We start from the raw sequence: 59,710 nt of genomic DNA, 5'->3' as shown, positions 1-59,710 counted from the left end.
TAAATTCAGTCGCATGCATGGCATGATGTATGTTTCGAATCCATGTTTGATAAGGAAACTGAAGCTGAGTCTGAGTGTTTTTTTTTAAATATTCTTCTGATACCAGTATGCGGAGCATTGAGCTTTTCTTTTCGCCACTAATTGCATGGACTTATTTGAACCAATAGCCAATTCCTGTCAAAATTTATCGACACTGATAAAAACTCTACCAGCGCAGATGGGAATTGGCAACGCACTCCAAGAACAGACATGAGAACAGAATTAAATAAGAGGCCTCCTCGACGCAGTAGTCTAAAATTCTTATATAAATTCACTAAGTTACGGACGTTCGATACAAAATAAGAAGCCGAATGACCCTTAAAAAAATCTGTTCTTGTGCCTGTTATTGGAGTACGTTGGAATTGGGCTTTTGAATGTACAGAAAGTAAATTTAATGAATCCCATATTACCATTTTGTTTCCATAATGATGATGAGGTGAACTTGTGTTTAAATTGAAATCCGAAACGGTAGCCTTCAGAGAAATTTGTATATGTGATGGGTGGGGAAAGATGTTGAACTTTACATAGAGCAATAACAAAATGTCAAAATGTTCCACACTACAAGTACGTCTACACGAAAAGAATAGTACGTAACAATGGGGCAAATGATGGAAATGGTACTACTTGTGTGAATTTCACCGACCGAGGCGTAGCCGAGTAAGGTATTATATTCAAAAACTTGAGGTAAAGTTTTGGATCCGTGCAGTAAAGTGAATTTACCTCACGTTTTTGAATAAAATTATTTAACCGCTGGGACTAAAAAGAATCGTTTCAATCGCAACAAACATGCATCCTCATATCACAATACTCTCAGCTCACAAATACAATTCGAATTCACGCGGTAAGTTCGGTCGAAATTCAAAATATAAAGTGCGGAGGTCTTTCTCAAGGTAAATATACATACTAAGGTAACGCAAATCCTCAGGGAATAGCAAGAAATGCGGACCCCAAGTTTCGGGTGAATGTAAGATTTGTTATGTTGCATCCGTGACGTTTGGTGCGATAATGTTGTTGGAAGTGTGTTGTGTAGTATTGGGTTTTGGCATGTGTTGCAACCTAACAAAGTAGATTTGACTTGTGTCCAACATTATAAAAAATATACTCATCCGAACGTAGGGGTCCGTGTGTTCTTGCGGATTTGCGTTACCTTCAGTGTTTATATACTTTGGTCTTTCTAACGTAGCGTCATTTTCATACAATGAAGCGTTGAAATGTATTTTTCGGTTCACTTTTTCATCGAATCGTTCACTTAAAATTCAAATTTTAGGCACACTTACGGCGTGAATTTTTAATTTCGACTGTTCAAATTCGTAGGACTAATTAGTAATTCTATGATTCCGACTGGTACACTATTTCCTATAGTTGTTGTTTCCCCTCGCTTTTTAATAAAATTTCACTCGAATCTAGGGCCAATTTTTCGACTGATGGAAGATGTTTCACACACGGCGTTGTTATTAAAAACAAAAACCAATATTTAGTTAAGTGACTTCGAAAAATTTCAGTTCAAATAGTAAAACAGATTCAGCGAAGAAAAACATTCATGATACAGCAAAAAAAAAAGAAAATATTCCGTGACAATGTTATTCGACAGGTATAAAACAGACCGATTTACTTTTTGTTCCAGTTAGTAACAGACGTGCTCAGTTTCCAGGTAGACCAGAAGTAAAAAAAATGAAACACACGATTTTCGTTGCTATGGCAGCCTTGATGTTGCAAGTAATTATATTGATACAAATTTATTAATCTTCATCGAGACAAAGTGCTACTGAGCTTAATTTGAAAATATTGTTGTAGACTCTATGTGCTGCTGATCCACATTCACTATTCGTAACTAAGAAATCATGTGACCCTTGCTTCTATCCAACATGCCCACCCGGTACTCACATTTTTTATCCACCAAAGCAACGTAACGGATGTCCAGCATGCCCCAAATGTGTTCAGAACAAATGCGTGAATAGCACTGATTTACAATGTCCCGCTCTTACATGTGCTGATGGAGAATATTTGCAAGATACCAAGCAATCGAATGGATGTCCAGACTGTCCTATTTGTGCGAAATGTCCTGTCTTTCATTGTCCGATGACGCCAGCCACTTGCGATGACGGATATTTCCTAGAAAATGAAATCCTATCGAATGGATGTGTAGGCTGTGCTAGTTGTGCAAAATGTCCTGTCTTTAATTGTCCGATGACGCCAGCCAGTTGCGATGACGGATATTTCCTAGATAATGAAATCCTATCGAATGGATGCGTAGGCTGTGCTAGTTGTGCGAAATGTCCTGTCTTTCATTGTCCAATGACGCCAGCCACTTGCGATGACGGATATTTCCTAGAAAATGAAATCCTATCGAATGGATGTGTAGGCTGTGTTATTTGTGCGAAATGTGAGCCATTGTTCTGTCCAGCTGCAAAATGCGAACCTGGCAAGACGTATTCTCAGATGGGAACCCAAACGAATGGCTGTCCTGGTTGTCCCGCATGTGTTCCATGTAAACCTCATATTTGTTCAGACATTTTCTGCCCAGATTCTACACCGACCACCGACGAAAATGGATGCCCAGGATGTCCACAATGTCATTTAACACCAATTACTGTGAATGCCACAAATGCTTAAACAATTAGTAAAAGATTAATAAAAAGTTGTTGTATCATTACCACGATTTTGTTAAAACCAGCTCCTTAAATCTGTAATATTGTGGCCTTTCCATACCAGAGTGTTTCTATCCGAGACTTGAAATCAATTAAATTGAATTAGCACCACAGTCTGCTCCAATTCGTCAATAAATAGTTCACCGACTCCTAACTGAGTAAGAGTGTCTTGCTAAGATGGAAATGGGACTTATTTGTCTGTTATTTAGAGTAGCGACATCAAGAAAAAGGATTGAGTTTTAGTTATTGTTGCAGTTGTAGCAAAATGTGTGTTAGAACTGCTGAAGTAATAGGTTTCGTATCAAACTTTATCGTATAGTCGTATGAGCCAACGGGCCTTATTCGAAACAACTTTTTTGAGCTAGTCCAGCACTGAGTAAAATACACTTCATACTTCAATTAAACTGCACAGATGCAAGAGTTACCTAAAAATTCTCTGACCAACCGCCAATTGAATATATATTATTCACCGCCGAAGATAATGATTTGCGCAATATTTGAACCGAATTCACGACCAGTATATTGGTCTCGCATCTGCGTTTAACACCGACATATTTTAAGCGATTTTCATAAATATTTGCTAGACATCTCTCCAACCAAAATTCGTTAGTTGAATTAGATACGTCCAGCAGGCAACACGTGTGTGCCTTTCTTATTTCTTCGATTGGAAATAAATTTTGAAGAAAAAAAATTTTTAAGCCTTTTTTGGTGTGGTTAGTTAGACGAAAAAAAAAAATATTTAAAAGAGACGTCTGTTGTGCACATAAATTTCTGTGATGGGAGGGCGGAATATTTGTTTAAAAGCAACAGTGTTGATGATCATTGTATTGGGCTTAATAGACAATTCCCAATCCGTAACGTACCTTTCCGATTATGTGAAAATTGCTAAATGCTGTCCACTAGGCAGTGAATTGATAGCGGTAACTGATGAGAATGGACTCAAAACCGAATACCAATGTAGTGGAACTAGACCAGACGATGAACGGAATCAAACATTTTTCGGTTACAATTTAGAAATAAGCGATAAGAGTCAGATACCGTCCTGTGATGATGTTTTATTGTTCGATTTTGATGTGGACGGCGAATTAATTTCAAGTGATAGTTGCATTGATATGTACCAAGGAGGGTTACATGGACTTACGTGCTCGGAACTGTTCAAAGTCGAAGTTCACAAAGTGTTTAAGTGTTGCGCTGAAGGTAGGATATCGGCAAAGTGTTGGTTCACTATTTCTAAGAAAGATTTTACGATTTCTTGTTTGCAGTATCCGTTGAATCGTTGAATGTTATTGCGAATAAACAATGAAATTATTCAATTACGATTCTCGGTATACTGAAAAAAAAAACCGAAATTATTTGCATAACTATGTACAAAGGTGTTATTTACACATTATCGCATTACTAAACAGTTTTTCATATTGAATTTATTGTTGATACACTTCATGTCAACAATAATAAAAAATCAGATAACACAAATATTGGTTAAATATTTTCTATATTTATCGAGAGGGTACACAAAATAATCATTCGGCTCGTTGATCAATGAATAATTTATTAACTTCGTTTGATAAAATAAATCATCACACCGCTTCTAATCGGTATATTTTATACTGGTCACGTAGATTCCAGAAACATTTGAATCGAACAGTTTTGGTTCTCACATTTTTCTATTAACAAAAAACGGTCAATCTTAACGTTTGGCGACCTAATATATCTTAAATAATGACTCTCTACTAAAACTCTTGAAAACATACCTGTCGGAATAATGTCCTTTTAGAAACGGAAGCAAAACAGAAAGAACCTTGGCTTCCAGGTAATGTGGTCTTCTGTAGCGAAACGTATGTAAAAACGAATGAAGTAAAAGAGTTTCACCCTAAACGAAGTAGTAGATTTAATTATTACATCGCAGTACGTCTTAATTGTTGAACAACGTTGATGGATAAGTCCAAAGCTAGTTGCTTTACAGATTTCGTCATTTGTGAGGCACAAATTAAACTGTGTTGGCTATGTTTTGCGGTAACAAATCAGTTTATTATTTTTCTAATGCTCAGCTCACCCATACTAACGAGAATTTGAATTTTTAACCTGCTAAGTGGCCGATCTGTGTGACCGAAGAAGTCGGCGTTACAGATTTGTGAACCGATTTCTTCTTCTTCTTTTTCAGCCTATTTCTATCCACTGCTGGACGTAGGCCTCCCCAATTCTCTTCCATTCCGAACGATCCGTTGCCACTTGTTGTCAATTTGCGCCTGCAATTCTCTTTATACCATTATTCCATATCTCTCCCTAGTAAAAATAAAAGTCTCAAAAGCTCGAAAAGAGACGTCTCACGTCTCACAATACAAAGGATTTGAGACTGTGAGACGTCTCTTTTCGAGCTTTTGAGACTTTTATTTTTACTCGTTTCGGTAGTCTACCTCTAGGTCTTATTTTAGGTGGTCTCCAGTTCATGATCTTTTTGGTCCGTCGTTCTTGCAATATGCCCCGCCCAGCTCCACTTTAAAGATGCTATTCTTTCCTGACTTTTGTTTGTTGTCGAATCCATTGATTTGTCATTCTATCTCTGAGCGTAATTCCAAGCATACTCCGTTCCATGGCTCCTTGTGCCACTCTTAGTTTATTTTCGGAAGCTTTTGTTAACGGTAACGTTTCCGCTCCATGTGAATCGATGTGAATAACTTAGGTGAGATGGTGTCAACCTGTCGCACACCTCTGCCAATTCTGAATTTTTCCGTGCTTTTATGGAGTTTTATACACGACGTAGCGTTTTTATAGACGTATCGAATTGAGTTGGAGTACCTTGAGTCTTCTATGCACTCGTCTAATGAATCCAATATCGACCATATTTCCACTGAATCAAAAGCTTTTTCAAAGTCTATGAATATCAAGACCACAGCAATTTTGTATTTATTGCTTTTCTCGATTAGCGTTCTCATCACATGTAAGTGGTTGTTTGTGCTGAATCCTGATCTAAATGCAGCTTGTTCAACAAATTGGTAGAAGTCGAGCTTCTTGGTGTTCCTCTTCGTAACGATTTTCATGAACAACTTGTACAGTGTTGATAAGATGTCTTTTTTTTTATGCAGCAATGTAATCACTGCATTTTCCCATACTTCTGGTACTTCTTCCCATTGGAGACATTGATTAAACAAAGTCGTTATTGCACCCAATAATGAGTCGCCACCTAGTTTAATGGCTTCCACTGGAACACCATCTTCACCGGAAGACTTTTTGTTTTTCATTTCGGCTACTGCAGCCTGTACTTCGTCAATAGTTATGTCAGGCAGATCTTCCGATCCTACGTTTCCTATTATTGATCTATCTTCAGTGGTATTCGTCGGATCTGGTCGAATTGATGAGAATAAATCTTCGTAAAAATCCTTTGCGATATTTAATATTGCATTTCCATCTGAATCGTTCCTGTTTTATCTCGTAATTTGAAGATTTCTTTCTTTGCGTTCGTCATTTTTGACCGTAGGACCTTCATGTTGCAGTTAGTTTCAATTGTGTTTTGAGCCAGTTGAACATTAAATTTCCTTAGATCTGATTTCATTGCTTTGTTGATAATTTTTGCCAAGTCTTGGTATTCTACCGAATCTCTCTTTCCGTCTTTTATCGACTGTACTCGCCTCGCTTTCAGATCTAGTGTTTCTCTACTGAGTTTCGACTCTTTCATTTGGACGGATTTGCATTTCAGTAAACTCTTTTTCCTGAAAGCTACCAACAAGAGATGTAGTTTGAGCCCCATATGAAGTTTATAGCCCAAAAGTTTGTGGGATATATGACTTTGAAAGTGGTATATTTTGGGGATCCTGGATAGCCAGAAATAAATTCTTTTTCGGAATTCATGATCTCACTTTTCGCCATTGCGTTGCTTGACTCGCCCAACTAACCCGATCATATTTTCTCAGATTTTCTAAAAAAAAAAAATTGGAATAATGTAGGAAAATTCGGGAAAATGAGAGAAAGTCTAGCAAAATAATGAAAAATTCAAGCAAATATTGGAAAATGTTTTCCCAAAAATAATATCTGTTTTATGTGTTGTATATGGGAGATTTCAAAATAAATAAATAAAATAAATTTTCATCGATTAAATTTGAAATTACAGATGAATCATCGCTTCTTTTACAATGATCCATAAAAGGGCTAATTCCTTCGAATTTCATTCAATTACATTAATTCAAAAATTTTCTGGCCCCCCCGGAACTTTTCCGACATAAACTTTCATATGAATATGAATTGTATATCCAGAAGCGTCTAAGCCAGGCAACGACTATCCTAATTTTTGTTAAATACTTCCTAGCATGAACATGTCTCATTTAGAATGTAAATAAATCTTAAAATTAACGAGTTGTTGGAATACGGTGGAAGGTTGTCTTAGCTTTCGTATGCCATATGCCATTTAAAAAACGCATACATTTAATTTTTCACCGTACCTCACATATTTAATTTGAATTATGTGGACACCGAATCAACGTATCTCTGTTTTTATCAAACCGTTATGTTCAGTTAACATGGCAGTACCTCATGAATGAATAATGACAACGCACTTCAAGCATGATGATTCTCCAAATATTAAATAGGGTGCCGAAACTTCACAGTCAACTGTAAAACACTTTTAAAAAACCACTTCATCCAAATAGTAAGTACACTTTACTTTTGAGATTAAGTCCAGTTTAAGTTCTGACGTGTGACCCACAGATTAGTTATAATAAACTGGTTGTCGCACTCTGCGAACACTTTATACAAACATTCTTACGCGTATGCAAATAATGTATATCCTTGGTATCGGGGATACCGGGAAATTTTTTTTGCCGAAAAACCGGATGCAGGGAAATTTACTCAACGTAGCTGCAAGAAATAACGAAAAGAAGAAAAAAATGGGAAAATTATTAGAAATCGGGAAATGACTATAAATGATCGGGCAATGGTCGGAAATCGGGAAATGACTAGAATTGACAAAATGACTAGAAATCGGGAAATTACCAGAAATCGTGAAACGACCAGAAATCGGGAAACGGTCAGAAATTGAAAAATGGCCAGAAATCGGTAAATGACCAAAATTTGGAAATGACTAGAATTGGCCAAATTACTAGAAATCGGGAAACGGCCAGAAATCGGGAAATTACCAAAATTCGGAAATTACTAGAAACCAAGAAATGACTAGAAATCGGGAAACGACCAAAATTTGGAAATGACTAGAATTAACAAAATGAATAGAAATAGGGAAATAATCAGAAATCGCGAAATGAAAAGAGAACGGGAGACAGCCAGAAATCGGGAAATGACCAAAATTCTAGAAAAATGATAAGTTGGTACGCCCGTGGCGAGATAGAAGGGGACATTGGAATGACAGTTGGCTTCCATGGGAGAGAATGTGAGAGAGTGACATACAAATTTTCTCACATTCTCTCCCATAAAATCCAACTGTCATTCCAATGTTCCCTTTTATCTCGCCACAGGCGTACCAACTTATCATTTCTCTGCAAAATTCCGAAATGACCAGAAACCATTTCCAAAGAAATTGATAGAAATCTGGAAATGACTAGAAACATGGGAATAATTAGAAATGGGGAAATGAATAGAAATATAGAAACGGACTATAGTCGAAAAAAAATGACTGGAAATGAGAAAACGACCAAAAACGGAAAATCGGTCCTTGTAATCGAAAATTGACTGAAATACTAGAAAATCGTAAAAATGTCGAAATGAGTGGGAAACGAACAGGAATCAGAAATTAAAATGATTAGTTGTTAAAAGCGAATTGAGATCGTTTGTATGGGAAAATAGAATATTTGAAAGGAACAGAATTCAAACGTCTAGTCTTTTTTCCACTAGCGCTTCTTTTCTTGATTATACATTTTCATTCATACGTAAGGCCCCATTAACATTATTTTTCGGTCGCTCCGCTCCTGCCTTTCTGATGATATGAAGAAAAACATTTTTTGTAAGCTGTATCAAAAAATGTTGATGAAATGATTGCCTAATGTCTTTAGGAACCTTAGAATAAGAATAAGAAACATTGATTCTGTAAGGTGGTAACCATCACGTGACGACATCCTAGTCATAAATTACGAGAATTCAACAATTTGGAATCAGTGGATTTACATAAGTATGTTGCTCCAGTAAGATTCAAAATAAATATTTTTTACCGGGAAATCTCAATATTATTAGCGGGAAATTCGGTCACATCTTAGTGGATACCGGGGAAAATCGGGAAATCGGATTTGGATACCGGTAAGAAAACATTATTTGCACACGCGCATTCTTAAGTGGTAGCTCTTATCACTAAATCCTTCGAATTTGAAATGAACTAAAAGATTTCGATTCATTTTGTAAAACCTTCAGACCAAAGGAAGTAACAGACATGATTGTTAATTAATAAACAGAAGAGTCGAAGTAATCGAGCGTCAATAAGAGAGAAGTGAAGACTCAATTAGGAATTCTATATGAAAAAGTATCCGACTGGTATTTGTGTCGTTCAAGTTTTGTTGGGACGTGTCATTTCAACATTAAATTCTTATTTTAAATGTAATACGCGACATGTAAATACTTATGCAAATAAGAAGCCATAAACGACTACCAAAATCACATATTAACCTAACCTTTCTCGCAACACAAAGGATTCTTCTACGACATAATTAATCGCGAATGTGTGGAAAGTCTGTATGTGCCCCAAGACTTCCATAAACTCTTTAGCAAATCCGTTGGAATTTTTCAAACGAATGTACCAACTTGTGGAACAAACGAAATATTCGTTGAATATGAAACCGACATCCACAACACCAAGTTAATACGAAGTGGACTAAAATTGTCTGCCATCGAGTCGGAAATTTTAAAACCCGGAAAGTTTTGCATCGATGGGATTGTTAACTCGGAATCGAATGAAACAACGGCTTCACCCGAAAACGGAATAATAGTTCGGTCATGTCGACCGAAGGATCTGTGTGCGGGAATGCCGTGTGTGCGGCGTTGCTGCAAGACCGATATGGCTTATAGACGGTTAAATGGTTCTATAACGTGTGTTCCATATGCAAGACATATTAAACCGACATTCTATGACATTGGATCACCGACTAATGAATCAGCAAGTGGCTTTTTGGAAGTTGAGCCTTCAGGTAAATTTTCTATTCAAAATTGTTTTGTGGTTTTATTGGACATTTTATGGTAATGCATTATGCTTGCTTATATTTGGATGAAGCCAACTGTATTTTATCCAAACAAATAAATGCTACGCCTGCATCTGTTTAAAATGGTATCGAAAGGAATGTTGTATTTTTGGTCTGTTTATATTTATTTTGTGGCCAAGAAATATCTCTGAAGGAGGATGTTCCTAAAATACATGATACATTTGCCACATAATTTTCCTTTCAGTTGTTACTTTCGTAAATAGTCTGTACATGCTACACAGATAAAAATTTAGAATTAAAATTGTAATCCTGTAAGGGATTACTTTCAGTAAGTAATTTTGTTAGGATTACATTTTAATCTTATGCCAGGGACTAAAGAAACTCAAATCTTCGGTGGGTTAAAATCGGGATTAACACGTAGGGGATAATGCTCGAGGAGGCACTTTAGGCACACTGGAAAGTACGAAGGGGGTCGAGGAATACCTCCAGATAAATTTCTAAAAATCAAAAATTTATTCGGAGATATTCCTCGACTCCCTTAGCACTTTCCGGTGTGCCTAAAGTTGACAAGTCACAATAACCGGCAACGTGAGTGATAATAGTGACAAGACTTCCCGCTTTACAATTTTTAACGTCAACCGTTTCCACAATTTGAATCATTCGGATTGCCACCCAATCCGATGTAGAATATATTTCAAGGAATTACTGACGATCCCTCACATACGATCTAAGTCTTTTTTTTAAGAAAAAGTTCTTCAAAAGACATTTGATCCCTCGAGGATTATTTTTCTTTGTAACAACGATTCGAGAAAAAACTCCTACAAGTTTAAGATCGAAAAGCTCAGTGTAAAGACTATCGACTGCTGTGCTGGACGTCCCTAGGAGGTAAATACAACAATTTAATATTTCTCACCGCCAGTTTCCCTGCTATAATCTCTCTAGGACCTAAGTAATGAAAGTAATTCCTGAGCGAATTAAATTTAAATTCGCTAGCGTAATGTTAATCCAAAAAAGATTAAGATCTAGGTCCATAATTCTGTCTGTGTACACACCAAACCTATCCCAATCCACTTAAAAACAATCATCGCACTTTGTGAACACCGCCGAGTATTTACATTTTCGTTGATTTCTTACAAACAGTCGCGTGGTTATCTAACAAGAAAAGTAAATTCTCTTGATGACGTCATCTTCTAATGTTAAGAAGAACACCCATCGTAGAAAAAAATAATTTCCACCTAAATTATACTTGTGTGTATATAACACAGATCTTTTCCATCTTTTCGTACACAATAGCATCGAATTAAATAAACATTTCGTAGAGAGAAAATCGTAAATTTAATGGGTTATAAACAAACAGTTCGAAATTTTGGCTGGATTCAGATTGAAGATGTAAAAATATTTTTTGTTTTGTTACAAAAGCATCACCTTTAGTGTAATAATTGATAGAATGGCTAAATTTAAACGTGTTACAATTTGGTCGGTAAATTTGGTTTTTCTCGGGCATTTGAAGAGGATGTTGGAGCTCACACTGTTGACTTCATCATTAAATATTTGTCTCAAGATTCCGTTCCTGTGTGTATACCAAGACGAGACATTGGCCCATCCTATATTCATTTATTATTAGCATTTTGTATTTACATTTATTATGTGTGAAGTCACATTAACCAACGAAATTTATTTTATTTATTTGTTGTTCTTTATTCTTCGCGTTTAAACATTGATCTAATCAATCGAAAATAAATAAAATAAAAAGAAGCTAAATATATATATTACAACAACGCCATTGCAATAAGGAAAAGGCGAAGAAAAAAAAATTGGATAAAATTTTCGTTCGATTTTGCTAATAATCGAAATGGTCTATCCGAGCATCAATTCCAATATAATTAACGCGATATGTGTGTATCGATTTAGCAATGAAATTACATTTTATTTTCTGTTTTATTGTGTAAATAATGGGTCTGGGTGAAATTATATTTTCAGTGGGTGGCGTAATATAAGCCTTAAGTCTAATATCTAATTGTTTAGCTTATGAAATGGAAGGGAATGAATTGGTTCGTTCTGGGAGCAATACTGGTGCAGTGGTATATTATATTATGGGGAAATTCGGTAATATTATGTAAAAGAAACTACTATGATCCAATTTACAATCTTCTTAGTAAGCACTTACACGACATAGTAAATCCAGGCAGGAGCGTTTCATTTCTCGGATGTCAAATAAGGTACCTAACACACTGTTTGAAAATGAGCTCAAATGAACACTGCCATAATTGATTTAATATTACTTCGCAAAAAATGAAAGGCTATTAGGTTTATCAGGTCTCTAGTCAAATCAAGTGCTCCTGCTTGTATTTACTCTGTCGTATGGTATTTAAAATGCAAGCTACGTTGATAACGGAACGTTATCTACAAAGTAAAAATTTTCCCTGCGATGCCAAACTCGCTTTTGGGGGTGATAAAGTCAATAAAATTTAAATGAAAACTGAATACAACCAGGTGTACAGGAGGATGAGTAAGAGTATCGTTTAATCGAACCATTGCTGACATAATGCAGTGCCTATTTTAAGGAATTTTATTTCCAAAAATTTCCAAAATTTCACAAATTTCACAAAAATTCTTAAAATTTCCAATTTTTTTTCTGTTAAATCTCATTCCGAAGCAATCAGTTAAATCAAAGACATGAAAAACAACTAAAAAGGCAGTAAAAACAACTAAAAAGGCAGTAAAAACAACATTTACGATGCAATCTGTTGTGTTTTTAGATGAAATGACGAAAAGTTATGGAAAAATTTGAGAATTTTTGGAAATTTAATTTCCTTAAAATAGGCCCTGACATAGTGTGAAGTGGATCCATTGATTGATTACATGATCCTATTGGACTTCATCAGTCATTTAGTCGAAAATTAGACTAAATCAGGCCTAAATTAGACTCGACCCGAGCTTATTAGTATATTACGTTCGTGGTTCTAAAAATTTTAATTTTGAAGAGTAGGAACGTTATAGCCCGACCCGAAGGGACCATTAAACGAGGAAATTACTGATTTAGTAATAAACGACCGATAAATTAATTCAAAACTACAGATAAAAAATAATAAATGACCGATAAATACGGTACCGATAGAAAATAATAAATTATCGATAGACAAATTCACAAGTACCGATAAAAATATTCAAAACTACCGATAACTTTTTACCGATAAAAAGTGATAAAACACCGATAAATTAATAATTTTACGACTATTCATCGGTCAAATTCCATTTTCCATCGGTAGTTTATTACTTTCTATCGATAGTTTATTAATTTCTATCGGTAGTTCATTATTTTCTATTTGTAGTTCGTTACTGGGGCCATTCTGTTGACTTTTCTTCGATTTCAAATGGAAATTTTTCTACTGAGAGCCTTTCTGTTAATTTTTTTCGATTTCCAATGGAAATTTTTCTACTGAGGACCTTTCTGTTAATTTTTTTCGATTTCCAATCAAAATTTTCCAACTGAGGCCTTTCTGTTAATTTTTTTTCGATTTCCAATCAGTAGGATTTCCAATATGTTCGCTAAAATGGGCTGCATTTGTTTGAACACTAAATGGTTGAAATTTAAAAAAGCCCTGCTGGGACTTCGCGGTTTAATTTAATTTGTACACAAAATATGAAATCTGTACACAATAAAAAATAACTGTACACAAAAAAAAATTCTCGTACAAAAAAACCAATAATTTGTACACAAAATAATAATTAATTGTACACAAAAATGTTTATTCCCTTGACTGAAAGTCAGGGTCTTATGAAAGAAAATACCCTTAAATGTCCGTAACGCTAAGTTCACTTTGATATTTTGAAAATGTTCTACATTGGCAAAAAACGTTAAATACAGAAAACGTCCGTACACTTGTGGACTCGATAACTCGAGTAATTCTTTACCGATTTGCAAAATTTTGGTTTTAATCGACGGAGAATGAAAATCTTGAGGTTAAGTTCGTAGATGGGCAATATTGGGATAATGAGATGGGAGTAATTCTCAAGAGAATTTTATTCCTTGTTACAGCGATAACTTCCATAATTCTTATCCGATTTTCAAAGATTTTGTCTTAATCGACGAAGATTGAAAATCTTGAGGCTGAGTTTGCAGATGGATAATGTTTGAACAACGAGATGGGAGAAATTCTACACAGACGCTTTCTCTTGTTACCGCGCGATAACTTGAGTAATTTTTACCCGATTTTCAAATTTTTTGTTTTAATTGACAGAGAATGATATTGAAGTAGTGAGTTTGGAGTAATTGTAAACATAACTTGTTTACCACGACATTTTTGCAACGGATTTCCAGAAAAATTTCTTATTTGACGAGTAGTGAAATTCTGGATTTCTGGTCTAACAATTAAGAAGTACTTCCCAAAAGAGTTTTTGCTTGCTTGCTTGAGAAACCGATAGCTCGAGTAATTCTCAGAGGCTTCAAAAATCAATTTCGACCAGTAGCGTAATTCATGTGGTTAAACTCGAACATTGGAATTTAATTGGACTAGTAATCTGGGATATACGACAATTTTTGCGTGAAATCCGTATTCTTAAAAGAATTTTTTTCGTTCCTAAAATGTTTGAACGAGTGTGAACTTTGTGGCCAGAGCGAAGCGAGGGCCGTAATTCACACGAGTTATATTTTTTCAAGAGGTAGGCAGGAAATACGCCAAATTATACTCAGACGCTTTTCCTTGTTATCGTGATAACTTAAGTAATTTTACCCGATTTTAAGTTCGTAGATGGATAATATTGGAGTAGTGAGGTTGGAGTATAATTGTAAACACAACTTGTTACCGCGACATTTTTGCAACGGATTTCCAGAAAAAAAAATTATTCGACGAGTAAGTGAATCTGGATTTCTGGTCGAACAATCTAGAAGTCTAGAACAATCTTGCTTGCTTGATAACACGATAACTCGAGTAATTCTCAGAGGCTTCGAAAATCGCAGATTCGAAAATATTAAGTGTTTTCGACCAGTATCGTAATTCATGTGGTTAAATTCGAACATTGGACTTTATTGGACTGGTAATCTGCGATATACGACAATTTTTGCGTGAAATCGCGTTCTTAAAAGAAATTTTTCGTTCCTAAAGTGTTTGCACGAGTGTGAATTTTGCCAGAGCCGTAATTCACATGAGTTTTTTTTTCAAGAGGTAAGCAAGAAATGCGCCACCTGTTCAGCACTTTTAGTAGACTATATGGGTAATTCCATGGTTAGTTGCGTTACAAATTTCGTTATCTGTGAGTCATAAAGTTAATTGTGCTGGCTATGTTTTGCGGTAACAAATCAGTCTATAAATGTTCTAATACTTAGGAGACATAGTGCTTTCATACCAACAATAATTGGAATTTTTAGCCTGCGAAGTCTGACTTGTGTGATCGCAAAAGTCGGCGGCTAGTTGCGTTACACGTTTGTGACTTTTCGAAATATTTTCACCAAATAAAAACTGATTTCGGTAAACTTTTTTTCCCTGAAAGCTATGGTCAAGACGCGCAGTTTAAGCCCAATATGGTAACCCAAAATTTGGGGGAGATATGTCTAAAAAAGTGATATTTTTCGGAGGTCATAAATAGCCAGAAATATTTTTTTTCACAATTGGTGGTTGTTACCCCACAGAAAATGTTGTTTCGCCTCAAAACCGTTTAAAAAAATGGTTACAAAATTTTTCGAGATAATCTCGACGAGTTAAAATTCGAGGATGACTTTTATCACCACTGGGAAGCTGTTGTCACCTACTTTACTCACCCAACTAACCTGATTGGCTCAAAGTTATTTTTCTCGTGAAGTCATATGCTGTAGCTTTCGAATGACACCGATCTTCAGTTTTTATTTGAAAAAATGTAATTTCGGCAACGTTTGGGTCGAAGTGATTTTACCTTACTTCGAAGCAGAATGAACCAAAAATCTTCAAAAAATTTAATTTCGTGTCATTTGGAGCAATTGTGGAATTATGTGGTCCACATCTACAGGAAAACAAATTTACAAAAATCATTTGAGATTTATTGAGAATATCTCGGAATGTCGAATACAAACAAACACTTTTTGGTCATGTCTCCCCGAGACCGCATTTTACAATAACCTCATATTGGTGTCAAACTACGCGTCTTGTCAATAGCTTTCAGCAAAAAAAAAGTTTAGTGAAATCGGTTCAGGTTTCGTGAAATAAACTAGAATTTTCAAAAAATTTCTGAAAACAAGCATACATTTTTATGGTTGTATCTCCCCGAGATTTTTGGCCAACGACGTAATATGGGGCTTAAACGACGCGTCTGGTCAACAGCTTTCAAGGAAAAAAAAGTTTGCCGAAGTCGCGTTTCAATTGGTGAAAATATTTCGAACAGTCACAAATTAGCTGGAATTACCCATATAGGAGACTCAACTAAGACATCGCTCGCTGGACCTTCAACTCATAGCTCTTTTTGTTTCTTCAGGAAATTAAATAAATATAAGTAAAATGAAGCATGTGATGACCGATGTTTTCTTAATAAAAGAGATATCACCGTTTCATGTGACTTTAATTTTGTGATCTCAAAAACACCACCTCATTTAAAAATGGTTAGAAAACTAAGGCTGGAATTATAGAAAAAAAATAGCCAGTCAAGGGACCTGACCCACCCAAGAGGTGGGGCCTAGTTTTGTACATAAAATGTCAATTTTGTACATAACAAATAAATATTAATACAAAAAATAAATATTTTGTACATAAGAATTAATACATTGTACAAAGAAAGAGTGATACTGTACACTAATTTTTTTTTTCATACACATATAAATACATATTGTACACAAAAAATAGATTTCGTACACAAGCATAAGAACAAGAAACTAGATGTACGGCACGGAAAGAATAAATATAATCCTTATACACAATGTGGCACCAAAGTTTTCGATATTATCCCTTATACACAGTGTGGCACAAAATTCTCAATCTCAATATATTCCTTTAACAGAGTAACGCACCACAGAGTGATTGTAGGTGAAAATTGGATTTTACCTTTAAGTGAATAACATTCAAAAGTTGATATACGACACGGAGAGAATCAATATTTTCCTTTTACACAATGTGGCACCAAAGTCTCAATATTTTCCTTTTACACAATGTGGCACCAAAGTCTCAATATTTTTCTTTTACACAGTGTGGCACCAAAGTCTGAATATATTCCTTTAACAGAGTAACGCACCACAGAGTGAATGTAGGGGAAAATTGAATTTTACCTTTAAGTAAATAGCATTCGAAAGTTGATATACGACACGGAGAGAATCAATATTTTCCTTTTACACAATGTGGCACCAAAGTCTCAATATTTTCCTTTTACACAGTGTGGCACCAAAGTCTCAATATTTTCCTTTAACAGAGTAACGCATCACAGAGTGAATGTAGGGGAAAATATAATTTTACCTTTAAGTGAATAGCATTCGAAAGTTGATATACGACACAGAGAGAGTCAATATTTTCCTTTTACACAATGAGGCATCAAAGTCTCAATATTTTCCTTTTACACAGTGTGGCACCAAAGTCTCAATATATTCCTTTAACAGAGTAACGCACCACAGAGTGAATGTAGGGGAAAATTGGATTTTACCTTTAAGTGAATAGCATTCGAAAGTTGATATACGACACGGAGAGAATCAATATTTTCCTTTTACACAATGTGGCACCAAAGTCTCAATATTTTCCTTTAACAGAGTAACGCATCACAGAGTGAATGTAGGGGAAAATATGATTTTACCTTTAAGTGAATAGCATTCGAAAGTTGATATACGACACGGAGAGAATCAATATTTTCCTTTTACACAATGTGGCATCAAAGTCTCAATATTTTCCTTTTACACAATGTGGCACCAAAGTCTCAATATTTTCCTTTAACAGAGTAACGCATCACAGAGTGAATGTAGGGGAAAATATAATTTTACCTTTAAGTGAATAGCATTCGAAAGTTGATATACGACACGGAGAGAGTCAATATTTTCCTTTTACACAATGTGGCATCAAAGTCTCAATATTTTACTTTTACACAGTGTGGCACCAAAGTCTCAATATATTCCTTTAACAGAGTAACGCACCACAGAGTGAATGTAGGGGAAAATTGGATTTTACCTTTAAGTGAATAGCATTCGAAAGTTGATATACGACACGGAGAGAATCAATATTTTCCTTTTACACAATGTGGCACCAAAGTCTCAATATTTTCCTTTTACACAATGTGGCACCAAAGTCTCAATATTTTCCTTTTACACAGTGTGGCACCAAAGTCTCAATATATTCCTTTAACAGAGTAACGCACCACAGAGTGAATGTAGGGGAAAATTGGATTTTACCTTTAAGTGAATAGCATTCGAAAGTTGATATACGACACGGAGAGAATCAATATTTTCCTTTTACACAATGTGGCATCAAAGTCTCAATATTTTCCTTTTACACAGTGTGGCACCAAAGTCTCAATATTTTCCTTTAACAGAGTAACGCATCACAGAGTGAATGTAGGGGAAAATTGGATTTTACCTTTAAGTGAATAACATTCGAAAGTTGATATACGACACGGAGAGAATCAATATTTTCCTTTTACACAATGTGGCACCAAAGTCTCAATATTTTCCTTTTACACAGTGTGGCACCAAAGTCTCAATATTTTCCTTTAACAGAGTAACACACCACAGAGTGAATGTAGGGGAAAATTGAATTTTACCTTTAAGTAAATAGCATTCGAAAGTTGATATACGACACAGAGAGAATCAATATTTTCCTTTTACACAAGGTGGCACCAAAGTCTCAATATTTTCCTTTTACACAATAAAACCATATGAACATACAGTGCAAATCATAAACTTCCTATTCTTTCACCGGCGTTCGGTCGAAATAACTATTTTTTTATAACTAACTACAAAAAATACTATAGGCCATATCAACTAATGTATCAAAACAACTAATGACAAAAATAACTATATTCGAATATATCGACTATATTCCAGAGAATATCGACTATTTCGAGTATATCAAAAGTTTTCGAGAATATATCGACTATATTCGATAGTATATCGACTATATTCGAAAAAAGGTCGACTATATTCGATGGAATAGAGTAACCAGAATTCACTTGATACTAATAAGTGCAGCATCAACAATTTAAATACTATTATTATTTTTAGGGAATAGTGAGCGCCGCAGGCCATGAAGAAAATGGAAAAAAAAAGCGGGGTCGAGGGGCGGCAGCCCCGCAAAGGGGGGTCAAGGGGGGAGTATCCCCCTTGAATGTTCAGGAGATTGTCTACGTGTTTTATCCGAAAATTCATATTATTTTTGTACGGGAGTAATTTGTGTATTTAGTAATTTTTGACTCCAATTGTTTGTGCTTAAGTCAGAAAGGTGTTAGTTATTTTTGTCGTTAGTTATAAAAAATTAGTTTTTTCCATTCACTACTTTGTTGCGGAAAAGAAACCACGCGAACACCTAATACAATATAAATAATACTAGAGTACAAAGTGTTTTTCTTATGTGTACGAAAAATATTTTTTCTGTACAATATAACTGTCTCTGGGTACAAAATAAAAAATGAAAATGTACAAAATATTCAATTTTATGTACAGAATACATTTATTGTGTACAATGTAAACAATCTTGTGTACAAAATGAACATTTTTGTGTACAAAATATTTTTTTTTTTGTATAAAAATCATTTTTTGTGTACAGAACTCATTTTTTGTGTACAAAATGAAATGAACCGGACTTCGCCCGACTGAGGCAAAAGGCCCTTCGGGAATCGCCCGAACGCCCAGTATGGCCAGTTCGGGCCTGGACGGGGAGCCTCAAGACATTTACGACATTTATAAATTGGTTTTTGTTGTGTTTTCATTTCTCTATTATTACTTCCGTTATTTTTTTCTATTTTGTTTTTTCTATTTTTCGTATTGTCTAAAAAATCTTGAGCACTAAAAATTTATGTTTGACCAATCGATAACAACAATTGACCATTAACATTAATTATTATAAACTGCCGATAAAAAAAATTAAAGTACCGATAGAAAATGATGAACTACCGATACAAAATAATGAACTACCAATAAAAAATAATTAATGATCGATAGAAAGTATTAAATTACCGATAGAAAATAATGAATTACCGATGGAAAGTAATAAACTACCGATAATAGTATATTACTTCCGAGGTTCCAAGTTGTGTATTTGATAAGTGGGGTGTTACCGAATGACCCGAAGGGGAGGGCTGTATTCCCCACTTGTCAAATAACAACTTGGAACCTCGTAAGTACAATGTTTTACGTGATTAGGCAATGTAAATGAAAATGAAACTGCCGTAACACGTAAAAAATGATAAATGATCGATAAGACGACCAGTTTATCGGTACTTTAGTACTTTTTATCGGTAAAAAGTTATGGGTAGTTTTGAATATTTTTATCGGTACTTGGGAATTTCGCTATCGGTACTTTATTATTTTTTATCGGTACCGTGTTGATCGGTCATTTATTATTTTTTATCGGTAGTTTTGAATTAATTTATCGGTAGAATATAATATCCCATTACTATGTACATGATTCTATTAAATTAGATAAGTAGTTACGACATGGTCGTTGGTGTTTAGAAGCTCATCAACAAAGCTCTTCTGTTGTTAACTACAACAATTGAATGCTGGTCAGTAATCTCTGTTCTCTTAGATAGCAAAATATTTGCTAAAACATTTTAAATGACAGTAGGAAGAGATTTAGACATTATTATAGAATGGTTGCCGTCCATAGAGGGATAAAATAAAAATTTTCCAAAGATACCTGGCTCAACTTCGCTTTAACATTTTCTGTATACTCGAAACTCAAAATCTATGCAACTTTTTCTTCGAATTATTAAGGTTGTATATCATTCATCGTTAGTATTTTATATATCCGACTACATGTAGCTAGAGATTTCGACTAAAGCACATCGACAAATGACAAATTTACATTACAAATAAGCAATGATGATCCGGTATTTACTTTACTTTTGTTTATACATTCTAATGGTGAATGAAAACGTTTCAGCGATATTTACAGTCTGGTTCCAAATTTGCTCTTTTTTCTACAAAAATAGTGAACCAAAACATAACAGGGATCGTTCCGTAAATCATGTCTCACCATATTTCTTAGACTAGCGAAGCGGTTCAAGAATAGGGTGTATGCTTAAACTAATCATACCTAGACAGGAAATTCCGAACAGAATTTCGTAAAATATGTGTCCTGACATTAAATACATAATCCGTAATTGACAGTGCACAATTCACAATTTCCCTTAATTACAAATTGTTAGTGAAAAACTCTACGTAAAATTGTACGAAATGTGTGTGTCGGGACCCCATTTTATTGTATGAAATACCAGTCTATGAATGATTAGTCTAAGTGTATAATGAGGTAAATGTGAGGTAGATGTATAAACTATTGCTGCCAATCGACGAAAAATCCAAAACTGTGATAAGTGAGAATTTTAATCTGAACAATGGAGAATACATGGAACTGCCACCGCAGAAATTTACCTCCAATTGACCTATATATTTCCGAGATTTTCGATTGATAAATTTTGGGAAAATATATTCCAGCGACGGAATTTTTGGTTTTACCAATAGAATTTCTCCTTTTACCAATTCGATGAAAATATTGGTAAACCGAGTTATTTATACCGCTCACCCAAAACTAAATAACGCTGGAATATTACCATCCAAAAAATCTCCTCCATCACCACGTCCACTTATTATTCTCTTTTTCAGTAGCCATAAAATATCATCACTCCACACCCAATGGTGTCTCATTCAATCAAACTAGAATAAAATAAATTTTGCATACAAAAATAAACGACTCTTCGACTGTAAGAATCCCATTAATTTTTTGCGTTCGATTTTTTTTTCTACATTACCTGAACCGAGACCTGAACATAAGGTCCTCATCATTCAAATAAACCTTCCATCGTTCAATAAAAATAAAGAAAAGTTGGATTAATTGCTGAAATATTAATTTAAAATTAAAATAAACACAACCGGGAGAACGCTAATTGGGATCGATCATTTGTTCGCCGGCGAAAAAATTCGGTTACTCGCTGAAATTCGCGCGAAAAACTGATGATTAATTGATTGGAAATGAAAATGATTCAGCCAAACAGCCGAAATTTATGTTTGAAAATAAATCTCACCCAGCAATTTCAAATTGTTCGGACAGTGATTAAATGCATGCTATTCTGTTGTTTATGTAAAGATCACATTCCTGCTTTCTTTTCAATTATATCGCGAAAACGATTTTCCATTAACAAAAATAATTTCTTTCCAGTTTATGGGCTAATAAACACTCAAACGTGCAACAAATACAAGTTGAACGATGAACCGGATGACGCTCATTACATTAGCCATGTTGATGGCTCCCTGCACGTTAATCATTTTGAGAAGCCATTTTCGAATGATGAATACTGTGTGGAGTTTTTAGATACTGGAACTGTTGATGTAAGTAAACGTAGTCAATAAAACTGCCAATCAGCTGAGCTACAAGTAATTATCGAAAAAATTCTAAGGGGCTATGTACTCGGGTAGTTGTCTGAAGGGATTTCTATTGTAGCTCTAGTTGTGAAATTTCCTCGGAAATTGCAATGCTTGGTGTCAGGAACAGTGACAAACTTTGACCATGAGACTCTACTTGTAAACTTTCAAGAAAAATTATAAGTTTTTTCGAAGCGAGGATTAACTAACCTTAACCGCCTTCCATTTTACTTATTTCCAGATACACACCTTCGTCTGCTTCTCACCGTATCCGCAGACTAAGTTCACATATTATGCTATCGGCTTGACTATTTCATGCATTTTCCTCGCGCTGACACTCATATGTTATGCATGTTTACCAAAGGTTTGTATATTTACTTAAATATAAATAGCTGCAGCATGCAGTCATCTGTTAACGACAGTATCGACAAAAGTAAGAGAAATGCTACTGCTAACAACTCTTCTCTTACATAAAGCCAAAGCCAACACCAAAGCACCTAGCGTAGTAGTAGAATACTGCATACGTCAAATATAGTAATATCTACACTAACGACATGACCTTGAAGAGGCGTAAAAATAGAAAATTACATGGTAAAGTACGCTTTCGTGATTATTTACTCTACTTTACATAAGAAATAATCAAGCGTTTGTTTTGGGTTTGTCACTTTTGGTTTTCTGCTACTGTGCTAGGTCATGGCTAGGTGTATTATATAGACATTTAATTTCATTTCTTTTAAATTTTTTTGTCGCTTTTCTCTGAGAATATAAAAAATGGAATGATTGTACCCAGATAGAAGAAAAAAAGTGAAAATGTGCTCCGTTCCGGAAGCTATTAATTTATGAACGAAATAAATTCCGTCTGACACTTTTCGATTTTGAATTGTTGAGGTAATTAGAGATAAACGTTCATAAATTCTAATGTCAGTCCGAGTGATTTGTCAGCATGGTATTAAGTGCGGAGAGTGCTGTCGGCACAATCTCTTAAGCAAATGCCTTGTAAGTGTTTGATGAAGCACGAAAATCAATCTACAAGGTGAACACTTACCACATCCGTTAGCATATTTTGTCATGGAGTTTGACAATTTAATTTTCATTCCGCTTATGATTCGTCAGATGTGTACATGTATGTGAGGTATATGTCTAGTACGTAAGATTGATCTCTTTGACACTTTTGCCATAGTCTGCTGTGGTGACAATATTATTGAATAGTCGAATTGTAAATTGAAACAGTAAAATTATGCCTAGATGGCGCTGCGGTTGAAAGCAGTGGCAAGAAGCGGGAATTTTAAGATCAAAAGTGTATCTTTTGCATACGTCAAAATGACGTTTTAAACGTCAAACTGAAATATATGTCGAAACTTCACTCATCTTCGATTCTATTTTTGAAATAGATTTAAAGAAAATCAGCAACATTGCGACTACTTTGCATATTTGGTTTGGTTTGACGTTTCAAACGTCACTTTGACAGTTGGAATAGATCGATTTCGGATTCCAACGATCTCACACATTTTCTATGTGGCGATACGCTTAGAGAAATGCTGAGCTACATGAGAAAATGGTTTACGGAGAAGTTGTGCTCCAGCCAGTAGTTTTATTTATTTACGTACAAAAGCCTAAAGATTTTGAAAGCTTTGAAACAGTAAAGACACATATACGAGACGGTGTTTGACGTACCACGGCAGACTTGGGGCTCTATCTCTAAAGAGTTTTTGTGAGCTTGACTTGTCTGCCAATGTTGATCCGAATGGTTTGGGTGCTTGCAAAAGCTTTCATTGGAATCTGTTCCGAATATCCCCGATGGCTTTTTTTCAGATGGAATCAATCAACCGATTTGACAGCATCTTACATTTAAGTCTTACAACTACGATTTTAGAAAGTAAAAGGATACCCAAGTATAAATTGATTTTATTGATTATGTTCTGCCACTATTAGGATAGTATGACATGTACCCAATACCAAAGCTTTGCCAATAATGTCTAACCCTCAGTCATCAGCACCTGTTACATTCTTAATCCAGTTGTAATATGAGCTCAGTCTTATATTAACACTGACTTGTCCTGCCACACACGGTTCAACCCATGACATTATCCCGATCACTTTGTTGCTAAGGTAAACTGGTCCTCCAGCGTCACCTTGAAAGTAAATTTACGATAACATCGAATTAGGAAAACATTTCATGGCAATACACCTAGAAATAATTAGTAAACCTGGACAATTTGCACCCGCGCTATTGTATGTGCAAATATGTCGATCGCTAATAAATCTCCTGGCGACGAAGGGAAATTTAACATGACAATCTGCAATTGTCATAGTTGTGGAAGCTCGTCGTAATAAGTTTGTGGACAAATTAGAATTCGTCGTAGTCTGTCCCCAACCATACATTATGGCGTTCTTTCCTTCTACAATTGTTGAGTTGTTCAGAACAGCTGCTTCAATACCCGAAGGGAAAGCAATATCTTTGTCAGTTCTCAATAGTCCGATATCATTCATTAAGGTTAAATTCTGCGACAGAGATTAAGAGAAAATGTACAAATACAATGTCTTGTATTGTGAGATTTCTTTGTCTGCTTTACATTAAAGTTTTGATGCATTTCAATTTTGTCAATACCATACACTGTACCCAGAACAATATTAGTGGTTCCGACAGCAACTGCCGTATTATGCTTAGTTTGACCTTCTAAGCACTGTGCCGCTGTTCCTATCCAACGTTTATTGATGATGAATCCACCGCAGAGATGAAATTGTCCTTGGAGATTGGAATATCGTACGGATACCATCGAGTAGCGGTCAGTTGAAGTTCCAACATTAGTTGTGCTTCCTCCCAGAAGACGGTGTTGTGTGGATGAAGATGATCCTTCATTGCCTTGCAGAAGGAAAAACGTCAGCAATAAACATACCCGGAATGAATTGACCATTTTCTGTTAGATTGAACTTTTTTCTCGTTACGGGCGATTGACTGGCAATATTGCGTCTAATGGTACAGTATTTATAGGTAAACATTCATCGGTGGAATCAGTTCAATCGTAAATAATTTTGAAGAGCGTATCGAGATACAATACGTCACGTGGCAGTTCAGTAGTATGTCGATTGATTGAAGGTTTAGGTGAGGAGGTGAGTGGCGGGACAGTTTAATTTTTTGAATTTTTTATTGTGGTGGAATAGTTAGCTGGTGAGCTTAGCAGTTTAACATGAAGATCGAGAGCACCGAACGATAAATGATTAATGATAGCATTGAGATTCGTTTGTATTCCACTGGAATCCCAAAGCTATCGAAAGATTTTCTAAAGCACACTAAACATGCGATACATTGCTTAATTTAAACACAACTTTTACTGATTGTGAGATTTAAAGAGCTTTCAAAAGCTTTCGAGATCGTTATAGGAAAAGTTGAATTTTTCTGTGGACTACAAAAGAAACTGAAAGCTCTCGAAGGCTTTTGAAAGCTCTTCAAAGCTCACAGGCAATGCGGTGCGTTGCTTTATTTTAACACGGTTTATAAGAGTTTCCATACAACATGCAAACATGACCTCTTTGTAAGAGAGTGATTTTTATTGCATGCAGCTTTCACTAAACTTTCTTCTGGTGTTTCTTGTAGCTTCACAAGAAATATCTTTATCGCATATTATGCAATCGGGGTATCGTGGATAATTTTGCTGCAAGTTTACAACATTTGATTACCGTTTGATTTCATGAACTTACTTTTATGATCCCATCACATTCCTTTGATAGATTAACATTTCAACGATAAACGACATTTATAAGTAAAAATATTGATTACATACTAGCCTGTCGGTCTATATGGATTTACGACTGGCTCTTGAGACATGGCTACGGTAATCTGGTGAAAGTAATTAATTTGTGCGAAATGCGCGCAATTGATTTTTAAAACTGATGGTCGCGTCATCGCAATCGTTACTTTCAGAGCGATCAAAACCATTGAAAAGGTCGCGAGCTTTGGCCCAAGAGAAATAGGTAACCAAATTTAAAAAAAAGGAATTGACAGACTCGTTTGATTACAAAATAAATTATAAATCCTGATCCACACCTCCATCTTAGGCTTCATTAATTACTGAAAGCTCTCAAAAGCTTTTAAAAGCTCTTCAAAGGTCACACTCAGTGCGATACGTTGTTTTGACATAACAGGGCAGTATTATCAGTACAAACCGAGGATTCATTTGAGTTGTAGCTCCGTTATATCGCAGTCGGCATCCTGACTGGTCAAAGCTTTGGCGAATTCACTCTTAAGCTTCTTTACTTTCTTTTCCAATGGAATTCAAAAGAGAGCGTTACGTCGTGCGTTACGTCGTTGCGGCCTAACACCACAGTTTTGTGAGCATACAATTTCTTTCTACTGTTGCCGTTTCATCTCTCTCATTTTATACCAGTGCCGTTCGTTTCACGTCATTAAACAATGAAATTGTCAAATCGCCTAGTGTAAGCTGATAAAAATTTTACTTTTTTCCAATTTATTTTTTTCTCGTATAGAGAACCTAATCTCTACTCGAAACAATCAGCGCTCATTTCGAGATTTCGCAAAATACAAAAAAAGAAGAGGTTTAAACCCAGAACCAGCAGCCACATGACACAAATATTCTTTCTTTCCTTTCCTGTCGCTATTTTAGCGCGGCTTATACGATGAACAGCATACCCAGACTCACTAAGACGGAGCGAATTAAGTACACGTGTAAGAACTCCGATTCAAAATGGTATATTTATCCGAATATTTCGCGAATGTCCAACATCCTACAATAATATAGTAGAGAAGGCAAACATTCGGACCGTCAAAAAAGATGATTGATCATTATCTAATGAGATTTGATTTTTTTCCCACTTTCAATTTTAATATTTTGTTATGTTATCTTGACTAAATATTTGATGTTTGACGATATAACAGAAATTTTTCGGACAAATCACAATCGTTTTATTTTCAGCTCTTAAATTTACATGGAAAAACTCTTGTTTGTCATGTAATTAGTTTGTTATCAGCTTACATATCACTGGCTATTGTTCAATTTCATACGGAAACTAGATTGGAACTATGTTATTTCGTAGGTAAGACAAGTTTGACCATAAGGATTTAAGGATGTTTGATGAAAATAATTGAATCGAACGTGTTGTGTCGTTTTTTTTTCTTCTTCAATTTCAGCTTATTTGATATTCTTCTGCTTTCTCGCTGCATTTTGCTGGCAGAGCATAATGTGCTTCGATATATGGTGGACATTCGGGTAAGAATTGAATCTCAACTTTGAAACGATTTTTGAACTTAAAATTTATTGATTCGTTATTCATTGTTCGGCGAAAAAGTAAACACTCAATCAGGGTCTGTTTAAAGAGTTTTTTTCTAGAAAATTTTTGAATCTGGACATTTTTAAGAATTAAAATTTTTGAAAAATCTGGAAATTCTTGAGAGAATTTTCACTCGTTTCTGGATTTTCAAAAATTTCGATAATTTTCATGAATTTCGCAAATTTAGAGAATTTTTAATAATCAATTTCACACGAAATTAGACCCTGCTTCATTGGTTGCCTTCCATATAACAGATAACACAAACAATTTTTTCCGTTAAATTTTCTTTTGATATAATTTAGTTCACACCACGGTAGAACACGATTATATTGACTATTCATTACTGTGCGATGTTGATCAGTATGGTATATTACATACCATTGGTATAATCGTGTGTGTATGTTGTAAGGTCGATAAATATTGTGATTAATTGCGAATTGCGATGAAATATGGAACTAAAATAAAGTCAAATATTGACCGAATAAATAATCAAAACATTTTGGTCCGGTCCGAACAAATTTTTATGGATCACAGTAAAATGTGCGGGTAGACGTCAATTTATTGATAACACAAATGGTTTATATTCATCATTACCATGATAGCTGTTAGTTTTTGAAGTTACAGTTGAGTAAATAGTCGGTGAACGAGACCTGTAAAATGTATATCAATGCACGAGTTAAAAAGTCCATGAAAAACCTTCCGTGGCCTCGCCATCTCTAACACATTCTTTGATCTTTTTTAAGGTCTTTGCCGAATTAAAAAATTCGTTCTTATTACAAATTTTGAACGAATTTGCTATTTGCATCAAGCAAAGTAATAGAACAGTAATCGAATCTACTACTTGATTTCGCCTTAATATTTTCGACAGACTGAAATATATAATCTATTACTTCATTTGGTTTAACACATAACTTGCTTTATTAGACGATGTACGACTCTAAGAAGAGATCAATATTTACGACTATCGTCGATGTTCATAACAAATGATTCGTCTGTAGAGTCACATGCGTTGTAGATTCCTAATTTAATTTGAGACTACCACTTTATTACTACTTTCATATTCTGTTTGACGTCCTTAATCTATATTTTTAAGTCACCTCTAGACTTTGCTCATATAGCACACCGTAAGCTTTAAGCTAAACTAAAATATGAAGAAAGGCGTCCACTCCACCTTTGTGAGATATTTCGAATGGAGCAACCCTTAGACCGAAATTGTTAGTTGGTTTTCGGCGGGTAGTTTTTTTTTGTGGAAAATTCCATATTTTCTTGAACTATGCCAAATTCTCCTACATTTTCCCAAATTTTCCACACAAAAAAAATCTGGGAAAATTCAAGAAAATATGTGTCTCAAAAATGGCCCCTGGTTTTTATCCATACACATTGATCCATCCATTACCTCGACCTTGTTTTTATTTATTTATTTATTTTCATTAGAGACTACTACGGCTATCATGGAATCCGGATGTAAACAAAATAAATCTCCAAATAATCCGAAAAAATTAATCGTCCGAAAGCTCGTTAATACCGACAACAATAACAAAAGCTTAAAATCTATTTACCTCCTTCTCAAGGTCAGTTCGTACATCACGCGGAATGAGACGCACAAAGGAAATGCGCAGATTTCTGCTGTACTCCCTGTATGCATGGGGTGTTCCGACTATATTGACAGCATTAACAGTTTTCGTGGATTATTGTCATTTGGTGCCGGACATTTGGAGTCCTCAAATGGGAGCGAGAAATATGTGCTGGTTTGCACGTGAGTCATTTCGGATGTGTTTCAGGAGGGATGAACTTGTGATTAAACTTGTGTTTTGATTATAGGCGAAAATTGGCGCGGCCATTTCATATTTTTCTTATTTCCAATTGGATTACACATTCTCACCAATGCCATTCTGTTCATCCTGACTGCCATTCATTGTAACAAAATCAAAAGCGAAATCAATGCAATGCAATGCGCCAAAGACAATGACCTACAAGATAAGAAAAGGAAATTTCTGGCCGACAAAGCAAAGTAAATTTGTACATGAAGTTGGAAGACCGGACAGAGAATTAATTGATCGAAATACTCAACAGGTACACGATGAATTTAAAATTGTTCGTTGTTATGGGAGGAACGTGGGTAATGGAAATTGTAGCAACTCTGCTACAAGAGGTAGAACAATGGTGGTATATTTCAGACTTCTTCAACATCTTCCAAGGGGTGCTCGTTTTCTTCATCTTTGTTTGTAAGAGGAAAGTCCTGGAGGCAATAAAACAACGGCTAGGTATACATCCCTGAAATTTTGTCTCGAAATTCAATTAAATTTCGAATTTTCTCTTCAACCAACTGTAGGAATTGGACGAAAGAAGACAAAGGGTCAGACCACGGTGACGACACAACTCTCGGTTACCAGCAACGGAAAGCTTGGAAAAAGCGCCAGCACATCAACATTATCAACGTCAAATACAAATTTGAATGTTGTGCGCAAAGCTGCTTAAAATTGTTAACATTGTATACCATTCCATTTACATTTTGAAAAGCTTTTTCGTTCGCTTTGGTCTACGCATTAACAAAAAGTTGAGTTTGAGTAAAAGGAAAATGAAAATTACGCAGCACGGCTGGTAATCATTGCCAACCGTATTTACGTTTGTAATGTTTTATTACTTGGAACATTTTTAATTATCTTCGACTGATTAGTTTAGTCTTTTATGGGCGGAAGAAGCTTAATTTTTACAGCTTTTGTGCAAAAAATAAAAATTGAGTGTTATCAGTAGCATATCCTATATAAACATGACACACAGAGACGCAATTTACATATTGATCGGTGTTGTACAAGCTGAGTGTGTTTCTGCCGTTTATTATATGATTGTAATGATAAGTAAACTGTAGCAGTGTTGCCTTTAAATATACTCTCTATGTAGTATGCGGAGAAATGACTTATTTTTTGGGTTTACAATAATCAGTCATCAAGGGACTGAGGAAAGGCGACGAACTTGAAAAGGAAATGGTGATGCGTAGTTCGTCTCTGCTTTCGTGTGAAGGTAGGAAGGTGCAGGATTTATCGAGCAAAATCGAAAGAAAATGTCATGGAAACCTATTTTTGAGAATTAAAACACTCGAAAATTCTCGACTAGTTTGGGCTGAAAAGTAATGTCGACCCTTAAGGCGAGGATACAGGTACAAGTAACATACATTTCGTAGACATTTTGTATCGCGAACGTTATTCTCAGTTCCATTTTTGAAACAGAAATTATTAAAACCAATGAACGTCAACACAAGGTATGGTCGAATGTCAAACTTTGTATGGAGCGGAAGACATAGCGATTTCATATAAACAAACTCACCTCTCATGAGAGGTGAGTTTGTTTATATGAAATCTCTATGTCCTCCGGTTTGTATGAACAGACCATACCTGGTTTGTACTTTCATTGATTAAAACACGTCTGAGATAAATTAAACAGAAGTTTCCTTAAGAGTGATATCGCCAAAACTTGAACCAATTTTGGGGAAAATCAATACTTAGGTTCGGCGATCCGGGCGAGCTATAGCGCGTTGGATTCGTCTTTCAATTCTAGACAATATGTATCTTTTCCTTTTTGCTATTAATTGTGTACTTTTGGTGTAAATTGGTAAAATGCAGGCACATGTCATAGGGTAGGGAAAACACTTTTTTAGTATTAACTCGAGGTAGACGATTTTTTAAAAGTTGAAATGTTGTGCGAATGTGCGCCTCTAAAAGACCTATCATTAGAGTATAGGCACGAGTCGGTGCCACTGTACGTTCGGGAGTAAACAATGAAAGTATGGTCGATTTTCGCACAGTACTGCTGGCCTGCAACAGAACATTTCCGTGAAACCGACTATGGGGTGTTGTAGCTGGACACACTCACTATCATCCCACGTAAACTAAACCTCAGAAAAATTGTGTTGCATTCCAGGAAGTTGCACGAAGTAAAGAGTTGCCCAAACTTAACCAATTTTTTCATAGTTTCGAGTTCAACGAACGGCGTTAAAGTCTGATTGTGATCAAAAATTATCCTTAAGTTATGCTATTTGCATTTAGTGATCATATCATGAGGCCAGGAACGAACAATGCCATTATTCTTTGTCTATACATACCAGAGTGGTTTTTTTTCGTATGTCTGAAAATTTCAATTTCAAACCGCCTCAAAATATGGTATTAATTAGCTGATTCCAAAAATATGTTTTTTCTAATTTTTGGAATCATTTTAGTGATCCGGAAAAATCGTCAAAGTTTGTATGGAAATATATGGGAAAAATTTTTTTACATACAAACTTTGACGATTTTTCCGGATCACTAAAATGATTCCAAAAATTAGAAAAAACATATTTTTGGAATCAGCTAATTAATACCATATTTTGAGGCGGTTTAAAATTGAAATTTTTAGACATACGGAAAAAAGCCACTCTAGCTGAGTGTAGACAAAGATTAATGGCATTGTTCGTTCCTAGACTCATGATATGATCACTAAATGCAAATAGCATAACTTAAGGACAATTTTTGATCACAATCAGACTTTAACGCCGTTCGTTGAACTCGAAACTATGAAAAAATTGGTTAAGTTTGGGCAACTCTTTACTTCGTGCAACTTCCTGGAATGCAACACAATTTTTCTGAGGTTTAGTTTACGTGGGATGATAGTGAGTGTGTCCAGCTACAACACCCCATAGTCGGTTTCACGGAAATGTTCTGTTGCAGGCCAGCAGTACTGTGCGAAAATCGACCATACTTTCATTGTTTACTCCCGAACGTACAGTGGCACCGACTCGTGCCTATACTCTAATGATAGGTCTTTTAGAGGCGCACATTCGCACAACATTTCAACTTTTAAAAAATCGTCTACCTCGAGTTAATACTAAAAAAGTGTTTTCCCTACCCTATGACATGTGCCTTGAATTTTACCAATTTACACCAAAAGTACACAATTAATAGCAAAAAGGAAAAGATACGTATTGTCTAGAATTGAAAGACGAATCCAACGCGCTATAGCTCGCCCGGATCGCCGAACCCTTGTTTTCAAATTGGTTCAAGTTTTGGCGATATCACTCTTAATTCCTACTTTAAGTTCCTAAAATAGGAGGCATTGTAGACCGCCCGCGGCAGCCCTGTTTCCGAAAATATCTAGTGAGTCTAATTGGTTAGATGGAGGTAGTATACTTCTATGGATGGAAAAGTTTACAAATGAAATTGACATCTGTTTTCCAGCTCTTACAAACAAAACTTATACTTTTTTATAACGAATACGTTTAAACATTTTTATAGCGAATCGAACAGTTACATGGCGCGGCAGTGGTAGAACCGTATAAAGACGTATATGAACATTTGTTTGTATTAGTGGATCAGCTGATAATATAGCTAGAACTGTAAAGTGGTATCTTGGTTCGAAGTGGATGGTTCGAGACGTGGTCGAGAACCTAGTTTACGACACCAATAACGAAGATGCCACTTTACAGTTCTAGTTTCATATATCGATTGCCTGAAAGTTCGCTTGCTCTACCGTAAAGTGGACTTTACTTACACTAGAGATATAAGTGAGAAGTGATGATATATATGTGATATATGTGATAATGATAATAGCTAAACTTGGGAGCTTCTGAAGTTTGTGCGCGAAATATCGTGCGGTAAAGTGCACTTCGGTTGTTCTGGCAATTGTAGTTGCGGAACAAGCCGAGGGCGAGTGAAGTATTCACACAAACCATGAGCCATAGCCATTTAACAAGAAATTAAGTAAGTTATTTTACGTGTTGGTACTGTAAATGGCGCTTCGCTCATATGAAATATGCATTTAAATTGTCTAATCGCGTAACACACATTACGACGTAATGATTACGTACGTGGTTTTTTATTTTTATTTTGACTAAAGATCAAGTGAGGTATTCTTTTGAAAATCCACCTATCAAAATCGGACCCATTTCGTCTGGGATGGATATATACATGGTTTGATAGGTCTTTGCCAGTAGACCTCAAAACAGGCCTCACACAGTCTCGAGCCACACCTGATTGCTGGTGGAATTTAGTAAAAAAAAAATAGTGATTTTTATCCGAATTTTTTGGCCGTTTAAAATGATCGTTTCGGTTGAGAGTGGGCTCGTTGGAAAGCTGAGCTTACGTACTTTCGGGTCATGCCTAGTTTGATTAGATTCATTGATATATGTTTCCAAAAATTTACAATAAAAATTTTCAAAATCTGTGTGAACTTTAAACAGGTCTGGGCTGGTACTGATGACGCTTAATGTGAACCTAACGTGCTAGTCGTAACACGCATTGTCTAAGCTTTCCATCGATACCTCATTTGCAGTGCTGGTGATTGCTGGCGAGTTTTACGAGTAGCGGTTGTACTAACATAAAATTCTGTTATGTCGGCAATCACCAGCACTGGAAATGAGGTACAAACGGAAAGCTACGTAAGCTATGTTACGACTAGCATATTAGGTTCACATTAAGCGTCATCAGTACCAGCCCAGACCTTTCTAAAGTTCAAACAGATTTAGAAAATTTTTCTTGCAAATTTTTGGAAACATAAATCAATGAATCTAATCAAACTATGCATGACCCGAAAGTACTTAAGCTCAGCTTTCCAACGAGCCCACTCTCACCCGGAACGATTATTTATAACGGCCAAAAAATTCGGATAGAAAACACTATTTTTCCAACTTCGGAGATCTTCCACCAGCAATCAGGTGTGGCTCGAGACTGTGTGAGGCCTGTTTTGAGGTCTACTGGCAAAGACCTTTCAAACCATGTATATATCCATCCCAGACGAAGTGGGTCCGATTTTGATAGGTGGATTTTCAAAAGAATCCCTCAGTACGAAATGATCTAAGGGGATAGGAAAATCATCTGCTAACGACAGCAACGGCAAAAATAAGCGACAACATACAGTACGGTCCATGCAGTCTTATGTATGTATGTTTCAGTAAATGAAGTAGAAGATTTTGTATCAAACATTATTCGCTATTTTAGAAATAAGAAGTAACAGATTGAACGATGTGATTGCTACAGATGACTACCGTATCTAAAAGTGTAATAGCCAGTAAGATACGGTTTTCTCAACACCAGGCATTATACCATAAATGCTGCAGCATTGAAAACTTATTTCATATGAGAGATTGTGCCGAGCACGTCGCTTATTTAAATTATAGTCTGGTGCCAGGCATTGATTCAAGCAACGAATCATCTTCAATGTCATTCAATGATGAGAAAACACTGTATACCAAACAGGAAACGGGACCTTTATGCAATATCGAAATTCTTGGTATAGCAGCGACATCTGTTGTCCAGAAAATAAGTTAGCGACATATTCTACTATTGTTTCAACAACGAAAAAAATATTTCTTCTCCTTCTAGTACATCGACCTGTCAAACATATTTTCGAAAACAACACTTTTGAATGTTACTTTCTCAAGCTCAAAACATTGCACAAAACATTTACCCATGGATGAAATTGCATCAATTAAACCGTCCGATGTAAAGAGAGACATTTACCGTGGCATTGCTGAGTGTACAAAACGTGGCCTCGTCCACAGTGCAAAATGGTTAGCCGGCATGAATCACGGTCTGTCAACCACGGAACGAATATCACCGTCTCAATGTTTCCAAGACACAACGTTCGGCATAGCCGACAACGAATTCGACGATTATATGCTGGCAAAGACGTTCTTCGATGTACAGGAGTACGACCGGTCGGCATATTTCACGCAAAATTGTGAATCGGCTGTGCCGAAGTTCCTGCACTTGTACGCCACATACATGTCGAAGGAGAAGAAACGATTGGACAATTTAACGGATACGAGTCACATGAATCAAACAGGTTGCATCAAAGAATTGGGTGAATTGTTGACCGTACTGAAGGCAAGATACAGTCAACGATCGATGGACGCGTACCTGTTGTATTTGTATGGGGTTGTGCTGAAAAAATTGGATCTTAACGATTTAGCCATCACGGTTCTGCTGGAATCGGTGCACGCCGAACCGGTGCTGTGGAGTTCCTGGGTGGAATTGGTGCCGTTGATTTCGGATCGCGACAAATTGGCCAATCTCAATTTGCCCAACCATTGGATGAAGAACATTTTCATCGCTCACACGTACATCGACTTGTTTCTGAACGACGAAGGCTTGAAGATCTACGATCAGCTGCAGAAGTCCGGTTTCGTGAAGAATGTCTATATTCAATCTCAGATCGCGATCGCTCACCATAACAACAGGAGTGAGCATACCACAAATTCGCAGTGTGCAATTCGATGATTCATTGATCTTGTCTCTGTCGTGATTTTCAGATGTCGAGCAAGCACTGACGATTTTCCGAGAACTGCAAGAAATCGATCCGTATCGTCTGGACACACTGGACACCTACTCGAATTTACTGTTTGTGAAGGATCTGAAACGGGAAATGGCTTTTCTGGCACACAAGGCGGTCGAAATCAATAAATATAGACCGGAAACGTGTACGGTCATCGGAAATTATTACAGCATTCGGGCCGAACACAATAAGGCAGTCGTGTACTTCCAGCGGGCACTGAAGCTGGATCCAAATTACCTGTCCGCATGGACATTGATGGGACACGAATTTATGGAAATGAAAAATACGAACGCGGCCATTCAGAGTTACCGTAAAGCGGTTGGTAAGTCTATAGAAGCCACTAATGCAATCCGGCCTGTGTTTAAAAACCAACCAATTTCTCTTCTATCAAAATCAGAGGTAAATCGACGCGAGTATCGAGCTTGGTATGGACTGGGTCAAGCGTACGAAATTTTGAAAATGCCCTACTACAGCCTCTACTACTACAAAATGGCACAACAGTTTCGACCGTACGATAGTCGCATGCTGGTCGCATTGGGTGAGATGTACGCAAAGTTGGATAAAAATGCAAACGCCCTGAAGTGCTACCAACGCGCCTGCAATGTCGGAGACATCGAAGGTACTGCCATGTTACGTCTAGCCGATTTGTACAATAGTATGGACGACATCGAAAGCGCTGTGCCGGCGTATTTAAGTTACTGTGAAGATGAGAAAACGATTCCGGATAAGGCGTCGTTGTGCCGGGCGTTCAAAACCTTGAGTAACTATTATGAGAGCATCAAGAACCATGAGAGAGCCACATTTTTCGCGTACAAATGCATCGAATACGATGAGGTGAGTGTTCTTTGGGACCCATGAATGTTCGTGTTTTTAAAGCCGAGACAAACCAATTTTTTTCCAGACGAAAGCCGAAGGATTGTCCTTACTAAAAGCCATCGAAAACTGCCGAGCAAGTATGCCGCCACGAGCTGCTGAAAGGTCACCGGAAGGTAGCGAAATATCGATGGATGAAAGTGATGTACAGTTTAATTATGCTTCAATGTCAACGGATCCGTAAAGATGTTTCGTAGATGAATTGGGCAAAATAAAAGGACAGAGGGGCTGTCCAGATTGTATTCGGATTTTTGGTATTTCCTCCCTATCTCGCATACATTTTCGTCCCAATATCCCATCCATTTCAATGAAGATTGCACAGCAAGGATGACAAAAAAATGGAAAAATGATACCCCGAACCTGGATTTATAGTTGCTGTTCACTTATAATTTTGTGTAAAGTGACCGAGTTGGGTTAGTTGGTGCGAGTGCCATAATCGAAGAAGCGCAAGCAGCAATACATTGACAATGCAATTCTGAAAATCCCAACAGACTTCCACGGAATATTAGACGTAATGAGGTGAGGATTTTTCGTTTTTTTAAGAAATTGGCTCGTTATTAGAAAACAGAGTAGAGGAAACAATTGCTTCAATGGGAAAACAATTGCTTTGATAAGCAAACAATTTCTCCGATTTCATTGAAATGATTCATAAATGATTCAATTATCATCGACATTTCGCTATACGTCTATTAAGAGCATGAGCAACAAAAATCCATTTCATGATTCGGGGTCTGAAATGAGGTCATTTATGGATTTTTACTCGAGTTTTTGTTCCTTATAATTTGCCCATAAAAATCTAGAGAATTTTAAAAACGTCAGAAAAGATGAACTGGACCGAGACTAGAAATTCTTCTTGAAGTTAGTACGAAGTCAGGCAATGCCATCTCTCGCAGTTCGGTGCCAGAGAGAGTGGGAGAGAAAGAGCATTGCAAGAAGAATAGCAACTTGTCTCGGTCCAATTCCTTTATCCTGACGTTTTCCAAATTCTCTAGATTTTTATTGAAAATTATTGATTGTCGAAGGCCAAAATTATACCGTAGAATGTTGACGAAAAGATCTTAAAAATCCAGAAACGATCGTCTACATTAGACTATTGCTTCACAATAACGGCAGAAACAATTCGTCCTTAGAATTCTTTAATCGAATTCTTGAAACTATGATCATCAAATCATAATAGGGTATCCAGACAAGTTATTTTTAATCAAAGTAAAGCATAATTCTAACTCGAATTCTAAGCAAAAAATTGTTCGACTCCGAAATTAACCAATTTTTTAAATCAGTTAGTCGAAGCTTCGAAACTTTCAGTCGCCGTTAACAAAAGTACGAAGTTGTGGATCCACATCTTCGACTCGACACTGTTCTAAGACATTCTATTGATCGAATCCTTTTTGAAATTGCCTTTTGAGACGTGAGACGTTTTAGTGTACGCTTTTCGAATCTTTGAGAATTTTATTTTCCCCAGAAAAATGTGACCGAACATTTAGTTCTAACCGAGGTTCTAACAAAGTACGAAATCGGTGTAAAAATAACTCGACCTGAAAATTGAAGTAAGGCCAGATAATTTCATAAGTACAAACCTGGTCTGGCCTGAATTTCTTTTATTTAAAACTGAAAATTTCACATAATCTTGCCGCTATATCTGAAACCTGACCTGACAGAACGAACCTGATGATTATCATGAGGTTTCAAGTCAGTTCAGGTGTTCAGGTCAGAATTGAATACAACAGATTCAGCTCAAAACAGGTTTCAGGTAACTCAGGTCAGATTCAAGTAAAACCTGTTTCTACCTGACCTTAATTCTACCGGAAAGCTCGACCAAAGTACCTCTTATCGCGACTACAAACGGCCTCAGTCAAGTTTTGATCGGCTGACAAAGTGCGGTTATTATTGTGACGAAATTAATTTTATAAAAACAGAATCTGCGCATCTTAGAGATAAGTCGTAGAATAACTTTCTTGCTTGGAATAATGTTCTACGCCGAAAGAAGGTTGGAATAGCTGTACGTTATTGTTCTGTTGCGACGTGGGAGTTGCTAAGAATTGAAGGGAAAATATTTGAAATGAACGATTTAGCTGTGGGCTTGACTTATGTCGTTTCCCTCTATCAAGAACGTTTGACTCTCCAAATTATTTTTAAAAAAATCCTTCAAAGAAAATCTGTGAGGAAATTCGAGCAAAATTCATGCAAATTGAGGAAATCGATTAACCGAAAATAGACCATGTCGTTAACTGTGTTATTTCAGGTATATCACTGAAATATTTGTTTGATCAATAAAAGCATAAAAACCATTTGCATTCTACTTATTACAAAATTATCTTTCTCAATCGATCGTTGGTACGGAATTTTCCCAAGGTTCATTCAAATGTTGCTGAAACACGAGATCCACAAGAAACGACAAGACAAAGTCCATATTTCCATGTTTAAAATCTAAATTTTATTATTTTCGACATCGTAAACACAAAAAAAAATTTGTTCCCTAATCAATACGTGTAATTTAGTTGTACCAGGGGATAATTTTGGTTTTTCATTTTTACAAAAAAATCCATGAGTTATTTGGTGTGTGCACTGTGGGTTCGATTGGTTTTTTTTATATAGTAAATTGATGATGACAAAAATGATTATTTTTCCTCAGGTGTTTCATTAAATACGTTCAAATAATTTACGAAAAATGATCAAACTGTTACGGTTTGTGCATTCCATCTTTGTTTGAGTCATCACTTTTCGGCACCCTCAACACCAGCTTGAGTCATTAGATCAGCAATACTTTTCTCGAGATCGTCTATTCGATTGCCCATATCGTCGATACGGGTGATGATTTGATCGGACATTGATTGAAATTTGTCTTGGACGTTTTGGAGGAGATTCTGCACCTGTAAACGAAATAAACCGATTTTGTTAAGTGTTTTCTCCTGATTAATTTACCATCAGTCTAGCGACAATATAGATACAAATTGTCAACAACAACAACAACTATACAAAATCAACTCACGTAAATGGTTAACTCCTGCATATTTTTCGGATCCACGTTACTGTTGAGCGAATAATGTTGCTCGGCATCACTATCAATTTCCGATTTGAGGTCAGACATAATTTTTGTTTACTTATTTTACGCCTTAAACAGCAAAAACTCCGTTCGATTTAGCACGATAAACAATACTTTTTCGGTGTGTGTACTTGACAGATCAAAGTCAGAAAGTTGAATGCGGCGCATATCGTTGTTTTTCCGTGTCGCTTTTGCGAATAAAAATGGGCGAAGGTTGTAGTAGATGTGCGTTCGTTAGTGCGCATATTTATTGGCACAATTCAAAATCGACCAAACTTAAAGTGAGTTGTCATGCTAACGGTTGAGGGCTGCATAGATGGTTTATAATTCCAGGATTGACACGGTGGGGCTGAACGAACTTTAAATAAACATGTCGACTTCCATCTCGGTTCTTTTCATAGCTGAGTTAGGGGAGGCGTGTACTATCCAACGGCACATGTTGCAGGCGCAACCGCTGAGCCGTTTCTGAGAACTAGGAATATCGTCGCCTGGCTCCGTGGAAGTTGATGGACCAGTGTTTGAAATTGAAATCGGTAGAGGGACAAATTCTAAGAACAATCATGTAAAAATGATTGCTCTCGGTTATTTGGTCGCAGAGCAATAGAAGCGGAAAGTCGAAAATTCCACCTCTTCAAGGGGTGATGCCTCCTCGCCGAAGTTCTCGATCCAGCACTTTAATAGCGTTTCTAGACAAAGTTAATGTGCTCTTTAGAATGGCAATAAATTTTTTTTGAAAGTGGTCTCTTTTGGTACATTTTCAGAAAAGTCACTTTTTTGCAACCCTCGGTGAACTTTGGCTACTCCCATACCTTGCCGGTTGGAATATGTCAACACGCCATACCTTGTAACAGTCAGCCTGAAGTCTAAGCTTTCCAATAATACCAAATATGCCATGTATGATTCTCAGCAAGAACTATTTATGATAAAGATTTTGCGTCGAGGTCGGGCTACTAGCAAATTTAGGGTCATTGAAAACCTTGAAGAGGTCGAATTTTCGACTTTCCGCTTCTATTGCTCTGCGACCAAATGACCGAGAGCAATAATTTTTACATGGTTGTTCTTAGAATTTGTCCCTCTACCGATTTCAGTTTCAAACACTGGTCCATCAACTTCCGCGGAGCCAGGCGACGATATTCCTAGTTCTCAGAAACGGCTCAGCGGTTGCGCCTTCAACATGTGCCGTTGGATAGTACACGCCTCCCCTAACTCAGCTATGAAATGAACCGAGATGGAAGTCGACATGTTTATTTAAAGTTCGTTCAGCCCCACCGTGTTGATTCATAATTTGAGTTTTTAATTAGACAGGTCGACTTTTTGTTCCACACCAGGCCAGGAAACACAGTTTTTGGTGCACAAATGGTAGCATAGTGCGTTGAATATGACTCGATGTCCTTAGTACGAAACTGTTAGACTCAATGACTCAATGTGATTCCTCTGCAGCCCCTAAAATCTAAAAAGATGAACATGACAGCTATTAGTGCGACAGGTGTGTAGGGTGCAGTTCGAGGAACCACTCCAAAGGTCTTCACTGCCTATCTTTAGTACAATATCGAAAGAAGACCAAAATTACTCAGGCAATGCTTACCACCTATATTATACTAACAATACGTAGTGGAGACTCATGAAGTGGTTATTTGTTATTAAGTGAAACATACTAGACATCAAAATCTGAAGTGAAAGCATTTTTGCTCATGTTGTCTACAGCTGGGCTTGAACTAGCAACCTCTGGTTTATAAATCCAGCGCCTATCCAACTCGACCAACGAGACGAGCAAAAATGAAGTCATTTCAGATGTTTATGTTCCACATTTAACGTTAACCACTAATGCCAACAATATTCATGTCATTACTAGCTCACAGGCTCGCATGAATATTGTTTGCCACACATCAGTAACTACGCTGATCTATCCAATACATTTCGTTCTCCATTCGTATTTCACTTTTTGATTTTTGATTTTTTTTTTTGTGAAGCGGCTTCTGCGACACCGCAGACGTTTTTGGGTCCAAAGGATGTGTATTTCATACTCTGAAGACCATTTGTGCACATTCCAAAAGTGTCAGACTGTTGCCTCGTGTTAATTGTTATCAGAACAAAGTATCGCTTCATTAAGAAGCAACTCGTTGGAAAGTCCTGGCATTCGTGTCATGTTTCTGCAACTATTTTGGGAATATTAGTTAAATCAACGTAAACAAGTTAGTTACGAGTACCCTGCCAGTTACGACAAAACCAGAGGGCTCGTAACTGAACTGTTTACTCTAGTGAAGATGCTCTGGACAAGCTGCTGAACGGCTTAAATATTTGTTTGCATGCTACATGCGTCAAAAAACGTACTTTTTATGTTTCAAGCACTCTTTCGACGCTCTCAGCATGTAAAATCCATTTCATAACTGGGGACAAGAATGAAAAGACTCTTTTTCGTGTGTTTATTGAGCTCGGCTTCGCCTCGTATCAACAAACTTCACAAAAAACCTCTACTTAACATTCTTTTATACCTTGTTATGTAGATAAATATTTCAGAAGTATTACTTTTGCACATACAGGAAAGGGCAATCCAACCGCCTAAGTTTGATTCAGCTGATAATCAGATTGTACACTCGAATACAAATAAAACTGGTTACCTGTAAGTCGAGAGCCCACATACATATTGCTTATTTCAGTCCTTCATGAAGCTACGAGTTAAAACATCTGTCTGCTTCGGCACTTTGTCTTCATTGTCTTTTCTTTTGTTCGTTCGAATATCCAGTGCTCGTATTTGGTAGTTGTACCCCTAATTCTCCTCTACATTAAATTTAAAGGAAATCATTGAGTCCATCGAGTTCGAGTACCTTTTAAAAACGTAAGAACGCTTAATGAAACAACTGCATTTTAATGTTTTAGAATTTTTCATTGTTAATTTCTCACATTTACGTAAGAAGCATCGATACTTGTAGATGAGATGAGAGTCTACAGTAGGATGTTTCGTATTGTATTCTGGCAACTATCTTTTTACAAAAATCCTTTTGAAAAATGTACGTAAGACAACAATAACCACCACAAATGGAAAAGGGATTGTTGTAAAAACATATCAGCAAAAATACAGTACCTAATAAACGACCTAATACGTGCTTTTCAACAAAGGATGGGGAAATTATTCCGATTTATGTCATGTAACTTTCTGGCACAAAAAATTTGTAATACAATGAAAACATATTCGAATACAATGCACTTTTGTGACTGTCCTCTTGATCCAGATAGTCGACAATAGACGAGATTGGATAGTACTTAACACAGATTTCTGGCCGCAAATAATTCTGTATGTACTTGGAATGCCTCATATTAACCACAGATTCGACAGCTTCCGGGAAAAAATTGTCAACAATTTTGCTGAACAAAATTTTGCTGTTCAACAATCGAATCACATTGCCTCGTCTCACATGCAATTCCTCCATAAAATAAAACAATTTCGGATGCCTAGCATTGCTATTGTTCGACCACACATAGATGAGACCCTGATGCCTCAAATACTTTTTAATTTCCTTCCGCTGATGTTTGTCGTGTATTTCCCGCGACAGATTGTACATTTTACTGGCCATATTCTCGAAACAATACAAATTTGCATTACTAGGCAATCCAATGGAGTTTCCAGTCAATTTGAATTCTTGAAAATTGTAAAAGAAATGATCGCGATGACGACGACAGCAGAACTTGTAAATCAGCATGTTCTTGATCTTTTCGGCCGTTACTCTGATCTTGTAGTTGATGTGGAGAGCGGAACAGATGCGATCGAACATTTGATCGATTTCACGTTTCGGTAGATCGCCTGGTATGCCGAACACTGTAACGCTGTTGTTCCTCTCTTTCCTATCCTGTGCGTCGCGGAAGATGGTAAGAACCGTAGTCATCGGGTTCTCACATTGTGTCCGTTTAAGTGCTGAATAAGAAATTGGTTGAACGTTAAATATATCGACGAACAACGACTAGTATTGAGACTTAGAACAAGTATATTAAGATAATAGTTGGACTAGCATGATTCAGCATCATCCACTGTTCATGCATCAGTCACTTCACGTAAATCAAATGAATTACATCGACTGGTACTGGTACACCTACTAGTTAGTAGCCGAAAGAACCTATGATAATCGAATTGTCATTCAGGTCACTCCTCTCAGCTTAATTAGAACAGTAAGGTTAGTCACATTATTGAAGGCAAAGAAATTTGAAGAAATGAGTTAGAAGACTTTCAGAGCAAAAGTAAATTTTAAAGCAGTAAAATGTCGGTCACACAAGCGTATTATGAATTACCTGAGGAGTCAAGAACACTCGTTTCTAATAGGGACGTAGCCGCCAAAATTTTTATTTTTGCTTGAACTGCTAGCTTTTCTATGGCTTCTTGGAAATCGTCATTTACTTTGGAAATGAATTCACCTACAACGAGAAATCGGTTTTGTTGGTGACGAAACACGGTAAAGCATAATAAAATTCGTAAAAGCAATAAGATATAAGGGGCAGAGACTATGATGACGGCACCAGTCTCCAGACTTTACAATAGTTGAATTGAACACCTATTGTTCTTTCATTCAGAAGAAAGTTTATCAATGAAAGAACATAATTTACGACTATTGGTAAATATCTGGAGACTGGTATACCCACCCTAACGTCTTAGAAAAACGAAAATTATTTTACGAGTATTTTCATCTTTAGTTGGATGAACTTTTTAGACTGACTCTTCTTTTTATAACTTCAGATTGGATGCGTCGAGACCATATCCTCTAGCTAAAAAGGGGGTTTCTTTAGCATCAAAAAACCTTAATTTTGCAAACGGATATCATCTGTTATCGGTAGCGACGAAAAAATCTAAACTCTGATTAATGTGGCCTTTTTACATAGCAAGAAGTATGATAAAACAATTGAAATAGTATATTTTTTAGCACTTTCTTGAAAATGCTTAAATCAAAAGAAGTAATAGATTTGACAATTCTATACGTAATTCTATGCCTACCGTCCATGAATGGTTAAGCAACAGAGTACTTACATAAAATACCACCCGAGTCTGTAGTTGCAAATCCGCGTTCCCAATTGTAGGCTTTGGCCAACAGTTCATTCTGTTCTTCTGTCGTACGGAGCGGATAGCATCCTATGTGCAAATGTGAAGCCTTCGATGGTGTTCCACTCAAAACATTTAATTTTTTGCTATTGCAAAATAGACACGAAACACTATTTGCGGGACACTTATTGTATGTATCAGTAGCAGAGAATCTAAGTAGCACTTTTGGAATATTGCAAATTTATTATTACGAATTTTTAGTAAAATTTAACCCTGATGTTACCCTTATAAAACGGATCATTCCAGTCAAATTGCATAACGGATTCCGATAAACTCACAACTTAAATGCAATCCATCCAACTTAACTTCACATAAAAAAAATAAAATTTTTAAGATTCGCCCAACATTCGCATCACTACCCCGATGCAGCACACTCGTCAACGATTCACAGAAAAACAGAAACTGAACCAAGAATTGCATTTTGTGGTACCTCATCGACAAAGAGGGCAATTTTTATGTTAGAATGCGATAGTGTGGTAATTAAGTTTTCTCCGTGAATTATTATGGTCGTTCGAAAGAATGCTCACTCGTCAGAAGTCAGAACACTAATAAAAATTGGAATATCTTTGGGTTTGCAAATCACGTTCGTTATAATAATGCATTCTTCTATGTAACGATATGTAAACATCCAGCCCATTATTATGATGTTGGCAATTATGTTCGCATAATTAACTTTTAATATTTTGCGTTAACAATGAGCTATAGGCTTATAAAGTAAACCCAAACAAAAATTCGACACACTCAATAAATGTTGTACCACAACCAAAACGCATGTGTTTCAGTATTTTCCAGCAATTTTATCCATACAGAATAACCATCGACAAACATAAATGTATTACGGTCGGTAGTATGATGTCAACAACGTTTTTTATATACAGTATTTTCTACAGGCGCCTTTCAATTCACCTGTTGAAAACTCATGCATCTTGTTGCTTTATTTGAATGTTACAACTTTGCACCATATCAATTGTGCTATTTTATCTGTCTGTTACTGTTAATTTAAAGAATTTAGAGAAATACAAAATTTTTTACTTCATTAGTTTAAAATGGACTTTGCAATATTAGATCTAATTAGAAACAGTTCAAATTTGTATTTAGGAGACAACTGTCATTCACATGTTCCTTCTATCTCACCACAGGCGCACCAACTTCTCATTTCTCTGTAATCTAATGATTGCTGTAAATGACACAGCAAATTTCTAATCAATTTCTACTCAAATTATCTCTTTGGTCTTCGACCTACTAATACTGCTAATATCTGTTGTTATCTTCTAATGTTGAAAACAAAACATATGAATCACAGTTCACCTAATAAACCTCTTGCAACCGACACGGCATATACAATTAAAGAATCTGTTACTTCTGTTGTTTTGATACTGTTCCTTAATGTAACCCTACAGAAAATCTATTACTTCTTTAGTTTTAACATAGATTTAGCTATATAAAGCAGCACTACAGCTTATCACTTATTCTTGTCGTGGTTGTCGATAACAGATGACTAAGTGTTCCTAATGCTTTAACGGAATGATGCTCTTAAAGACAAGTCCAGTGATGCAGTTAAGATATTACGCCGATAAATAAATATGGTTTTGCGCCGAGGATGAGCTGAAAGCTGATTTGTCCTCCATAAACGGTAGTAAAACAACAAAACTAAAAACAAATTCCTCGTCTATGATTCCAACTGTGTTACGCAATTCTTATCTTGCGTTATCAGAGATTGAAGCTCAATCTGAACTACCGAAAATTGTCATGAATTCAATGAAAATATTCGAATTCAGTTGTCCATTACAAGTGATGAAGACATGATTGCAGTAATAGTTGCGCTGTTGGTTGTTATTTACTCGGTCATAATACCATTAACAAAATGGTACCGAAAACGGGCGGCTCTTGTCCAAGTGATTGATAAAATACCTGGGCCCAAGGCTTATCCTTTGATTGGCACAACTTACGAATTTTTTGGAGTAGATAGGAAGGATCTGTTTAAAGTGTTTAAAGATGTAGTCAAAATCGATCCGTACATTGCCAGATCTTGGATGGGACTAATACCAGAAGTAACGTTAATGAAGGCAGAATATGCAGAGGCTGTGATTAATTCGCGAAAGAATTTAGATAAACCGTTCTCTTACAATTATATTAAACTTTGGTTAGGTGAGGGATTACTGACCAGCACCGGCGATAAGTGGCACAAACACCGCAAAATCATAACGCCAACTTTCCACTTCAGCATTTTGGAAAGCTTTTGTGAAGTATTTGCGGAGAAATCCAAGATTTTGGTGGAACGGTTGAGCCATCACGCTGACACTGACGCTCCGATTAACATTCACACGTTTGTGACACGAGCGGCTCTGGATATAATTAGTGAGTCTGCGATGGGAATAGAAATTGATTGCCAGACACAACATCAAAATGAATATGTGGATGCTGTCTACGAAATCAGCGAATTGATCATGCATCGTATTCTGCGCCCATATCTAGCACCTGATATAATATACCGGAATACGACCAGTGGAAAGAAATTTAAGAAATGTTTGGACATCCTACACAATTTTACAAAGGACGTGATATTGAACAGAAAGGCAGCTAGAGAGGAAAATAAACGGAAGGGAGTTGCACCCAAGAAAAGACAGGCGTTCCTAGATTTGCTTCTCGACGCCAATGAAAATCAAAATTTGTTGACCGATGATGATATTCGTGAAGAGGTTGACACGTTCATGTTTGAAGGTACAAAGAGCATCGCTTCAAGTGCCTCCAATAAATAATTTGAATTTTTTTGAAGGTCACGACACCACTGCAGCAGGAATTTCGTGGACACTCTACGTACTCGGTCTACATCCGGACATACAGCAAGCGGTCTTCGACGAACTGGATCACATTTTTAAGGGATCGGACCGACCAGCTACGCTCGATGACTTAAGCGAAATGAAATATTTGGAACGCGTCATCAAAGAAACTTTGAGACTTTACCCATCGGTACCATTCGTTGGTAGGATATTAAGCGAAGACGTCCAGTTGGATCAATATACATTACCCAAAGGAACCATGGTCACAATTGCCATTTATTTCCTACATCGTGATCCAAGATTCTTCCCTGATCCAGAGAAATTCGATCCGGATAGATTTCTACCGGAGAACACCGTATCGCGACATCCATACGCTTATCTGCCGTTCTCAGCTGGTCCGAGAAACTGTGTCGGTCAGAAGTTTGCAATGTTTGAAGAGAAATCCGTGCTCAGTTCGATCATCAGGAATTACAAAATAATTTCCGTTGAGACAACTGATGAGATCGACTTAATGGCCGAATTGATTTTGCGAACGCATAACGGAATCAATGTGAAATTGGAACGACGACATGTTTAATCTCGAATCGGGAATCGAAACGTCTGCACAAAATGTTTAAAAACAAAAACAAGCTGAAGATATAGTAGATAGGCTGATTAAGGAATCGTGATTCACTGTTTTGTTATCAATATACAGACCTGCATGAAGGGTTATCAAATTTTGCAAATTTCAATTAGTCCAAGTTAATCCTTCTGTCTACAGATAAAGTGTTGAGTCTAACACTATGACTAATTCTCAAGCCTTTTCTTTCCTGTTTCGTTTGTGGATAAAGATGAATATAACACAAACGAACCACTTCAAATGTCTTCACGGGATGGAGTGTGATGAAATCAATTTCTAACATTTTCACTGTTCCTTAATTTCGCTACGAAATTATCAAATGTTCGATGATTCTTATACAATTAGTGTCACCGATTTGAAGTTATGATAGTGAAACATGTTCGAATTTATCGTTCCAAGTTCTTCGATTGCACAGTAACAATCTTTTGGTGTACGCGCTACATTACCTTGAGTACTCTCATCATCATTTAAAGTGTTTTGTGATTTGTTTTACAATTCATCGCATATCATAGATTGAGAGTACTTTCGGCATAATAATAATCGGTACTTTCTAGCTGCGTGTAATTGGCATCGTTTTCATTTTGATTGACTCCATAAAACTTTGTTTCATGAGTGTAATTGTTCATCGGTTTTGCATATTGATGGAATATTATTTGCGGATGCAAATGTGAAAGTCGAGGGGGAAACCATGTTGCACACGGAGAAAGTGAGTTTCGAAAGTGATGCATCCAGAAGGAAATAGGACATGCGGAAGAAATAGTTGAAAAAGAGCACGGTATTAGGGTCATTCCATCAGGACGTTTTCTGGTATTATGGTCTACATCGCAAGGCTCTAGGCGCGCTGGTATTTGGACTGATGCTAATATTCGTTTGATGGTATCGTTGAATTCGAAGTGACGACTGAAACGAGTTGCACTGAATAGGCAGGAAAGTCCATATGAATGCCATTGGAATCGACTGTGGCTTTTCCGCACTTGCATTGATGTGGAACACAAACGTCAAAGCCAAAACGAACAGCAACAGATATTCTAAATGTATTGTTGTCCAGGAGTGTACCGATCAATTTCGATGGTAAAACGTTTAGAAAAGAAATTCCTGAAAATTACCAAAATTCCTGAAATTCTTGAAAATGCTCAAAGTTCCAAAATGCAAGAATTTTTGAGAATTAAAATTACTCACATCAAACGTTTGTGCCTGGTTAATTCAATGAAAGTATAGGTATATGGTCTGATGTCAAAATTTGTATGGAACGGAGGAAATAGCGATTTTATATGAAGAAACTCACCTCTCAATGATTTTCATTGAAAGGTGAGTTTGTTTATATGAAATCGCTATTTCCTTCGGCTTGTATAGACAGACCATACCTGGCCATGTCGATATACATTGAGTAAGTTTCAGATCGACCTTCGCCACTTACTTCCTTCAATTTTCAACTAGTTTTCTTAACTTTTAACAGACACTTAGCATATCAGCAGTTTTTCTATCGGATCTATTACTTCATTTGTTCTAAGTTTTTTCAATAGATTGATTTCAAATATTTTACTTCATTTTTTTGAACATGCGTTTTGCATTATAATACCGCAATCCAGAGACTTACGTTTATTCAAGAACTTGTTATCGATAACACATGAAAGCCATTTCATTTATGAACTTTTGACAAATTCTCCGTTGTGAACTAAGAAAGATCGAATAATCCTACCGCGAAAGCAACAAAATTATAAACTTTCGATGGACTCACTTGCGGGTAAAAAACAACCGTCCAATGATATTTACAAATCAATTGCTGAAGCATAGTCAAGATTCGACATGCATATCACTCAATTATCGATAATTGCTTTCGATATTATCGATAATTTTGAGCGTCTCCTATGCCTACAGTCAAACATTAATTTCTCTACAATGAATGATTACGATTGATCTTTGTAGGACAGTTTGCAACAGCGTTATAACAATATTAAGACGATTGAGCATCATCTCTTGAGTCAGAATATTCCCTCACGCAGGGACTAAACTAAGGAACATCGCAGGTGGGAATTTTCCCACCTGCGCCCCTCTAATTCACACCTGCGAATACAGATATGCCCACAAGAAAAATTACAATTACCTGACTTGAAATAGTCAAATGAATGTAATTTTAATACAAATTTTGCCTGCGGCGCATTGAACCTAATTGAAAAATGGCATTGCCGATATCAGTTTTTTTTTAAATCTTTTATCATCATTTAGATGGAGATACAGATACAGAATCAAAGTATTTCACATTTGTAGCTTTCACTTTCATAAAAACTAAAAAAAATGGAAAGAAAATAGGCATGTAAAAAGTGACACTAAAGGAACTAAATCATTCGAAAGGTCTTGGCCTAGAACTACTTTCAGTGAAGTGGCGTATGAAATTCTAAAATGGAGTTATTAAAAAAATATGAATTTTGTTTCTCATTTATTTCTCTCTGGTGTGTTAACGCAAAAATCGGTAGAAATTCTCAAAAAATGTCTGTATGGAGGGTAAACAAAACATCCGAGACTTTTTTAGATTTTTTGGACGCCTATTTAACGATGAAAAAATTCAATATTTTTTTTCCATATGCTAGACAAAATGTGCTACTAGCGTTTTTGGTCACTTGATTTGTCTTCATGGAATGCGCCTACATTATGTAATTTACTCAGATTTTTTAAAATGGCGGAACACACCCTAATTTAACGAAGAATATTTCCAAAAATTCTGCAAAAATCACAAATGTTATAGAAACTCACCAAAAACTCACCACTATTGTGATTTTTAGGGCTGATATTCTACCAAAAATACCTTTTAGTCCAGTAGACCGATAATTATCAGCAATTTTCTGGAATTTGATTTTTAGGTCATATTGTGGACTCATTTTCCACAGGTAAAAACACCCCTAACATGACCGAAAAATTAAATTCCAGAAAATTGCAGATTATTATCAGGTATGATCGGCAACTTGACGAGACTTTACATTTTGACATTTTGAATGATTTTTTGGTTGAAAGACCCTAGACTTACGGTCAGGGGAATAATTCCCTTTAAATCGTAAAATATATTTACGTCAACGTCCTGAACGCATGATAATATTTTTGGATTAAAAATTAAAAGATTTTGTGTTTAGGCGCCCCTTCGAAAAGTTTCCCACCTGCACAGAAATCCTTATTTTAGTCCCTGCGCCTCACGTAACACGTGTTCATTAGAGAGGGATTCTTTTGAAAAACAGCCTACCGAAATCGGACGCATTTTCTATTGGATTTTTTTATATATATACCTAGAAAGGACCTTGACCCTAGAAGCCAAAACCACTTTCAAAAAAATTCTTCGAATTTTTGGCTGCTGAAAGGTGAGCAAAAACCGAAAAATTGCAATTTTCTTACAAAAATTTCTCCAGTTACACGAGCCGTACAGGGTCGTCATTATAAAGGTGATAACATGTACTATTGAGCCGAATAGGGACTTGATGGTTTTAAAATTCATCCACACTGAAATATGTGCAGTTGAAGTTTTCAACCGACGACTTACACTGTTCTTACAGAAATTTTTCGAGGTACACAAAACGTACATGGTCCTGTGGGGTATCATTTGAAAGGTAATTTTATGTGCTTTTAGGCCAAATAGGGACTTATGGGGTTTGGATGCATATGCGATGAAATATGGGCACTTAAACATTTCAACTTCTATTGAGGGTATTGATATGAGCTGTTTACTACTTTGTTAACCTGGTATTCATTTGTATACTTCCATACGAAATAATAATAATCGAACAATATTTTCATGGACAATGTCCGACTCGAAGGCCATCGCTGATTTTTGCGGTAGTGACGATAAAAATTTCCACAATCTATTTTGCCCCAAGAATTTAAATTTTAAATGAATTCGATGAATTTTCAAAACAAGGTGAAAATTTCAAATTTTGTTGATACGAGGCGAAGCCGAGGTCGATAAACACAAAAAACGTGACATTTCATCTTCATATCCCGAGTTTTGTACTGTAAAATACTTTTTAAGACTGTCGAAAGTTCATGAAATTCGAAGAAAAGAAGGATTTTCGACACTTAAAAAAGGACATTTAAATAATTAAATGCAGACACAAGAAATGTCACTTTAGCGAATCATAAGAAAAATGAAAATTCATTCATTTAGCTCCGCTTCAAATAGACTGACAATTAAGGTTTTCTGATGAATTTAAATAAAAAAAACATATTCAAAGCGGAGCTAAATGAAACTTCATTTTTCTTATAATTCGCTAATGAGATCCGTCTGCTAGGTCTTCCCAGAGCAATGGATCGCGTAATTGAAATATTTGGCTAGGGCCTTTGAAACAGATAGGTGTCCTAGGGCATTTGTCCATTTCGCCCCCTCGATAATATGGCACTGCTGTTCGTGACTATTCGTCAATAACTCGGGATCAGCGACTTTTTAATCCTCAAAACTCATACAATCGTCGATGTATGCTGATGTATAAAAGTTGTTTTTATATCCAACGAGCTAAACAAACCACACACATTTCTCTGTGAAAATATCGGCGATGTATTTCATCTTCGTAATAACAAAACCTTTGGCTAATCGATCAAAAAAAATAATTATTGTTCCATCAAGGCATAACAAAATCCGGTTCCGCATGTCGCTAAGACACATTTTCCAGGTAAATTGACTAGATGCGGTTTATATCTGAAACACGAAAAGTTGAATTGAATAAGGCACCTTGTCCCAAAGTCCAGCGCATAATCTTACACATTTTCAACATCTCCATTACCGCAATTGCCGTGCTCATTCCAACCGAATGTATACATCTGGCCCCTATCCGTGACGACAAGACCATGTTCCGCACCCAAATGGAAATCCTGGAATTTCTCAAACAGAACCAGTCGAATGGGTGTTCGAACGGTCTCGATATACAGTCCAGTATTCCGTCCCAATTGGCCGTACGTGTTTCGACCCCATAGCAACACATCACCGGTCCGGAGCAGCACTCCATTGTGTTTCCAGCCGCAGAGGATCTTATCAATCTGATGGCCAAATTTCACATGATCAGTTTGGCCGTACTGATTGTTACCGTATCCGGACACCGAATTGTCTGGGTGCACTAGAATCAAATGGTTCTGTCCGCAAGACAGTTTCTGAACGTCTTCGCCTATTTGTGTGAATTGTGTACCGTTGTGAACGATTACTTGGTAATTACTGGAATTTTTGATATCGTCGAAATGGCGCAACTCTCCCACAAGATAGGCACGACGGTTCGCCGTTACGATCACCGAACATCGAAATGTGAAACTTATGCTAATGGCTTTTTCATCGTTCGGCAGTGGAAGCAGGACAGGTGTCGTTACGACTTTACGTTCCGTCGATTGGCCCAATTGACCATACAGATTCGCGCCCCATACATACAACGAACCATCCTCACAAACTAAAGCAGACTCGTGCCATCCGCAATGCACTGATTTGATCAACTTGTTCTCGAAATATTTGCTTTGAATCGGTTGCAGTACAGATGAATCGGACATTGTGCCATTACCCAGTTGACCCTTCGAGTTCCATCCACAAGAAAATAATTTGTTGTCGGATGTTTTCAGAAGAATGTGTCCACCACCGGCGGCCATATGATCCACCGATTCGGATTGATCGAATGCTACTTCTTGTGGCGTTGTACACATTTCACTCACAAATCCAACGGATAATTGGCCGTGAGAATTGGCGCCCTTAATTATTTAAGTTTTGATTAGTTTATGGAACAACAATTCAATGGACACATTTTACCCATGAGAACAGTTTGGCCATTGCACAGTAAATTCTTAATTAACGCGAATGAAGCGAAATATTTCTCAACAAGTTGTCATCAAAACAAAATACTGTCAAAATAAACATATGGACGAGTGTGTGTATCGTGTTTTTTTATTAATGGTACACACGCATTCCATGCGGCCAGTAAGAAGTTGAATTAATAGTTCAGAGATGGAAGTAGAGGCAAGGATTTGGCGCAAAATTTAAAAACAATTTAAAAATCTAGGAATGAAGAAAATTCGAGAAGGGAGTGCGTTAAACATTCAAAATGGAAAATGAAACACAAATTTTGACAATTGAGACATGTTTTGTTAAACAGATTGTCCCATGATCGTAGTTAATTTATTTAACACAGATTCCAAAAGTCATGTGAAATGTGTGGAACGCGAGTGTCTGGTGTAACAGCCCTGCAACGACATTGACGTTTGATTTGTTTTTGTTGAGGCCATTCACAAAGTGCGCACGCTAAAAATGACGAATTTTAGACCTCCCTCCCCCTTGCACGCGAAAATGTATGAACATTTTCCCCTTTGGAAGAGTTTGTACTTTGTGAATGACCCCTTCAGGTCATTTTGATTAAAAACTTTCTTTTGCTTTTCTGTCTTAGAAATTAGAAATATCTTCGAGCTTTAATAAAAATGGGACAGTATAGATCGTATGAAAAGAAAACTTGAAAAAAAAAATATTTTTATCAAGTTGACATTTAACACAATCTGCAATGAGTGTGTTTAACAAAACCCGTCTAAATTGTCAACATTTGTGTTTCACCACCTTCCTGATCAACTCAGAAGCATCTTCACCTGGCTCTTTCAGAACCTCGGACTAACTAATGTATTGCTGAATTATTGGGTTGCAACACATGCCAAAACTTAATACTAAATAACGCAGTTCCAACAACATTATTACGCCAAACGTCACGGATGCAACATAACAAATCTTATATTCCCGAAAGTTGGGCTCCGTAAAGTTGGTGATCAGCTGAGCATTTGTATAAACTTTTATAATGAGAGAAGGAAATATAATTTAGACCAGTATTTTGACTTGCCTTGGGCATATGTCTAAAATTTAAATGAAGATATGCAATGACAAGTACCCCAAGGCAAGTTATAATGAACTGGTCTTTGGATCTCTCTCTCTCTCTCTCTGTCTCTCTCTCTCTGATCATAACAGTCAATTACCTTCAGTGTGTATATACTTTAGTGTCAACTATGTAGCAAAATCGGTGTAAAATAAGTGATGAGCGCTGACTAATTTACTCTTTTATATGTAAAGTACAAGATTTTATACAAATATGTCGAAAATTACCACATCACAAGAAGTTATAGATTCCATATATATGATGGTCATCTGTGAATGGTATCAATGTGTCTATGTCGTATGTTTATCCTATTCCTATATGGTATATCCTATAATTAAGGAAATTATTTTACTCTAAGTGTCCCGTAAGTACATCAGTCACAATGTACATTTTCTGCTTGCCATAAAAATTCAAAAATCCCTGTAGAACAAATGATTCAACGAACCGCTTGAAAATTTTACATTTGAATGTATCCCAATTTCTATTTGGTAAATCCTTTCAGGGATTCAGGGATGCCCTGGGTGATTTTTTTTTTTGACTTTTTTGAAAATGTTTCTCGACAATTTCGTCCGGGAAAATTCGAGAGAACGTAAGACAATTCAATGAAATCAATCATAGCAGGTATAGAGAAGGACAAGGTAGAAAGATTGAGAAAGGACATACACTAAAATGCAGTATGTAAAATGCAACATTCAACATTTTAAATTATGGGTATGAGATTACCTAATGTAATCTCGATTTTTCTTGATCGTGAACAATTCAAATGAAGAAATTGGATTTTTACTAGATTTATCGATCAATGAGGAGTAACAGGCAAACATAGCTTGAGAGAAATTTTAATGGAATTAATTGAGTGCGCTCTTAATACATGACTTTCCAACAATCTAAAAAACAATGCCCGAAGGGCATCGTCCTCTTTAAAAATCTAAAAAGTAGGTAGGAGTGTTCTGTGGGGTGATTAGATGTGGAAAAGTCGGCTTGAGACCTAGGTTAGGGCCGAGGCCGAACCTCGGACCTAACGATTTTATCGTTGATTTCAGTAGTGCTTTTGATGCTGATTCAGGAAATGTGGGTCAAAATTTTTTTTTATGCGTCGCTTGGCCGCTAGGTGGCTTCAAAGTCGGAATTTTTGAAAGTTAAAATAGGTGTCATATCGCGTAAAATCAATAGATTGGAGTGAAATTTGTGTCTAAAGGGTTTTTGATGTCGGCGCTTCCAATAAAATACATTTGGGAGCGGCCAGAAGCCTGTGAGCGGCCACAAATAGCAAAAAACTGCTTTTTCTGACAGTTTTTCTCAATTTTCTCTAAAATTTGTCGATGGATTTTTTTGATATGCACATCAATCGATAGCCACTGTAAATACCTATCGATTGATGTGCATATCAAAAAAATCGTCGGAAGCGTTTTCGAGAAAAGTCGAAAAATGTGCCAAAACATAGCAACAACTTTGACGTTGCTACGGCGACAAGATGGCGTCGTAGAGTTTTGGTCTCTTCAGAGAAAATGTTCACAAAAGAAAGTTGAGGGGGCTCCTTGAACAAAATTTTTATGTCCGAGGTCAGTAGATCGATTTGAGATTTTAAGTCACTCGATGTTCCAAGAGTCTCAATGTGCGGCACTAAAATTTCATTTTACAGTAGAGATCTTTATGTCGCTTGGATTTTGTATACAACAATATCATCATAACGCATCGATTCTAAGTCAAAAATCTATTTCCCAAAGTTTGGACCGTCAATAATCTGATCTAATCTAATGTAAACAGTTGATGCTGGATCATTTTCCTAAAAGAATTCGAAAATTTGGATGTGCCTGTTTCGATGCATGTTTATGAATTACATTACCTGCGAAAAGATAAGGCCTATCGATTCCACAACATTTCGTCATCAAACACTAAATATTTTATATTAAAATATTCGAGTTTTGATTTCAACTCTTACGAAATTCCATCAATACAACGAACCATTTTGTAAACATCAACAATATTTCGCTTTTTCAATACGTCAAAATGGCAGTACTGAACGTACTAGATCAAGAGGTGTAAAAAAATCGTTCATTTTTGTGAGCGCTTAAATTTGAAAAAGTTCATACTTCACATGCAACGGGATACTGACTGATTGTTGTACTACTTTGCCATTCAATATGTTTAAGTTGAGATACACAAAATTAACATTGCAAATTTTTAAGTCTATGTAAAAAAAATCAAATTTTTACGGTAATTTGCTGTGACGATTGTAAATTGTTTGACACCATCTATTTTACTACACTTTCAATAATTTTAAAGTGAAATGTTTGCTTCGGTTCAACTGAATTCATCCTTTTACAAATTGTTATAGGAAAGCAGTTTTACCTCTTAAAATCTGGAATGAATAGATGGTTTCGTGGATTGACCTAAATTTTAAATAATCTTTTGCGACGTCCGAACGGATCTTAATTAAATGGCCACGTTACCCCGTTACATGGCGAATGAATCGCATAGGTTATAAATGTAAAACTTCTTGAACCAATTTTTCAAAGATTCAGAATTTTCAGTCAATTTTTGAAATTAAGAATCATTTTCAATGTTCATGATGTAAAAAGTCGTTAATGGTTAGTACTCTAAATTATGGAGCGGTTATCCAAAGAAAGAAACTACATCTAATGATAATTATGCAGACTGTAGTTTTTGCACTGGGTCAGTAATGCAAGAGTGTCTGCATAAAAAATTTTCACAAACGATTTATCTATCTCATGAAGAAAAACTAGGATGATGGTTAAGCAGCTTTTGCTGCTTAGGATGTCACTCCTTTTGAGTTTACTACTGTGTTTGGACCATCAGCAACGAATGAGATATATAAGAGACTAGTTTTGTCATTGAAATGACGCTCAGTATGAACTCAAATAGAACAGTTGTGTTCTTGTACATATTATTGAAGCATCAACATTTCGGCATATCGTGCCAATCGTCAGTCAAGTCATTCAACTTGATTCAACATTTTCGCTACACTGTAGGACATTTCCCTTAACAAAAAATTATTTTCCTTCCAGATACTTATGCAGTTTGTCAGGCGCCCACTTTCATAGCTAAAAAGTTTTGAACTTTGTTAACTAAGTTTGGCTGGTATAAATGTGTCACTTTCTTTAACAGCCGTTCAAATGAATAGGCTTTCTTTTATAGAATGTCTATGTTATCCCCATGTTTTTCCTACACTGCACTGTTGTTGTAGAAGTTGCTTTTTGAAATCACAAAAAAAACAGAAATAAAAAAAAAAAACAAAAAAGTCGACCTCTCACAATGATTGTATGATCTGAATCTCATCCGATTAACATTTTTTCGACTTGTACTTGATTAAGCAGACCAATCACATTAAATGAAATTTATTTTAATTATGGTTTTGAGTTCATTACGTGGACATTGGGTTAAATGAAAATAAAATCACAATAATGCGCGTACCGTTTCTTTCCACTTAATTTAAATGTAACAAAAACCGAGTACACCCATCACACACAGAATTGTATTAATGGTGCACAATGCTAAGTAAAATTTTAAAAAAGAAAATGTTTATTTTGACAGGATTAATTTAAATATGTTGATTTGGACTTTCAATCTGTCCGCAGTAGGAGGGCACGGACATATAATAATGTTGAGAAAACAAAGTTGAAAAAAAACCCGTACGAAGACGAAAATGTTTTTTGGCGTAAAATGTTTTATTATCGCCATACGTTTAATCGAAATCAACACATTCACAAAATGTTAAATCTTTAAATGGGATTAAGTTTTTGAACGAGATGGTTATGATGATGTGTTAAATATATGTGTATGAGTTGATGCTTTAAACGATCATTTAAAGATCGTTTAGGACTCAAGCAATAACAGTTTTTAAATTGAGAATTAAATTAATTCGGAAATTGCATTACATTTAAATACGTTTGAAATGGTTGAAAGGCATTTCGGCACAGTACCTGTGAAAATCCACTTATTTTTTTCTCGCGATTTCTGACTCTTGATTCTGATCTGTACCATTATGATACTCGTACTTACTGTACTGTAGTACCAAAAGAAAGTTTCCCCTTTGACGATTAGCGAAACTGTTCATGAGTCGAAGTTTCTATTTTCTATCGACGGTTTTCATTGATCTATAGTGTGAAGTTGGAACGATTCGAATTTGTATTTGACTTAATTGTGTACATTGTCGTTTTTGTCATTATCTAAGGCTGTGCTTTGGTTAATCCTGTTCAATAGAGTTAATTGACGTGATATGTAAAAAATTGTTCTGTTTTCGTCATGAGCCAGAACTTTTCATCATTCTTTGACAACACAATTTTTATTCCACTTCAGCTCTGTTTTAAATTCCCTTATGAGGATTTTACGACAAAACGAGGCGGTTACAAATTCGGAGCCTGAATGACAGTGCCTATATTCGCGAAAATATTTTTACGAATTTTCTCAAATTTTCACGATTTTGTTAAATTTTCGTGAACTTTTGCAAAAAGTTTTTTGTGAAAATTCGAGAAAATCGCGAAAATTTGAGAAAATTCGTAAAAATATTTTCGCG

General features: G+C 36.2%; 6 protein-coding genes across 6 annotated transcripts; 3 read left to right on the top strand and 3 right to left on the bottom strand.

The window, feature by feature from the left end:
• Positions 1-3,204: 3,204 nt before the first annotated feature.
• LOC119078511 (probable G-protein coupled receptor Mth-like 3) lies at positions 3,205-30,523 on the top strand. The gene is made up of 10 exons (XM_037186072.1): positions 3,205-3,884; positions 9,308-9,802; positions 22,126-22,295; positions 22,570-22,692; positions 27,260-27,380; positions 27,475-27,553; positions 29,186-29,370; positions 29,436-29,625; positions 29,688-29,878; positions 29,947-30,523. The coding sequence occupies exons 1-10, from the start codon at positions 3,464-3,466 to the stop codon at positions 30,090-30,092; spliced, it is 2,121 nt and encodes a 706-aa protein (XP_037041967.1). The 5' UTR covers positions 3,205-3,463; the 3' UTR covers positions 30,093-30,523.
• Positions 30,524-34,967: 4,444 nt separating this feature from the next.
• LOC119078516 (cell division cycle protein 23 homolog) lies at positions 34,968-37,036 on the top strand. Its single transcript, XM_037186079.1, has 4 exons — positions 34,968-35,822; positions 35,893-36,237; positions 36,313-36,749; positions 36,817-37,036. The coding sequence occupies exons 1-4, from the start codon at positions 35,051-35,053 to the stop codon at positions 36,970-36,972; spliced, it is 1,710 nt and encodes a 569-aa protein (XP_037041974.1). The 5' UTR covers positions 34,968-35,050; the 3' UTR covers positions 36,973-37,036.
• Positions 37,037-39,490: 2,454 nt separating this feature from the next.
• LOC119078552 (heat shock factor-binding protein 1) lies at positions 39,491-39,999 on the bottom strand. Its single transcript, XM_037186123.1, has 2 exons — positions 39,778-39,999; positions 39,491-39,658 (listed from the first exon to the last, which is right to left on the bottom strand). Exons 1-2 carry the CDS (start codon positions 39,874-39,876, stop codon positions 39,503-39,505), a joined length of 255 nt encoding a protein of 84 aa, XP_037042018.1. The 5' UTR covers positions 39,877-39,999; the 3' UTR covers positions 39,491-39,502.
• Positions 40,000-42,920: 2,921 nt separating this feature from the next.
• Positions 42,921-45,027, bottom strand: LOC119078543. Its single transcript, XM_037186112.1, has 3 exons — positions 44,843-45,027; positions 44,113-44,235; positions 42,921-43,741 (listed from the first exon to the last, which is right to left on the bottom strand). The coding sequence occupies exon 3, from the start codon at positions 43,710-43,712 to the stop codon at positions 42,969-42,971; it is 744 nt and encodes a 247-aa protein (XP_037042007.1). The 5' UTR covers positions 43,713-43,741; positions 44,113-44,235; positions 44,843-45,027; the 3' UTR covers positions 42,921-42,968.
• Positions 45,028-46,686: 1,659 nt separating this feature from the next.
• Positions 46,687-48,367, top strand: LOC119078519 (cytochrome P450 4C1-like). The gene is made up of 2 exons (XM_037186082.1): positions 46,687-47,635; positions 47,691-48,367. The coding sequence occupies exons 1-2, from the start codon at positions 46,717-46,719 to the stop codon at positions 48,269-48,271; spliced, it is 1,500 nt and encodes a 499-aa protein (XP_037041977.1). The 5' UTR covers positions 46,687-46,716; the 3' UTR covers positions 48,272-48,367.
• A 4,456-nt stretch (positions 48,368-52,823) lies between these two features.
• On the bottom strand, positions 52,824-54,229 carry LOC119078530 (ultraviolet-B receptor UVR8-like). Its single transcript, XM_037186096.1, has 3 exons — positions 54,075-54,229; positions 53,052-54,016; positions 52,824-52,988 (listed from the first exon to the last, which is right to left on the bottom strand). Exons 1-3 carry the CDS (start codon positions 54,093-54,095, stop codon positions 52,901-52,903), a joined length of 1,074 nt encoding a protein of 357 aa, XP_037041991.1. The 5' UTR covers positions 54,096-54,229; the 3' UTR covers positions 52,824-52,900.
• Between the last annotated feature and the right edge of the window lie 5,481 nt (positions 54,230-59,710).

This window comes from Bradysia coprophila, unplaced genomic scaffold (genome assembly GCF_014529535.1).
Source record: "Bradysia coprophila strain Holo2 unplaced genomic scaffold, BU_Bcop_v1 contig_297, whole genome shotgun sequence".
Lineage (NCBI taxonomy): Eukaryota > Metazoa > Arthropoda > Insecta > Diptera > Sciaridae > Bradysia > Bradysia coprophila.
The sequence above is the reverse complement of the archived record's forward strand: the minus strand, read 5'-3'. Positions and strand labels throughout refer to the sequence as shown.

What these genes read in the sequence shown, in the direction of transcription:
- LOC119078543 (XM_037186112.1), bottom strand. Translation starts at nt 43,712, where the DNA reads ATGACTACGGTTCTTACCATCTTCCGCGACGCACAGGATAGGAAAGAG.
- LOC119078552 (XM_037186123.1), bottom strand. Translation starts at nt 39,876, where the DNA reads ATGTCTGACCTCAAATCGGAAATTGATAGTGATGCCGAGCAACATTAT. An exon ending in TGCAGGAGTTAACCATTTAC is followed by an intron (nt 39,659 to 39,777) that starts GTGAGTTGATTT and finishes TTTCGTTTACAG; the next exon opens with GTGCAGAATCTCCTCCAAAA.
- LOC119078519 (XM_037186082.1), top strand. Translation starts at nt 46,717, where the DNA reads ATGATTGCAGTAATAGTTGCGCTGTTGGTTGTTATTTACTCGGTCATA. An exon ending in TGACACGTTCATGTTTGAAG is followed by an intron (nt 47,636 to 47,690) that starts GTACAAAGAGCA and finishes ATTTTTTTGAAG; the next exon opens with GTCACGACACCACTGCAGCA.
- LOC119078516 (XM_037186079.1), top strand. Translation starts at nt 35,051, where the DNA reads ATGGATGAAATTGCATCAATTAAACCGTCCGATGTAAAGAGAGACATT. An exon ending in GAGTTACCGTAAAGCGGTTG is followed by an intron (nt 36,238 to 36,312) that starts GTAAGTCTATAG and finishes TATCAAAATCAG; the next exon opens with AGGTAAATCGACGCGAGTAT. An exon ending in AATGCATCGAATACGATGAG is followed by an intron (nt 36,750 to 36,816) that starts GTGAGTGTTCTT and finishes ATTTTTTTCCAG; the next exon opens with ACGAAAGCCGAAGGATTGTC.
- LOC119078530 (XM_037186096.1), bottom strand. Translation starts at nt 54,095, where the DNA reads ATGGCCAAACTGTTCTCATGG. An exon ending in TGGCCAAACTGTTCTCATGG is followed by an intron (nt 54,017 to 54,074) that starts GTAAAATGTGTC and finishes TAAATAATTAAG; the next exon opens with GGCGCCAATTCTCACGGCCA. An exon ending in AATGGAGATGTTGAAAATGT is followed by an intron (nt 52,989 to 53,051) that starts GTAAGATTATGC and finishes TTCGTGTTTCAG; the next exon opens with ATATAAACCGCATCTAGTCA.
- LOC119078511 (XM_037186072.1), top strand. Translation starts at nt 3,464, where the DNA reads ATGGGAGGGCGGAATATTTGTTTAAAAGCAACAGTGTTGATGATCATT. An exon ending in TTTGGAAGTTGAGCCTTCAG is followed by an intron (nt 9,803 to 22,125) that starts GTAAATTTTCTA and finishes ATTTCTTTCCAG; the next exon opens with TTTATGGGCTAATAAACACT. An exon ending in TAGATACTGGAACTGTTGAT is followed by an intron (nt 22,296 to 22,569) that starts GTAAGTAAACGT and finishes ACTTATTTCCAG; the next exon opens with ATACACACCTTCGTCTGCTT.